The following is a 63634-nucleotide window of genomic DNA, read 5'->3' as shown; positions in this document are numbered from 1 at the left end:
CAGAAACGATCCCGAATTAATTAACAAAAATTTAACAATCCCCCAAATTAAGTTACCTAAATTACAACCAAATTAATCTAAAAAAATTAAAAATCAAAGTTACCAAAATTATGCTAAACTTTTTTTATTTTATTTTAATGGAAGTATGATATTCATTGCAATCAAATCAGAACATGTACAAACTGATGATAGTGTGCATAATGGACCTCGATAAAACCTTGCTGGGGCTTTCAACCCGATCTAAGAGAAAAGAGTGTACCGCACGGCGAAAAGAACCTATCCTTAAATGACAATACATAAACAAATTATGAAATGTCTTCAATCAAAATGTCCCTAAGCAAGTCAGGGGGATCTTTAAACCACAAAAATTGTTGATTTCTACCAACACCCACTTGAGCAAGGTGGTGTGTTGCCGAGTTACTTTCCCGCTGCCCATGGTTCAACTGCAACTGAGGAAAAGATTGGAGTAAATAGCAAAGATCGTTAATGATAGGACCTAATAGTGAGCAATCTTCATCCTGTCCATTCATGGCAGCCAACACTAGACTAGAATCGCCTTCGAAAACTATGCTCTTACCAAGAGGATGGAAAGCTTGGGCCAACAAAGCAACTTGACGGCCAGCACTCTCTCTATGATCCCGTTGAACATCCCATATTTAGAGGGTTTGGAGAACTTGGGTGCCAAGCATGACAGAGAAGAATATAATTACATCCTATTCGGGCAGAAATTTCGCTGGGAAGGGTCCCTGGCTCGAGCACATAGCTCCCCGAGAAGTTGACACTTTGGTTGACTGTTGGGTTCTTGCTCGCTTGTTGGGATGCAAGAAGAAAACATAGTTAGTTCTGAAAGGTGCCTTTGTCAGGCCTTAGATATAGGCCGGGAGGCTCGCAATCAAAACTAACTACATGCTGAGGCATGCCACTGCCATCTCTGTATGGCAAATGTAGAATGAGTGTATTTAAGTCGATTACTTGCGCCCCAAGTTATTCTGACTTCTCATCATCAAAGGATTGTCGTGGATGGGTTAAATCCACATTAAGTTCTTTTCTATGACTTGAGATCAAGGACTTTTGTTTATCTTGTATGCTTTTTACATAGTAGGGGTTCATATTTGATTAAGACATTAGTTTCATTTACTTTTATGATAGTAAAAGTACTAAGTAAACCAGATTTGAGAGTTAATAGAACTTTGGATCATCAGGAGATTGAAAATGACTTGCATATATACTGAGGGATACATTATAACACCAGATTGATTAATGGAAAGGCAAAAACAAAGAGAGTCGGGCAAGATTTCACCTTGTCGGGCAAGGTTAAAGCATCTTGCAATCTTTTTTCTTTGCAGTTACATAAGGGTAAACGAGTTTACACAAGAGAATCGATACTACAACATTTGGGGAAGGTAGCAGAGCTTTTACATAAACAAAAGATGTCTTTCTATGGGAAATCTAGGGTTGAAAAATGGTGCATAATATGGACAAAGAGCAACTTTCTGAGTATTTGCTTGATTGAGAGACAAGTTGTATGTTTGTTTGTTTGATTGGTTGATTGTCCTTGTCTCTGGGTCTGCTTCCACCTTTTATAAACGAATTAAACCCAACTGTGCTGTTTCTGTTCTTGCCTGAAAGTAATTGAAGGGTAATGAAGCATTAGCATTTTTACATGTTGTGCCATCCAAAAGTACTTTTGGGCCGGAAGTAGGTGGATTTCCATCGGTTGTCACTTCTCTTGTAAACACCTAGCCTTTGCATTTAATAGGGGCCGTCATTTTATCTTGAGATGGATGACTTGGGCTTGACTCTAGGCTTCGGGCAGACCTTCTTTATTGAGCTTAATTGGGCTTCCTTCCCTTCGAAGCCCAAAGTCTAAATATTAACCCAAACACATCCAAATTCAAATAAATAAATAAAACGCTTGAAATTCAACACCAGGCCAAACTAGTGAAATTCATGACTTGGGCGTCAAGTCTCTCGTTATATAAAAGGAGTGCCTCCGAGCTAATTCAAATGCAGCCGCAGAAATCGAGGGAGAGAGAGGAGAGAGTGAGTGCCTCTGAGCTAATTAGCAGCCACAGGGGTCTAGAGAGCGAGAGAATGGCTTCAAAGTCGGAACAAAAAGAACAAGGCTACTTATCTTTATGCCTTATTAGGTATTATCTTTATGCCTTATTAGGTATTTTTGCAGGTGTTGTTTTCATCTCCTGCTTTCATGGGATTCCGGTGAATTTTGAGGAACAACATAACAGCGCCAGTCTTGCACAACGTTTTGGTGAGTTCTAAATCATCTTCGCAATAGTTGTCTGTCTCATGTATCGGCTAATTTTTAGTTTTGCAGTGCATTTTTTCTTGACGTTGAAATAAAATATCTTCTCTTCCGTTTTTTTATTTTTTATTTTTAATAAAATAAAACAAAACATTAGAATTTTTTAAAATGAAAAAGTTGCGTTTTAGCGAAAACGTTTGTTTAGTGTTGTGATATTATTCTGCAATCCGACACTGCAGTTCAAATACAAGACACTGCAGCGAGAAGAATACAAGATGGCTTGGTCGCCCTGCCAGTTAAATTCCTCCATTTCTTCCTTTCAAGGTCTCTACAGTTCTGTTGTTTGTCGCGGCTGCAGCCACCGCCGTTTTCTACTTCAATGCTATTCTGGGTAGCATTTATTCGATCGGTTTCTTCCATGTCCAGCAACGGACCTCCCCTTGTGATAAGATAATAATTTCAATCAAAACTTGGCAGAAGAATGCGTTATTGTGTTCCCCTGTTTTGGCTTGTAAACAACCGTGACTACGAAGGAAACGCCATTCCATACAGTGCATATTCATCAAAACACACCCATTTTCACCAGAACATACGACAATGTAAAACTTGCATTCAAACTTTTTGATTCTGCAGTCTATTCTCCATCGACGAGTTAATAATCTGAGTTAAAACTGGACAATGTATCCTGTATTGACATTGAGGACCAGTGTATCGAACAAAGTAGTTCTCTTTTGCTAACTGTAAAAATAAACAGAATTAAAGGTCAATGCAACTTATCGCCATCCAGCCACTCGAGTGTAGGAACAAACTTGACCACAAATGACTTGAAGTTTTCGCCAGAAATTGCATTTCCTACAGTGACTAACTGCGTCAAGCTCATGTGTTTAAATATGAGAAAAGCTTCCCAATAACCTTTCACACCAGCACCCCCAGTCCCAATTTTTTCACTGTACCAACTAGCTTCTTCTGTATGAGAAAGAGGAGTAGAACATTGATACCTTGTCGTGTCGATAGAGTGTGAACCTATCTCATTGTATGAGATATCCAACACTTGCAGTGACTTCAACTGTTTCAAAGGACCCAGAGCAGTAAAACTGCCGAGCTTGTTGTTACTCAGATTTAAGCGAGATAGAAGCTGCATGGCCTCCAATCCTGTCCAAAGGCCCAAGTACAAGACATTTTCCTCTTAAACTAGAAACAATCAACCACAAAGTTTATTGAGTACTAAGATGCATAATGTACAATCAAAGCCTCATTAAATTAGAGACTTAGGGCTTCGGTGCCTATGGGTGAGGTGAAAACCAAAGGATAACCCCTTTATATATCAATAGGACTGTTCAAATTCCTCATATTGAGTCAACCACATATGCAACTATACAACTTTTAAATAAATCTGAGGAAAATAATTGAATAAAAATACGTGGACACCACATAGGCGTAAAAGATGCACAACGTGAGCAAAAGAAGCATACCTTCAATTGAATGAAGTTCATTATGGCTGAGGTCCAGCATTCGGACCCACAGTAATTTCTCAACAGACCCCATCCGAGATAATGATAAGTTGTTTAATCGTAGGCATATATGATTACCAATGCTTGAAGAAGCCAAGTTTTTATGGCTAAAGCAATGCCTGAGCAGAGACTTCCTATTGGAAGTTACCTGCAATAGTTATAAGCATGTAACAAACTGCAGAACTTCAAAATGGGAAGCCTAAAGTAAATGAAAGTTCTAATAAGTTCTCATTTGATGAACACCAGAACACAAAAGTAGTTGCCTACCAAAATTCAAATGAGGCTTATATAAACAAATATCTACATTATATTGGACCGGTCTCAGCAAGGGACCACTTATATAAGTCATAAATTAAATAATCGAGCATAAGTGTAATCCATTCTATCAGCCAGGATCCCATAGTACCCAATTTGGTCGTACTCAGTCAAAAGCAATGACAAAACGTGTGCAGCATTACCATATATATAAACTTTTTTTGCTGAAGAGATTAGATTATTTAATTACAATCTATGAGTCGGTGTAATCCATAAAAAGGTAAGGACCTTCAGCCACTGATACAGTCACAGAAGAAGAAAACAAATCCAGATGCACATGCAATAGCATACTGATAGAATAAAGGATCATGAATTGCTACAAGAGGTGGAGAAGAGATAATTACCTTCTGCAGGAATACTAAGCTGTGCTCATCTTTGTAATACTGAGAATGTGATGGGTCCAACTTTATTAAGTCGGTATATAGTTGAAGAACTTCGTCATAGTGGAACATTTTGTTCGTATATGGAGACAAGATAACATCATGAGCAGTTAATAGCCTTGCTAGTGTAAGCTTTCCAATTTTACTGCAAAAGGAATATCAAAAGAGGATTATTAAAAGAAATTTGAAATTTCAAGCCTTAAAGGTTCCCATAAAGTATAAGAAGCCTACCAATTTATCTCTGACACCAATTCTCGGAAGAGAGCTATTTCCTTAGCAATAGTCTCTGCACGCCAATTTGAAGCCGTTGGCTCATGTACATCATTAATACTTTGTTGATCAACAGGAACTACTTCATGTAGCTCCTGAGATTGTGTTTGGAACCCATGAAAATTTTCATCTGTCCATAAAATTATGTCCTCGCCCTGCTTTTCAGCTGGTTCAGTTTCAATAGGGCGTACACACACTTTGAATGCAAACTGTGTAGGATGATTATAATCAAAGCCACTTGCAGAAATGATACCCTGAGTCTGCCCAACACTAACTTTCAGCTGATACGCTTCTGAAGAATGGGACTTTGCATTTGGAAATTTAATATGTGTAGCCCAAACTTGAGAGAGCTGGGAGTTATTTTGTAAGACTGGTTTCCAAATAAGATCTTTTGTGCAAAATGAAGATTCAATGGTTATACTGGATGAATTTACACCTTCAACTGCTTGATTGAAATAAATAAGCAGTGGCACTGTTCCGGAATCAGAATGGAAACTATCAAATGGAGACGAAGAACAGTCACTTGAGAGCCTATTTCTCGACAAAATTATGGAAGATCCATGGGCCGGCCAAGAAGAAACAAGAAGAGGGGCATCTGTTTTCACCGTTTGATCAAGAAGCCAAGTATAATAAAACCAACCACTTTGATCATCTGGATCTGTAAAAATAGCATCGTGTACATGCTCATACTCATTGTTCAGAACCTTCACTTTTGGGAAAAACCCTTCAGCCTTTTTCTTCATCAAATTAGACAGGAGTACACTGCAATTTTCCCAATATATTCAATTAGTTAAAAGACATGTTTCGTGAGATAAAACATAAAATAAAAAATTTAGCTTTTCGCAATGTTGCAAATTTTTTGTAACATAACCAATGCGTAGATATAGTGCAACTCGAGAAGAGTGGAAAGAATCCTTAAGAAGATATAATTATTTGATGCAATTACACAATTATCTTTTCAATTTGACTTAGCCTGGAGACAAAATATAACAGGCAGCATATTCAGTTCAACATTTGAAGAGACTACATTCATTTGGCTTGTAAATAAGCAGAGGAAAGAAAGTCATTTTTATATACATATGTAGAAGAAAAAAAGCAATTAGTGACAAAGATATGTAAAATTTTCTTTATACATTCTCTCCACGTTCTTGGAAATAACCAAGGAGAGAGAAACAAAACATTTATCTAAAGATTGTTGAGAAATGTAACCAAATGACTATATTTCTCTTCAACTAAGGGGATCTTTACTTTAGTTTCCTGCAGTTACTAACTGCGAGTCTTCTCTGCAATCCATAATCAAATACCTAAAAAATCGATCAACTAGGAAGGACTAGGTGATCTGAATCGCTTTCCTTACTTCCCCTATTTATATGTTCTCCCATTCCTTCCTGCTCCAATTTCTGTTGAGTAAACATACGCTAAGTGAATCTGAAAAGGAGTTAGCTGTAACACAGAGATAGTTTCCATATTTAGATTCTTGTCTTTCAGTAATTGGTAACCAATTACACCGTTTATTCTTTCTACAACGGGGCTTAAGACTTGCTCATGTAACATCTGTATGATTGCTTGTGGCAATACAGCATGCATGACATGTTTAAAATGCACTAACCAAATAAAACAAGTAGCATTCACAATACCCAAAATTGCACATGGAAAATAAACCACATGTTTCACAACGTTTTCAATCCAATCTAAACTTTTAGTTGACAAAAGAGTATCAGAGTGCTCAAAACTAAAACCAAACCCCATTGTACCGTACCTACGATTATGCCAGGCCGAGTAATTGCTGAAATTGTTTTCTACCATTTCCCTAGTATACTCCAACTCTTCCTCGTCCGATCGGTTCAACAATGCAGCTACAAATCTGCAAATGTAGCAACATAAAAAAAATATCATCCAACGCAGATATGAAATAGCAGACCCCTCATTCCTCAAACAGGAGTTGTAACTAACTTGTACCTGCGGTAGTTCCAAGCATGAAAATTCCGGGGATCCAGCTGCTGGAACTGTTTGAGAAGCTTCATTTCGCGGTCCAAAACCGAATGCCCCTTGCTTAGCACCCATTTTCGATGATGCCAAGCTCCGTAGGACTTAAAATTTTGCCTCAGAGCAATTTCTACCTACACACACAGCAAACCCCAATCAATTCAACAATTCAATGAATTCGAACTTCATCTCAACAAAACAAAACGCGATTTCAACATTCCACAATCGAATAAGTAAATGCGTGCATACGAGTCTGAGTTCTTGGTCGATGATGGACTTGAGCGCGTCGGGTTCGGACTCGGAGCACCGATCGAGGTTTTGCTGGACGACGAGTTTTCGGTAGTTCCAAGCGGTGTAGAACTCGGGGTTTTGCTCGATGAGTCTGCCGCTCAACTGTAGGGCTTCGTCGGTGTAAACCTTGTTGTGGTGGTTGGAGAAGAATTGCGACTGGAGAGCTCGGAGCGCTTCGGCTCTTGCGGCGGAAGCCGATTCGTCTTCCGGCTTCGCGGGCTTGCGAGGTCGCCCGTGCATTTTGCTTCTGCTTTCCGGCGGAGGCGAAGGATCGGATTTCTTTCGCGATTTGAAATTTGCGGGGCAATAAGATCAGATCGTCTGGGAATTGGGACTTCTCATGTACTAGTGTTTACTTACACGACGACTAAAATGTCGTGCTGCAAAACCAGACAAGGGGTTTTTCTAGAGTGCAATTTTACTCACCATGGTGTATCGTTATCATGCATTTAATAATTTGTTACATTAGTTTGGTTAAGATACACAATGATATTTTAATTTGGTATTGAATTTATCATTCATAGAGTTTGGACTAAGATTTTTCATTCATACATACAAAAAAATACCACTAGACTGTAATATTGAGTGAGTAATTCATTTCTTTTTAAAATTAAAAAATAACATCCAATGCGAAAATGCTCTTTTTTTCTACCGCGTCGTGGGCTGATTTTTCGAAAGGATTGGATTCGAAACAATTTTTCAATTATTATCCAACTTTTTGTTACCCGTTGGCGTGTCAATGAATAACACGCTTCCAATTTTTTTTCCAAGCCTCACATCATCCGATTTCAAATTTTCAGCACTTACAATTGCATTTGGTCCGTTTGTGACATATCTCATTTGTTGACATATGATCATTTATTTATTTATTTTTGAATAAATGATATTATCTACGCTAAGAGTATGAGAAAGTGGGTTAAGCCTCCCACTCTTAAGTGTTCAACATATGTCTTCAATAAAACAAGTTAAGGTCACGTAACCCAAAATCTTTCTAAACTAGTATTTTGATTTCCTAAGACATAACCCGTACTTTATTTAGTAAAATATAAAACAAAATCATTATGTTAAAAGAAATAATTTGGTAATTGTCATCTAAATTACGATCTAGTAGTATTCCTTTTCATTTTGTAAGTGTGAGTTCTTATGTTCAATTTTCACCAAAAATGAATTTGAACAATATTATTGCTATTGTTCTAAAAATCCCTGCCTAACACTGCTTAGGCCATAGGTGGTTGGCCACCGCCCTACTTAATGCCTAGACGTTAGAAAATTAAGAAAGAGCGCTTAGTCCTGCTGAGGCGTTGCCTAAATCGCTTAGACACCCGCCTAACTCGTTTAGACTCGCCTAGGTCACGACTCACTTAAACAGAGAATAGATAACTTTCATTGTGTATTTCATGTTTTTCAATAAATTGTAAGAGACTTGTTGCATATTTAATATTCTTGTTACTTATGTTTTCATTACGTTATAATACTTCATAATATATATATATATACACACATATATATTTTAAGTATAAACATACACTTATTTGCATGAAATATAATAAATTTACTTAAATCTACTTAATCTGTCTAGGCACCCATCTAGACCCCACCTAGCTTCCTAACATCTTTTAGAATCTTGATTATTGTTAGCTTATTATGAAGCTCATTACTCATTTTAGTGTAGATAATATCGTTTGTTAAAAAATAATATATTTGATAATTAGGTTACTTTTCATTAAAATGGAATGACTGTCGCTGGTTTTTCATCAGCCAGTCTCTCCCTCCGCATCCCAACCCAAGGCAGACAAACTCTGGTGTTCCCAACAGAAGACAAAGACCGCCTCCGATTCAGGTACTCTCTCTCCCTCTCCCTCCCTCTTCTCCCGCCCTCTGCTCTGCTAGCGTTTAATTTCAGACTCATATTATAACAGTCCCATAGCTTTTTCTAAATTGCAACTCTTCCTGGTTTTATTTCCAGAATAATTATTCTTGTTTCCCTTTTTTTTTTCTTTTTTTTTTTTTTATCCAACTTTTGTGAGTCCCCTTTCAGAATCCAGTTCATACAAATCCTTACTTTTACTCAGCGTTTGAAGAATTTGATACATGTACAATTGCCATGTTAAATTTAAAATCATAATTTTTTTTAGGCTTTTGGGGTTTTCAATTTTATGTGAAATTAGGGCTTAGTCGAAAGGCTCTTGCTTTAAAGTTTTTTTGACAAAATTTTTCAAACTTAGCCTCAATTCATTATTAATTTGACAAAAAATTAGTGTTTAGGTTGATGAATGTTACTTTATTCAAATGGGTTTTGCGCAATCTGTGTATTCAGGTTAAATGGACGAATCCGAGAAGAGAAAGGAACGGCTTAGAGCAATGCGCATCGAAGCTGAAGAGACCGAAGCTTCACTTAATGCTGCAACTTCAGCCGTCCCTGGTTACCTTTCCAATCCGTTGGCCGAAGATACTACAGCTATACCAGTCCCGGAGGAGCCTTGTGCTCCTTTTAGGTTTGACTTTTACTCAGATCCTATGGCAGCCTTCTCTTCCGACAATAAAAGGATTAAAGTCGGCGACCAGATTGCACAAGATAATTTTAGACATTCAAATACTGGTGGGTTTCCGGGGGCAAGGCTTCCGTCACCTCTTTCAGGTAATGTGTAATTATCTTAACAAAGTTTTCTTTGACGTTGTCGTATGATCACACGTAGATTTCGCATTTGACTTTATTTTCGAATTTCATACACTCTAGTCATGTCGCGATGTATTGCATAACTCGTATTCTAAGGCACAAACTTAGTTCTTGGGTAGCTTTTGCAAGCATATGGTATGGAGTTGGAAACTATTGGTAACACTATGCTTCCTTGTCACTAGACCAGTACTTTCTCACTGACGTGCGATGGAAAAATTTGGTCGTTTTTGGTTTAATTTCATTTTATTGTTAGAGTCATATTCTTATCAGATAAATGTAATCTTGTAATAGTTGATGCATGCTCGGATGCTCTATGCCAAAGTGTTGGAACACTTGAAGTTCGTCTTTGTTTTCTGTCTTTTATTTTATTTTTTAATGTTGTTCTTTCGTCTTAATTTTGGTTCTCTTAATCATGATTTAGGAGGACCAAGGAACCCTCAAATGACTGCTTCTCCTGCTCATCAGTTTCAAAGAAGTTATTCACCTGACCAGAGAATGTACCAAGCACAAGGTTCCTATCAAAATTTTAGTCCTCAAAGAAGCCCCGTAGGAATGGAAAGACCTTTCCCTATGCATCACGGGAATCGACCTGAAGTTTGGAATGGAGCTGAATTTAGACCACCAGCAATCCCTGGATATGGACCACAAGGAAGCCCTAGATTTAGGCCACAAGGAAGCCCGGGATTTAGACCACCAGGAAGCCCTAGATTTCAACCACCTGGAAGCCCTGGATTTAGACCACCGACAAGCCCTGTATTTAGGCCACCAGGAAGCCCTGGTTCCAATATTGGGCAAGGCAGGGGGCACTGGTTCAGCCATACTCCAAGACCTCAATCAGTACATGGAGGCAGCCCTAGTCCTGGTTCAAGTTCAGGAAGAGGTGGGTGGCGTGGTTCTCATGGTCGTGCAATGGACAGACAATTAGGGCCAGAGCGGTTTTACAATGCTTCCATGGTTGAAGACCCATGGAAATTTCTAGAACCTGTAATCTGGAAGGGGGTAGATACTCCCTTGAGATGTTTGAACACCCATGGCTCTTCAAAACCGTCAATTGGTATATCTAGTAGCACAAATAATGCAAGCATTTCAGAAGCTGTAAACAAGTCCATGCCGCAGCCAAGCTTGGCAGAGTTCTTGGCCGCCTCATTAAATGAAGCTGTCGATGATGCACCAAGTACATAACCTTTGCTCCTGAGTTCTAGTGAGAGTCTCTCACGATACAATGCACCCGTCATAAAGATGGCAAAGCAGAGCACGGAAGCAAGTATTCAGAAGGTTCAAACACCTGCATTTGGCTGCCAAGCTTGACAGAGCACTCAGGCTGCCTCATTCAGTAAAGCTGTCAACAGTGCACCAAGTATACAACAGTTGTTCCTGATTCCAGGAAGAACTAAGCAATACTAATGCACTTGCGGGCAAGACGGAAAACAAAACTGGTGCTAGATAGGCACCAACTGGATCGATGTATTTCTAAAAGTGCCTGAAGTTTGATGATTTGGCTTGTAATAATTTTCGAAAACTAACGTGGCTTTATTATCAACTGGATGCTGGTTTCTGGATTTGTTTAACATGTAATCTCGGGATTAGTCTGTATGTTTTCCAAGCTAAGGTTGCAATTACAGAAGTTCCATTTGCAGGAAAAGTTCAATTTTTGCTTGTTTTGCTCACCCAAGAAAGATCTTGTGCTGAAATTTTCTGTTCAAGTTTGCAATTCATTTCATGAACGATACTGAAAATCCGTAGTCGCTCTCATATAAATTCTTCTTGCATGCCTTTGTAATGCTCATGAAGGATATTCCTAACTTAGAAATAGTTTATTTTGAAACTGGTTTTCAACAACGGAAAGTCCGTCTTCTGCAGCTGTGCGGTTGTAGTATTTCGTAACTGTAATCTACAATTTCATGGTTGTATTGTGAGAACAAACTGCTATAAAGTCAAACTTTAAGAAATTCCTTATTTACTCATTTAGAGATTCAAAACTTTTACTTGGCTGCTTTATTGTACAAATATTAGTAATTGTCAAACCACTATACCCTTTTGCATTTCAATTTGAAATAAAGAAAGAAAAAATAAAATTTGATGATATAATATGCAACTTAACCTCTAATCCTAAGAACTTAACCTCTAATCCTAAGTTCAAAAAACAATAAGAATTTTGGGATTAGAAATTCCGTGGAAAAATGGGTTTCTTGGTGAATTAGTGACAATTATCTTCTTGGTAAATTAGTGCAGGCTAGTTGTGAGTTGTTACACACGAATTGGATTTATAAACTTTGTCATGTTTATTGTTTTAAGTATTTTATGACGAATGAACTAACTAATTTGTGTTTATTGTGTTTTCTTGGTTCATTTGATTTTGATCAAGCGCTTGCCTCTTTTCGACAAGGTGAACCACTAGAATTTAAAACCCATAGATATTAGATCTCTAACAATTAGATACACTTTCTAAACAATTAAATATCTAAACTTTCAGTGGCTAAGATCGATCTTATCTCCCATGGATTATTAAGAGCAACTTCTTTTTTTCCCAAGTCTCTTATCATGCTTTGAAACAGATATTTTACATTTTCGGCTGGCAAGCTCTCTAATGGATGAGATATAGAATTTTTGTTTTGGCATAAAAATGTAAGTAAAAATAGGATTTTTTTTATTAGCACTCCACATATTGTTGAATATACCCACATAAATATTTGTTATTAAATGACTCATGTATCTTAACATGAAATGATTATTTAACCCCAAAAAATTTTAAAAAATTGAATACACACCATACAAAAATTATTTACTAATATGAAAATTTTCATCTGTTTGTACGTTCTTACATAGATGTCTAAATCATAACCCTAAAATCTTAAAAACCCCTAATTCACAGAAACTCCCAAATTGATAGAAACCTAAACCCTAAAAAAAAAAAAATGTAATAACTGAACCCATTATAATTGTTCCCATTACAATTTTGAAAAAATATGAATAAATCAGTTATAATATAAACAATTTTTTCTCCAAGTGGTAAGCTTGACAGCTTTCTTTTAAATTTTTTTACAGTAAAAAGAATTGAACCCACTATAATTTTCAAAAAGATAAAAGTTCACCATGTGTCATTCCTTTTTGGGTCAAAATTTTGTAAGATTGACTCTAAATGAGTAACAGAGAGGGTTGCAAATTGTGGATTTGTGCTCTCCCAGTAACATAAACCAACAATCGAATGCCATGTAGTCAACCTCATTAGCATTTACATGTTTTGCAAGAGTCTTGAAATTTGGAGGTGTGGAGAGAACGAACAATGACGGAATGTTAAATGTATGTGAAGAATGTGGGGTTTGTATGTAGAAAGTGTGGGGTGTGAGGGTAATACAGGAAAAATTAGTGAGGTGTATTGAGATAATTTTGATTGAAAAATTGAATGTGGGGTGCATTTAGTATGTGGGGTGCATTTAGTATTTGGGGTGTATTCAACAATATGTGAGGTGTTAATAAAACAACCCTAAAAATATAAATTTGTTTTTTCCACATTTTTTTTGAGATCCCACCAATTAAAGAGAGAAAAATAAATGAATTTTCAAATTTATATGAATAAAACTTGAAGTCATTTCTCCACTTGCAAATAACATATTTTCATCGTAGAATTTTCTCAATCAGAACTATTTAATTTCTTAACCTTCATTTGAAGATTATCCTTGCAAAAAATCATTTAAATAAGAAATCATTTGGTCATCCAAATGTAGCAAATAAATGGACAATTCATTATTAATATGTTACCTTACACCCACACTACTGTTGATTTATTTGATACATTTGGAGGAGTAAATGCTCTCCAATTTGAATGATTTTTTGTAAGGATGATCTTCAAATAAAAGCAGTTCCGAATATGAAATTTCTATTACAAAGATACGTTATTTGCAAGTAGAAGAATGAGCTCATCTAAAAAGGAAAAATGCAAGTATTATTAATTTTCTATTTTTAATTCCCACATAAATGAAACTTAAAAAGAAGAAAATTTTCAGGCAAAAATACAATTTAAATTAATGCACTGAATTCAACTCTCAATTTTCCCCACAAAAATACAACGATCTTATCTTAAAAAGAAGAAAAAACGCAGGCCATTTCAACTGCATCTGCATGCATATTCTACGTTACTGTTGCTGGGTTCAAACCTTACACGAGGCAATGGAAGAGGCTACATGTTTAAACCTAATCCCGACAATTTACACCACGCAATGCATGCTCTTCGTTGGTGTTGCTGGGTTCACTTACTCCCCCTTTAAATACAGAACCGATTTGCTACTGTTCTACTATCCATCTGTTTGAGTTTTCTCTTCCGTTGCATAATTTGTTGATTCTTTAATCTTCATGATGGGTTCCTCCTCTCCAGAATCTTTATTTTTCTCTCTGTAAGTGAGCTCCATAACTTTAGTTTTCGATATTAGCAGAACTGTACATTCGGTTACCTAGTGACCGAGAAATGCATGGTCGCTCTAATGCACCCTTAGATTTGATATTTGATACAAAGTTGAAGATAAATAGCTTTGGTTTTAATGTTTGAATCTCAACCTTTGATATCAAAATCATGCCTCGACTATGAGAGCGGAACTCATGATTTTAGTTTGAACTCATATTTTTCGAAGTTCATCGCTTTCTTTAATATCTTGTAATGTTGCATGTAGCTCACACTAGAAATTTGGCTAAAAGACACCTTTTCATTGGTGTCTATTGTCAAGAGTGGACACTAACATTGGTGGCAAACCTCAATTGCCACCAAGCAGCCACTAAATTAGAGAACATGTCCTATGTAGAGGACTCTATTGTTACAAACACCACCAATTAGATAACGGTAATAGTTACATCTTTGAAATATTATATAATTTTTATACATTGGTGTCTATGTTGTAATATGTTTTTGAATTAATCTGAGCATCCAAATATATATATATATATATATATATGTATGTATGTATGTATGTATGTATATATGTACTACACAGAATTGCATGTTTGTTGTAATCTTCCATAACTAATCACATATTCAAAAAAAGTATTACAAACGGCACACTTTCACTGAAAAAAAAGAAAAAAAAAAGGGTACGCTAAACTACAACAAAATTAGGTCTAAAACCAATTAGCTATACTACAAAATATGAAACTGACCGTCAAAGTATGAAATAGGACCACGAATGTGACATCCCACATCGTCCAGGGGAGTGATCCTTATATGTATATTCCCATCCTTACCTAGCACGAGGCCTTTTGGGAGCTCACTGGCTTCGGGTTCCATTGGAACTCCGAAGTTAAGCGAGTAGCGCGCGAGAGCACTCCCAGGATGGGTGACCTATTGGGAAGTTCTCATGTGAGTTCCTAAAAACAAAACCGTGAGGGCGTGGTCGGGGCCTAAAGTGGACAATATCGTGCTACGGTGGTGGAGCGGGCTCGGGAAGTGGTCCCCCCTGGGCCGGGATGTGACAATTTGGTATCAGAGCCTAACCCTGGTTGCGTGTGTGCCGACGAGGACGTCGGGCCCCTAAGGGGGGTGGATTGTGACATCCCACATCACCCAGGGGAGTGATTGCCTGGAATACGCCAAAAGGTGACAAGCCTGCCAATTCCACGCCAACTTCATCCATCAACCGCCTGAGCCATTATACCTTACGGTTGCTTCATGACCATTTGACGCATGGGGATTGGACGTTGTAGAACCATTCACATTAAAGTTATCTGCATAAAAAGCTTACATCCTAGCTGCAACATATTACTTCTCCAAGTGGGCTGAAGCCGTACCCCTAAGAGAAGTCAAAAGCATATCATCCACCGATATGGTGTGCCTCGCTACATCATCACTGACAACGGAAAACAGTTCTCCTACCGGTTTATAGACAAGTTCTGCGAGAAATAAAAATTCAAGCAGCACAAGTCTTCCATGTATCATGCTTTGACCAATGGTCTTGTGGAAGCATTCAACAAAATGTTGTGTAACCTCCTGAAGAAGGTAATTGGCCGAACAAAGAGAGACTGGCACGAAAGAATAAGCGAAGCACTTTGGGCATATAAGATTACACATAGAACTCCTACCTAAGCTACACCTTATTCTCTCATATATGGTGTGGAAGTTGTTCAGCCACTCGAAAGTCGAATCTCTTCACTAAGGATGGCTATATAAGAAGGCTTGACTGAAGAGGAAAATGCAAAGCTATGACTTCAAGAGTTATTGGAAGCACACGACGAACGAAGGCTTGAAGCTCAACAATACATAAAATGCTACCAAGCACAGCTATCCAAGGCATTCAACAAGAAGGTCCACCCAAGGTCTTTCCAAACTGAAGATCTTGTCTTGGCATTACGAAGGCCTATCATCATAACTAACAAAACAAAGCGCAAGTTCACATCAAAGTCGGATGGACCTTACATAATACAAGAGGTCTACACTAACGGCACCTACTTAATCATGGTGGAAGACGGCTTAAAGATCGGCCCCATCAATGGCAGATTCTTGAAGCGCTATTACCCCTAAAACCAAACAAGCAATGCTCCTCTCCTGCATGAGCCTAAACTGCACACGTCACAATTCTCCTAGCCTGCATGAGCCTAAACTGCACACAGCACAATACTCTTCGATGCATAAGCCTAAACTGCACACGGCATAATGCTCTTTGTTCGCACAAGCTTAAAAGGCGACACTCAACACTCCTTGTTTGCACGAGTTTAAAAGGCGACATACAATGCTCCTTGTTCGCATGAGTTTAAAGGGCAACATATAATGCTCCTCGGAATACAGCTTAAAGATCAGCCCTATCAATGGCAGATTTTAAAGCGCTACTACCCCTAAAACAGAACAATGCTCCTTGTTCACACAAGCTTAAAAGGCGACACTCTACACTCCTTGTTCGCACGAGTTTAAAAGGCGATACTCAACACTCCTTGTTCGCACGAGTTTAAAAGGCGACACTCAACGCTCCCGGCCTACAAGAGCATAAACTGTGTACGACAAAAATCAAAATCACCATCAAAATCACCATTAAAATCATCAAAACCATAAAAAAACAATCCATCACTCCTTTGAACTACGTCATGACTTGATCTTTCCTTAACTGAGGGCACGTAGGCAACTTGAAACTTCAAAACTTTAAGTACAGTCACATCATTAACAAAAACACAAACACTTTGAAGAATAAAGAGCAAATTCAAAATATGAATACTTTATTTCTTTAAAAAAAAGAATTAAGTTACAAAGTCGTATTACAAAATGAGCAAAAAAAAAAAAAAAAAAGACGACTTCTCCAGTAGTCGACAAGGTTCTATTCCAAGTCATAGCTCCATTACAGATGCGATCACTAAGAAGCTCGAACAAAGCCGACAAATTGCCACGAACATGGTGTGAAGGATTCAAGATAAATTTCCTCGACATACATGCCTTCTTCTTCGTATTTGGTCGACCAAAATCTGTCACCTTCCAAGATACTTTAGAAGACCACGACTTGATATGCATTGAGTTGTCTTTTGCAGGAAAAACAAGCGTCTTAGGGCCAGTCAACGGCGCACAAAGTTTCAACGCGTTCCACTATGTTGCGAATCACCTTCCTTCGCAAGAATAGTGATGGTATTGCTCTTAAAGCACTTGAAAAATACCATGGCTGCAACGAAAAAAAAAAAAAAAAAAAAAAGACAACATAAGCATAAGGTGGAACAAGAAGAAGAAGAAAAAAAAAAGATTGCCTCGCTAAAGCAAAAGACATGTGAGACAAACCGAGTGAACGTCGAAGGATGACGATGACAAAGTTTGAGCATCATAGTAAAAAAGGTAGCTACAAGACGTTCCTTTAAAGCACGCTGCAGTAGCAAAGAAAACCAAAATGCTACACAATCGCATTACGCAACCTCGCAGTGATTACGCAAGCAATTTCTTGCATTGCATGGCAACTTCATCACCAAGGGAAAACTGTGACCAAAAGGCACTACATAGCGAAATCCCGTTGTAGTCTTTTGCACAGCACCACGTCGTAAAAAGAGACACACTACAACATGCTCTAAGCAGCAAAATGCATGTCAACAGTAGCGGAAAAATGACAAGTTGAAGGCTTTCCCGATTTTTCCTAGTGGTGTGCGATATATGCCTGAAAAGATAAGAGATAAAGCTACGTTTCTCATATTTTTACAAAATTTTCCTCAAGAGAAATCGACCTTAAACTTGGCGTGCAAGTCAGATGACGTGTTTCCTAAACCAATGACAAGTCTTCAAGTTTCCTAAACCAAAAGGGAAAATACCCACTTTGCCGTGGAAGAAAAAGGGAAGGGAAAAAAACATGCAAATCCTACTCACCCAAGGACAAGCATTAAATCTTTCCAAAACCTTTCTGTGGAAGGAAATCACCCTCATTACCAAAATTGAAGGAGATTCCTACCTAAGGGAGGAAAAACATTTTTTTTTCCATACCCACAAGTAAAAAATTCAAGTCCCAAAATACACCAAATGTATTTTGTCAAAAAAATTATGGAGAATCAATACGCACAATAAGTATGTGCCGATTTATCCATTTTTTCAAAATTTTCATTCAAGATTAAGCCTAAAATTTTCATTTCATTCAAGATCAAGCCTCTACGGCCCAAGAAAAATTTCATTCAAGATTAAGCCTCTACGGCCTTTGAATTAAATTTTCATTTCTTTCAAGATCAAGCCTCTACGATCCTTGAAGAAAAATGTCATTTCTTTTAAAATCAAGCCTTTACAGCCTTTGAAGAAAATTTTCATTTCTTTCAAGATCAATCCTCTACGGCCCTTGAATTAAATTTTCATTTCATTCAAGATCAAACCTCTATGGCCCTTGAAGAAAAATTTCATTCAAGATTAAGCCTCTACGACCCTTGAATTAAATTTTCATTTCATTCAAGATCAAGCCTCAATAGCCCTTAGAGAAATCTTTCCTCCAAGAAATACACCTCAACGTTCCTTGACAAAATTTATCATTTTAATTCAAGAAATACGACTCAACGGCCATTGAAGAAATATCTCGTTCAAGAAATACGCCTTTACGGCCCTTGAAGAAGCAAACTAATTAAAGATCAAGTCTCGACGACCCTTGAGTTAGAACATTCACATTGCAGGACTTCAAAGCATGTGTCCTATGGGCCTTGAAGTGGGGGCATTTGTAGACATGTAAATTTCATTGCATACAAATGATGCATCACAAAACTCCACGTGGCATATAACTTATCACAAATAGGCAAGTCATCAATGACAAGTGGCACAAATCAAGCAAAGGAAAAATAAAACTTCCCCAAAACTCGACAAAAGGGGGAAGAAATCCTTTAAAACTCGGCAAAAGGGTAAAAAGTGACACACTACAACAATCTCCAAGCAGCAAAAGGCATGGCAACAACAACGTGGTAAAAAGTGACAAACTATACCCTTTTGCTTTTCAATTTGAAATAATGAAAGAAAAATAAATTTTGATGATATATATGCAACTTAACCTCTAATCCTAACTGCAAAAAACAATACGAATTTTGGGATTGGAAATTCCGTGGCAGAATGGGTTTCTTGGTGAATTAGTAGTACAGGTTACTCGTGAGCTGTTACACATGAATTATATTTATAAACTTTGTCATGTTTATCGTTTTAAGAATTTTATGGCTGATGAACTGATTAACTTGTGTTTATTGTGTTTTATTGGTTCATTTGATTTCGATCAAGCTCGTCTCTTTTTGGCAAGGTAGACTCCGTTGAGACCACTTAGCCTCGTGATTATTTTATTTTTATTTTTATTTTTTATTTTTGGGTGTTTAGCCTTGTTAGAATTTAAAACCCATGGATATTAGATCTCTAACAATTAGACACACTTTCTAAACAATTAAATATCTCCACTTTCAATGGCTAAGATCGATCTTATCTCCCATGGATTATTAAGAGCATATTTTTTTCCAAGTATATGTTATCATGTTTTGGAACGGGCATTCTACATTTTCAGTTGGCTGGCAAGCTCTGCAATCGATGAAATGTACAATTTTTATTGGGAACTATTATTAGCATTCTAAAAATTTCACTTTACACTTCTTATAAGTGTATTTTTCTTTCTAATTATAAAAAATTTGAAGTGTAAAATGAGATTTTAAGAATGCTAATAATAATTCCCTTTCTATTTTGGCATGAAAATGTAAGTGAAAACATTAATTTGTATATTTTTTTTTCACATCATTTTTGGAGGTCCCGTCAGTCAAAGATAGCAAAATAAATAAAAGTGGTACTAAGTCCACTCCATCCTCTTATCTTCTCACCCACTATTAAAAGGTAAATAATAACATCACTATTTTTGTGACATCCCACATCGTCCAGGGGTGATCCTTAAATGTATATTCTCATCCTTACCTAACACGAGGCCTTTTGGGAGCTCGCTGGCTTCGGGTTCCATAGGAACTTCGAAGTTAAGCGAGAAGGGGGCTAGAGCAATCCCATGATGGGTGACCCACTGGGAAGTTGCTCGTGAGTTCCCAAAAACAAAACCGTGAGGGAATGGTAAGCCCAAAACGGACAATATCGTGCTACGGTGGTGGAGCGGGCCCGGGAAGTGATCTGCCCCGGGCCGGGATATGACAATTGGTATCAGAGCATAATCCTGGCCGTGGTGTGCCGACGAGGACGTCGGGCCCTTAAGGGGGGTGGATTGTGACATCCCACATCGCCCAGGGGTGATCCTTAAATGTATATTCTCATCCTTACCTAGTACGAGGCCTTTTGGGAGCTCACTGGCTTTGGGTTCCGTAGGAACTCCGAAGTTAAGCGAGAAGGGGGCTAGAGCAATCCCATGATGGGTGACCCACTGGGAAGTTGCTCGTGAGTTCCCAAAAACAAAACCGTGAGGGAATGGTAAGCCCAAAGCGGACAATATCGTGCTACGGTGGTGGAGCGGACCCGGGAAGTGATCCGTCCCGGGCCGGGATGTGACATTCGGTATCAGAGCCTAACCCTGGCCGCGTGTGTGTCGACGAGGACGTCGGGCCCCTAAGGGGGGTGGATTGTGACATCCCACATTGCCCAGGGGAGTAATCCTTAAATGTATATTCACATCCCTACCTAGCACGAGGCCTTTTGGGAGCTCACTGGCTTCGGGTTCCGTAGGAACTCCGAAGTTAAGCGAGTAGGGGGCTAGAGCAATCCCATGATGGGTGACCCACTGGGAAGTTGCTCGTGAGTTCCCAAAAATAAAACCGTGAGGGAATGGTAAGCCCAAAGCGGACAATATCGTGCTACGGTGGTGGAGCGGGCCCGGGAAGTGATCCGTCCCGGGCCGAGATGTGACATTTGGTATCAGAGCCTAACCCTGGCCGCGTGTGTGCCGACGAGGACGTCGGGCCCCTAAGGGAGGTGGATTGTGACATCCCACATTGCCCAGGGGAGTGATCCTTAAATGTATATTCCCATCCCTACCTAGCACGAGGCCTTTTGGAAGCTCACTGGCTTCGGGTTCCGTAGGAACTCCGAAGTTAAGCGAGTAGGGGGCTAGAGCAATCCCATGATGGGTGACCCACTGGGAAGTTGCTCGTGAGTTCCCAAAAAGCCTCGTGCTAGGTAGGGATGAAAATATACATTTAAGGATCACTCCCCTGGGTAATGTGGGATGTCACAATTTTTCCACCCAATTATAACCTTTTAAATATCTTTAAGTTCTTTAAATTTTATTTTCTGTGAATATATTTACACAAGTTTGTATCTAAACACCACTTAGATTAGACCCCCAAAATTTCAGCCGCACCAACACGGCAACACCCACGCCAACCTTCGCAGCACGGTAATGGGCTCACAACCACGCACCTCCACGGCTCCATCCATATATTTCCCTTTGATGTACACAATCTCCATTTCACCGGAATTAGATTAAGGCTGCAACTCGTCATGAGAGAAACGGAATTTGAAGAGGGAGGAGCTGGCATCGACGCTGCCGTGAGGGAGGCGTGCGGATGTAGATTGGTAGGGTTTGTACAGTAGGGTGAGTTTTTAAATTTTTTTTTCTCTTTTTTTTCTGCTATTTCGACAAATGCTGATATGGCAAAATGTTAGTAATTATTGTTTAAGTCCTTAGACCGTTAAATTTTAAACTTAAAATTTAAATTTGAAGGCTTATGTGGTATTTTGACATCTTTTAAAGTTTTACTCTCCAACCAATATACCAAATTTTAAACATAAAATAAAAATTCATATGCATTCTCTTTGCATTGGGAATGAAAAGAAACAAAACCATAATGCTTTAAACCAATAAAAAATTAATAAAGAACATTTAATAATTAATTAAAAAAATCTGAAGGTGCTGTCAAATTTGATAGCAAGAGGAAGAGATGTCATTACATGTCATGCCACATCAGATTTGGCTTCTCGGTTGGAAAACATTAATGTTGTCTTTTGGTACTGTTATTGCTAATTTGGATATTTTGACATCTCCTTTGGAGATGCTCTTAAATGTCATTTTATAAGAGAAGATATTTGTCATTGACATTTATATTTTAAAGTGGGTGAAATGATAAGACAATGGGGTGGACTGAACACCACTCATAATTAAAAAGATTTTTATCACAGATAGTCCCTAAGATTGATCAAATCATTATTTTGGTCCCTTACTTTCGAAAGCAATCAATGTCGTTCCTAACATTCACTACTACAAATTAATTTGGTCATTCCGTTTAGATTGGTGAAACTCATCATTTGGCCCCTCACTTTTAAAAATCAATCATTATCGTCTCTGACATTCACTACCGCACGAAATTTAATCATATAACTAAATTGATGTGCGGTAGTGAAAGTCAGTAACCAAATTCATCGATTTTTGAAACTCAGGGACCAAAATGAAGAGTTGGATCAATATTAGAGATCATTTGTGATAAAACCCCTTATTTTCTGTAATCTACGTGTCACCATTTTATTGGATTTGTAGGTCTCATGTACAAACTAACAAAATAGTTGAAGAAATCTAAACAGAATGACCAAATTGATATACGGTTGTTAATGTCAGGGACAACATTGATTAAGTTTGAAAGTTAGGGACCAAAATGATGAGTTTGATCAATCTCAAAGGCTATTTGTGATAAAAATCCTAAATAAAAATCCAAATTTATATAAATAATACCTGCATTCATTTTCCTACTAGCAAATAATGTATCTTCATTATAGAAATTCTTAATCGAAACCATTCAATTACTTAATATTGATTTGAAGTTCTTCCTTGCAAAAAATCATTTGAATGAAAGATCGTTTAGTCATCCAAATGTATCAAATAAATGGGCAATTCATTATTAATTAATACATTTGAATGACTAAATGCTCTCCAATTTGAATGACTTTTTTGTAGAGATAATTTTCAAATGAAAACAATTCCGAATATAAAAATTTCTACGATGAAGATACGTTATTTGCAAGTAGCAGAATGAGCTTATCCCAAAAGAGAATGCAAGTATTATTTCATTCTAGTTCTGTTTTACCCACATAAATGAAACTTATAAAGAAGAAAAATTTCAAGCAAAATTACGAGAGATTTTTCAGTGTGACCAGTACATTGGGTGGTACACTACGTGTCATTATACAAGTAGTGGGATATATGTGCTAAAAAGTTAATAACTTAAAAAATAAAATTTCCCACCACTCTTATTAAAACACATGATGTACTACTTGTATTCCCGTCACAATTAAAAATTTCTCCAAAATTACAGCTTAAAATTAATGCAATTCAACTATCCATTTTCCCCCACAAAAATACAACTACCTTATCTTAAAAAGAAGAAAAGGCTCAGGCCATTTCAACTACATCTGCATGCATGTTCTACGTTGCTGTTGCCTGGTTCATCTTACTGAAGAAACTTTACACGAGGCAATGGAAGAGGCTACATGTTTACACCTAATCCCGACAACTTACACCACGCAATGCATGCTCTACGTTGCTGTTGCTGGGTTCACTCACTCCCCCTATAAGTACAGAACCGATCTGCTACTGTTTTACCATCCATCTCTCTGAGTTTTCTGTTCCATTGCAACATTTGTTGATTCTTTAGTCTTCATGATGGGGTTTCTCCTCTCCAGAATCTTTGTTTTTCTCACTGTAAGTGAGCTCTGGAACTTTAGTTTTCGATATTATTTTAGCAGATTTGTACATTTGGTTACCTGGTGACCGAGAAATGCATGGTTGCTCTTATGCATCCTTAGATTTGATATTTGATATAAAGCTGAAGATATATAGCTTTGGTTTTAACGTTTGAATCTCAGCCCTTGATTTCAATTGTGAAGAAAACGAAGGGGCTTTCTTGGCATTTTTGAATGCTTCACCAAAATGGCCTTCTCCCTTTATCTATATAGATACACAAAGGTTTGATCACACTCACCCTATAAAATCTTACAATAAGATCTCAAATGTTGCATGCAGCTCACACTGGTGGGAAGCCATGCTGCTGCCTTACCAATACCAGCACCTCAACGCTACTGGAACTCCGTCCTCCCAAACACACCAATGCCGAAATCTCTCAGCCAACTCGTCATGCCTGGTAAATAGTATATTATATATACACAACTCATACGCTCTCATAGACAGAGTTCGATCGGCCTCTTCCACCGTTAATTTACTGATGCTCTTAGACTCATAATCTTACTTATTTTCGATTTATCATTTATGTTGTTGCTAATTAAATCTGCAGACTTCATTAGTGTTGGCAAAGGGAGCGTTATTCTTCACAACCCAGTTCACAAGGAAGAGAATTGGGCGTATTCGAAAGATTCAGATGATGAGAACGCCCGTTTCCAGAATGATGCTGCAGAGAACGCTCCATTTTGTGTGAAATATGCCGATATTGCAGATGATCCCGCAGAAGCTGAAAGTCTAACACAAGTTGAAGTCGACCCAAACCGAACAATCTTCTTCTTGGAGAAGGACCTTCATCCTGGAAAGGCAATGAATTACCGATTAGCTGGAAGTGGAAATTCTAGCACCATACCTTTCCTGTCCCGAAAAACTGCAGAGAGGATCCCCTTCAGTTCAAGCCAACTGCCAGAAATTCTGGACAAATTATCAGTGAAACCGGGGTCTGATGAAGCCGATTTGATTAAGGGAACCATTCAAAATTGTGACAGTCCAGGCGCGAGTGACGAAGCAAAACAATGTGTAACCTCGTTAGAGTCGATGATCGACTTTGCCACCTCCACGCTGGGATCAAAAAATGTTCTAGCAATCGCAACGGAGGTGGAACAAGGAGCTGCCCCGATGCAGAAGTACACAATAACCGTAGATGGAGCGAAGAGGCTGGCAGCCAGCAACATCATGGTGTGTCATAAGATGAGCTATGCGTATGCCGTCTTCTACTGCCATTCAATTGAAAAAACGACGACTTATGTGGTGCCTCTGCAAGGAGCTGACGGATCGAAAGCCAAAGCAGTAGCAGCCTGTCATCAAGATACATCTCAATGGTACCCAAATCATTATGCCTTCAAAGAGCTCAACGTTGAGCGAGGAACCGTTCCCATCTGCCATTTTCTTAAAGCCGAGGATGTTGCTTGGGTTACAAACCAAAAACCAACTTGATCTGGTTGAATTTGTTCGACCTGATCGATCACTAGCCTATATGTAAGAATGTATATCCTCCGGTAATAAATGGAATTACATAAGACCTGATAAATCAGTTGTGTTTATGTCTGCGACTACTGACTGCCATAGCACATCTTACCCATTAGAAACGCAAATTTCGAGTTACAAATTAAGAAAACAGTACATCTTAAATATAAAAAAAAAATGTAATGCTAGAGAGACCACGTAAAAACACTTTTGTGACATTTGTCTTTATGTTGATCGGCTTGAAATGGTTGCTAAGAATATCGGAGTTAAACAGTGTCTTGGTTTGCACCTCATCGGAAAATATTACTTCTGCATAATCATATGACCACATGTGACTTTTCATTACATTTCAAAAGACATTGATTAAATTTCGTGCCAAAATAAAAAATAAAAAAAAAATTGGTTGAAAAGTTGCAACTTTCTTTTTATGGGAAAGTGTCGATTTAGTCCATGAACTATTACCTAAGTAAAAATTAGGCTCTGAATTATTATTTTTCGGTAAAATAAGTCCCTAAATTTCATCCCTACTATTATATTCAAAATTATTTTATCCAATTTTTTCGTCAACTTAAGTTATTTGACATACTTAATACCGTCCTTCTCTTGCTTCTAAGCCCTTAACATTTCATAGAAGTTACAAATCTAACGTCTAATTTATTGTTAGCCCATTATGAAACTTAACCCTCCACTTTCCCTTAGTGTAGATAATGTCGTTTGTTAAAAAAAAAAACAAAAATTTATCCTCTGAAGTTGACTTCACACACTATTTCTTTATGAAAAATTACTAATCTACCCTCCAATGTGTATCACATACAAGTAACATGATTTAAATTGACGGAAAATTGAATATCGTAATTTCAAATCTAATATTAGGGATGAAATTGATAGATTTTTATAATTCAATGATTGATTTTTCCGAATAAATAATTTAGGAACCTAATTTTCACTCAAGTGATAATTCATGGGCTAAATTGACAATTCACCCTTCTTAAGAAAACAAAATTTGAGGATTATTCGATATTAGCTCCTCAGAGTAAGACATTGTAGGATGCAACGTGTCCACCCTCACCCAAAGGCGAAGGGTAGGACATTTAATACCAAAGAGCTTAAGAGCTTAACCCTTTTCGATCAAGCAGATGACTATGTTTCCCGTTTCCCTGAACATCCTACATTTCTTCAACCAAAACATAAAACAGAAGGAAAAAAAAGACCTACATTTCTAAACCATGTCCTACCTACTACTAGACATTTTCGCATAAAGCTGATCCCCTTGTTCAAAATTTAATGGCACAACCTTGTGGAAGACCCATGCTGAGAAATTGGTTTTCCTTTTGCTGGCAGCAAATCTTATCCACGAAGCTGTGAATGAGCTGACCGGCCAAGCTTGATGGATCATCGATGAAGGTGTCCACGAATACTCTAACCACCCTTCGTTCTTGCACATTTGCTTTCAGACTGAACCAAGTCAGAAATTTTACTCTAAAATCTTCATCTACGTGGCCCTCGCACTCTAACCATTTGATTGCTCTCACAGAGTAGTCGTAATCACTTTCCTCTGCTCGCTTTGCACATCTGAAAACTGGTACTTTGCGCATTCCGTTAGATTTACAAGGTGTCAATGGAGAAACTGCATCTTTGATCAAAGAAACAGTTTCAGTTAAAGGAAGCAGCGAGTAGAGACGTTTGCTCTGGTTCTTGCCAATGCCATCTGATAACTGAAGATTTGCGGGATGGGCTCCAGAAGTTAATTTGATGTCACTAGAATTGGTTGATTCAGCTTGGGAATGATTTTGAACAACTACTACATTGTCTTCCCTTCGTTTTGTCTCTGACACAACAGAGCTATCATAGGATGCAGGCGTGACCCATTTAGCTTCCCAAACACCCAATATTCCTGAGTTGCTAAACAGAGAAACCTTGCAGAAATATTCAGATGAGGGATGGAGATCGGTGATGCTAAATTTCTTCTCAGGCCTCAAAACAATGAAAGAGGGTTGGTCTGGGTAATCCTTTGCATCAGACTTACGATGCCACAGCCTGCAACCCAAGAAGTTGTTAAAAAGTTGGTCCTCATATTCTAGCACAATGACAACAGAAGTCGGGGATGAGTCTTCAAACTGGATGCGGCAAGCTGATACAATAGAGTTATTAAGTAACATCAGTGAACAATAACTATATATGAATTGGTTATAACTTAACTAACAAGGGTGACGATACCAGCGAATAGTTTTCATTCCCTACTGCAGTCAGAGGGTCAGACGTAACTCATATAAAATGAAATGCATGGTGCTGTGTTCAATCTAGATGCTGCATATGTGAATGCAGACTTCAAATTATTGAAAACAACGAAACAATAACTTACTGGCTTGCTCTTCCTTTTCTGCATGGACAGGGCAAGGAACAGAAAACATTGTGTCAAACGTGTCCAATGCTGAACTGCACAATTTCTGAACTTCAGCACCACAAGAGAGCCTGTTTACGATTCCACGTGCCATCTTTGCACAGACCTGTTCCAGAGGCCCTACTTCATTGTTCAGTTTTTTCATGGCAGTTGCTACCGTGTTCTGCAGATTTTGGTATTTCTTCGTTCCTAAAAGAATTTTGTAAGATAGAGAAATTCGTAGACACAGTACATCCACTCTTCTAGCCTCCTTTGCAATCATCAATTGTTTTCTCCAGGTTCTGTAAACAAAACCAACCATCTAATTAGCAAACAGCTTTATTTGGCAATTGAAGAAAAGTGAAATATTTTTCATTCTAGATTAGGTCAAATAACCTGAATTGTCAACCTCATCCTTACCAACCATTTGCTACATTCGTATCAATGAAAATATTTCCTTGGAATAAATTGATAGTCTAACTGTTTTACTTCTAGTTTTCAGTTTGTTGTGGATTGATTTAAATTTTCTCAGAATAGTTTGTAACCAAAAATATTACCAACAAAAACATATACAGGTGACATATTAAAAAAAAATGTTGTTTCTATATACTTCGAAGGAATTATCATGACCTACATCTTTCATTTCTAGCTGTAGAAAGTGTGCCATTTCCTATGTACTTAAGAGATAGCTTGGTAGATTCTGTAGTGTTCGATCACTGCTACATCGGAGAAGCAAAATATGTAGCATTTGCTGTCCGCATACCTTTGTGTGTGCATGCGTGCACAGGCACACAAACGCAACACCTGTAGATGTCTTTAAAGTTGATAAATAGGCAATTGGTTTTTCTAGGTTGGGACTCTGTACTGACCAAGACATACACGACTAGCATCATAATATCATACAATGCAGTTAAGAGTAAGTAATTGAGATTAAATGGTCACAGGTACTTAAAAAATATTTATTACCTCATTATATCATTAACCTTTCCGCAAGCAACACAATAGAAGCTTCCATCCAATTCTGGACAGCACCCGCTCTTCATAAAGCCAGATTTTTCATGCATTAGAGCACATTCCAGATGACATGACATTCCACATGGACCATTCTCATCAGCAGAATCAGAGCCACAGGTCAACCATAGACTAGGATCCTTGTTATCATCGAAAAGTTGACAGATACAACAAGAACATCTTTTGCAAAAAGACTCCTCTAACCCAAAGGCAGCTTTGCATGCTACATTATGACAAACTTGGATTTTAGGATTTCCTTCTTTAGTCGTCACCGGAGAAACATGACCTGTGTCAGAGAGAGGTTGAAAGGAAGCTTCCCTTTTCCTTTTCTTTCCAGTTTGAATTTTGGCCGGAGCAACTTCAGGATTACTATTAGTATTGCTCTTGGAATTCAAATCAATTACCTTCAGAAGCTGCTGTATCATTAGATATTTTGAATATCCTCTGTACTTCCTTTCTTTACCCATCTCGGCACAGATAATTTCAAGAAGTTCCCTACGGGTAAAGGAACTTAGAATCTCTGGGGCATCTTTTGACCATTTGGCAATCTCTCGGACTAGTTCTCTCTTTTCTCCCAAGCTTAGGCTGCTACATTTTTCAGGGCCGAGTACAAAACCTGAGGAAATAAAAAATCAAATGTCAAACTGAATTTCAGGTGTCTTATGTTTTATAACACAAGTAGATGAAATTACAGATTATCTGCAGCCAAGAAAATGTTGAACATAATCACTGAAACCTAGTAGTTACTCATACAGAACAATATACGATTCACGTTCATGGTTTATCTTCGGTGTTCATATAAATCAACCACACTCAGACTGAAAATGAATATCCATGCACTGACAAAGTACCAAAGGGAATCCAGCCACAACTAAGCTTACTGCAAAATAACTCGTTAACATATTCTTTGGTCTTCTCCAAATTTGTTCAACCATAAGTTGTTTCTTTCTTTTGCCAGGTAAGTTTTAATTTGTAAGGGACACCAACAGGCTTGAACCTGAGATAGCCCTTTAATTTTGGTAAACTTTGCCAAAATAGTGTTCACATGTGGACTCTGGTTCCTTTTGGCACAACGAAAATTAATGGAGAGGTTCGAACTCTTTCCTTCAGTGTGACTAAAATACATCGTACCACACGAGCTACAACCCCACCAGACAAGTTGTTCGTTCTTATAAAACAAGTAGCTCTCAAATCACAACTGTTCTTCTGGAGATATATCGTCGTATAACTCAAATATATCAACAGAAATTAGTCATTTGACAATGACAAACGACAGACTACTATTTCAGCGTCAACTCCCATAGAAACATAAACTTCATTCTAAAACCCCATTAGGATTCCGAGTTCACAAAACTTATCGAAAAAAATAACTTATGACAAAACAGCTTTACCACAATATCAATGAGTTATAATTGTTCAAGGGCAAACAAAGTTTTACAACAGGCAATGCTGGTTGCCGTCATTAGTCATTCCAAACAGTGTCTCCCTAAAGACTTACTAGCAAGAGCAAACGGCCATGTCTGATTATTTAAAAAAATAGAAAAAACCCCAAAACCCAGAAAAATCATAACCTGAATCATCAGCATAACCTAATTATTCAAAAAAATTTGGCATTGGGCAACATACGTTGGGGATAACAGCAATATTTATGTGTTCTAAAATAGGGAGAGGCAAATATAAAAGAAAAGCGAACTCAGATGCAAATAATACTTTTGTGATGACATACATTGTGGAATAAATCATAAAGTAAATAAAACTAACAAATCAACTGCAAAAGAGTGAAACCCACCAAATTTATATGAAGAAAAATAGAAAAATAATGGGAAATATAAAGTGGGAAAAGTGACCTGAGAATACAGACTGCATGTTTGAAGCCCTCTCTTCTTCTGGGTTGCTCATTGTATTCAACAGAGGAGGCAAAAAAGCCAAAGACTCTATTTTTATTCAGGGAACTTGTATCTAGAGAGAGAAAGAGAGGGGAGGGAGAAAGAGAGTGGGTGAAGGAGAGAGGGAGAGAGAGAGTGAGAGAGGGGGACGAGGATCACAAGAAAAAACTCATGAGAGAGAGAGAGAGAGAGAGAGCGAGAAAGAGAGAGAGAGTCAGAGGAAAAGTGGCATCCGAGTATAGAAAAAGAAAAGAAATAATAAAAAATTGCCAAAAATAAGAGAGGGCAACAGGCAAATTGGGTTTTATTTATTTATTCTTGCTTTTCTGTCGTGGGAAAACCCACGCGCCTGCATGCGTCATGCAATTCTCTCTATGATGCTTTCGAAGTTTTCGGTTTCAGTTTTTTTATTTCTACTTTATAATCCGTGGGTAGGTGATGGGTCTTCTTTCTTTTGTGTCTGACTCTACTTGCTTTTACTATGTTGCTAAACCCTCATCTTCCACATAAGGGTTGTCTTTGTTGGCTGAGTTTGTGGAGAGTAGGAGATATATTTAGTGTGACGGTCTACGTGGAATATGGGTGTACAATTATAGTTCATATGTTATATGATGTTAGGCAGTCGTGTAAAGTTGTCTTCCGCAACACGATTCTTCGTTTAACAGGTTTTTTTTAATTTTTTTTGAAGCTATTTTCGCGCGACCATTCACTTAATTCATCGCGTTAGTGTAACAATTACTCTCTACTTATATGTTATTACTATTACTCTCTACTTATAACAATGATTATTATACTCGACTTCTAATTTTCTAATATTGTTTGTAAATTAACATGAAAACCTAAAGCATCAAGTGGAAATAAATGGGTTGTGTTGTGATAATTGCAAGTGTACAATATTGTCCAAGTAATATAATGATAAGTAAAGTGTCGTTCTAACAAGAATCAGGTTAACCTAAAATTACTATTGTGATTAACTTCAAACTAAAGTTAAATAAAAGAAGACTTACGTTAACAAATTAAATTATGCAAAGGAACGAAACACAAATAAAAATAACAATTGATCAAAGACAAAGAAAAAGTGAATGAATTATAAAAGATTAGTGTATGGAAACACTAGGACATTAGGTTCCTCATTCTCAATCCCATCTGACCATGTTCTTCATATTAACATCAAATTATTCTCATGTTGCTAGCAGTTATCCCTTGATTCGTCAATATTTCCTGTCAGAATATATTAACCGTGTTTCTAACTATCTAGCCATGCTATGTCTAGCCACATATAGATAATCGAAAGCCTTTACGCTCAATGAATAATTATACAAAACTACATAAATCGTAACCAGTATGTCTACTCAGCTTTGAATTCATGGTAATTGTTATGATAATCAATATACTAAACTCAACCTATCAGTCACAATTTAGTTCTTCATACAAATAATGGACAAGTTATTTGATAACAACAAAGCACAATAAAAATTACTCAACATGGAAAACAACTGAGATTAATATAAAAAACAAGAATTATATGTATATGATAAGAGTACACCGTAGCCCTGGCAAAAGAATTTAGTTCATGATTGAACTAATGACAAACATGAATGAATTCAATGCCATGGAAGAAAACCCAAAACTCCAAAACTCTGAAATGGTATCTACAGGAAGATCAAAGAAGAACGTTGATTGGATAAACATGTAAAGAAAGTACTCATTTCTCTATTAATCAAGTATAGAGGCTAAGATGGAAGATTTGTAGTACTATATAATCAAGGGTAAAGTAGAGAGAGTAGAAGGCGAGAAGGAGCCAGAAGCCCAGAAGTAAGGCATGAAAGGGTAGAGAGCCAAAGGATCCAAAAGCAAAGGACTTGAGGGTACACAGCCAAAAGTAGAGAGTGATTCGCATAGTGCGAAACGAGAGTCAACAAAAGGTTTTGTTATTGCTAAGCACAAACACCCTCAAATAATGGGTGTTAACAGGTCTGGCAGGTTGACCCAAAATGACCCATTATTTAACGAGTTCACCCATTAGCGATCCGACATATTAAGCTTCCACTCAAATACTAATTTAACGAGTGGGTCGGGTTAGGTTAATGAGTCATTTCTAAAATGCTAGGTCTACTCACGACCCTTGATCATTCGGGTAAAATTTTCTCTCACTTTCTTGCCTGCCAACTAGCTTTTATTTTTCAAGATGTGGGTGAACATTGTTTATTAATGAATTTTTCAAAATTCCAAACATAGGAAAGGGATCCTCTCCGGATCCTTTCCACCAAATCCTACCAATCAACAAATTCGGGACCATTAATTTTGATCAAACGGCTAAAGTTATTATAACTATTTAAAGGAGCCAATGTTTTTAGTCATTGGATAAAATTTCAATGGTCCGAATTTGTTGATTGGTAGGCTTTGGTAGAATGGATCCGGAGAGGATCCCTTTCCCCAAACATATACCCTTATTTCTCTCTTTCAAACACAGAGTCCGTTTCAGATCTGAAATTTTCCACAAAAGCTCTGGTATCTTAGATGTTTAACTATTTCGAGATGCACCCTTTATATATGTGACAACCTGTCCCTAATTCTACGATTTTATAAATTTTAAAGTGTGAATTGACGAACATGCCTCTAGAGGCAATAGCATTGACTTTCGTTGACCATCCTTTCATGACGCGTATGGGCTATTAATTTACCATATTCTCGAAGTACTTGACGGCACGAATGCATAGGCGCAAGCGGATCAAAATTGGAGTTACAACAGAGGATTTACGGAACTACAAAACTTGAAAGCGTTTTTGTAATTTGAATTTATGGGTAACTTACTACTTTAATATTTTTTGACAGGATATTTTATTATTTTATAAATTTTTCTGGCCGTAGGGCCCACACCCACATAAACTCTCCTCTACTTTCTTGCCCCGTGGCATCTTCTCCTCCACCCTTGGACACTCTCTCACTCTCCTGACTCTCTCTCTAATCTCTCCCTGCAAATACAAAGAAGTCGACTACCACCTTTCTCTGTCAACTCCGACGTCAAGTCTCATCCTTTCCCGTGAACCAGCGCCACCATCGTCACCTTTTCCTATGTCTTAAACCCAGACCAAATCATTAGAACCTCAACAACGACAGAGGTCACTATGTTGTGTTTCCTCCAATGAACCAATGACAGATTTTGGGTTATTTGTGAGAAATGTCGAAGTTTAGTGCAGATCAGTTCGGAAGGAAATCACCCCAGATTCTGGCAGAAATCCGGCAGCTTCGAGCTCTTTTCCGACCAATTCCAACAACGGCAGGACCCCATGTTGGTGCCATAGGCCCAAAACCCGGTCCAAAGTCCTTGGCCCAAACCTTTAGCCCAACCAACCCAAACCTTTGGGCTGATGTTTCAGCCCAGCCCAGCCCAGTTCCAAAATGGGCTCAGAATATTCTTAGAATATTATTTAGAATATTCCTTGGGTTGATTTTTCGGAATATTCTCGGGAACCCTCTTAGGCTAATTTCGATGCCCCAAGTCCGTTTTTGACATCCATTTAGTGAAATTCCAAAGTTTTAATGTAGTTGACCACCAAGGCGTCTTAGTTGACTTTTTTGGGTTGACCGTCAATCTTCTCGTTGACTTTTTACAAAATTTGCCTGGGACCCTCCTTAGCGTATTTTGACGCCTTGATTCCAAAATTTCACTCCGTTTTCCCAAATTTAATTGTTTTAGTGGAGTTTTACTAATGGGTCCTAATATTATGGCTTAGGTGCGATTATTATTAGGGACTTCAACTATTCTATTTCGAACAGGTTTGACTCGATAACGTGATCTATGAGTGGGTCTTTTCTTTTATATAGTATTATATATTAAGGCTCAAAGTGTGAAAGATAAATCTTAGCTTGCTGTGTAATTTGTTGGATTGGTTATAACTATCAATAGTTGGTTAGATAGTTAGAATCTGTTAGCAAAAGTGTGTGCAGCAAGCCTAGTATATATATACACTCTATAAACTTATCATTTTTCAATCAATGGAAAATACTTTTCCCATTATGGTATCAATCGCCTCTATCTAACGACATTCTCCCGATCCCTTTTCTTTCTCTCTTCCTCTGCTTTTCTTCTCAAAACCCTAACCATGGCAGCTCAACCTTCTTCATCCTCCGATTCTGGTTCTCAAGTTCATCCCCTCCCTATTGAGATTTTGTGCCCTAATTCATCTAGCACTTCTTCGATCACGTCCATCACGATTCAGAATATTAGATCGCTTGTTCCAATTAAGCTTACTACAATAAATTACCTCACTGGGAGCGCTCTCTTTGCTCCGATCTTTCATCGGTACAATCTCACTGGAATTATTGATAGATCCATGGCGGCTCTCCCCCGAAGTTTCTTCGTGATTCTGCAAGCAATGCCTGGTTTGAGAATGATCAAAACATTCTCATTTAGATCAATTCTACTAACTCTGAGTCACTGATTTCATACACGATAGGAGTCACATCTGCTTGCGATCTTTGGTCCAAGCTTGAATCGTGTCTTGCAGCCACTTCTCAATCTCACATTGATGAACTTTGTTCTCAACTTCGCAATATTACAAAAAGTGATTCTCCTGCTGCAATTTATCTTCAGTAAATTGAAGAAATTGATGATGCTCTTGTGAATGTCGGTGCTCCGGTTGAGGATTATGAGTTGATTTAGGTGACTCTTCACGATCTTCCTCCTAAATTTGATTCCTTCATTGATGCAATTCAATTTTGTCTATGACTCTTGATAAGGTTTATGGATTGTTGCTGAGCAAGCAAAGAAATTCAATTGGAAAATCGAAAGAAATCAATGCCTTCATCTTCTTTTTAGGCATTTCATTCAGCTTCTAGATCATCTTCTCCTAGCCTTCTACCTACACCATTGCAAAACCTTAATTCTCAGGCGTTTGTTACTCAGAACTTCAACAATGTCAACTCACACCAAGGGCGTGGAATGGATCATGCTTTTTCTAACCCTAGGCAGTTTCAATCTCGTGGAATGGATCGACATTTCTCCAATTATCAATTTAATAATCAGCGCCAGAATTACACTCGTCCAACCAATCCACGCCAAACCTACAATCGTGAAGGCCGCTATGGACAAAGGATTTACTATCAACTCTATCGAGAATATAATCATGAAGCAATTCAATGTCCTCAGCGCATGAATCCTAATTTTGGCATCAAATCCTCTCAGTTTGCCATGTGTGCAAGTGCCAAGTCTTCTCAATCTAGCTCTCCTACTTGGATTCTTAATTTAGGTGTTAGTTCTCACATGACAAATTCATATGCCAATCTCTAAAATCCAGAGGCATACAATGGTCCAGAACAAGTTTATATTGGTGGCGGCAAAGGTTTGCCTATACTTAATTTTGGCTCTTCTAAAATTCATACACATGCTCATACATTTAATCTCAATAATGTATTGCATCCTCCTGATTTGAAATAAGATTTACTCTTTGCAAATCAGTATACCATTGATAATTGGTGCTCTATTTACCTTGATCCCTTTCACTTTACTACGAAAGATCTTTCTTCAGAGTGGATACTTTTTAAAGGTCCTGTGAGGAATGGCTTTTACCCTCTTAACTGGAAATCAACATGTGTTTGTTGCCTTTATCAATGCATCTCAAGATGTTTAGCACCAACGCTTGGGACATCCCTCTGTCAAAGTGTTGAATAAGTTATCTTCAACATCTAACATTCCTATATCTACTAGTATAACCAAGTCTTTCTATTCTAATTGTGCTCTAGGCAAGAGTTCTAAATTCTCTTTTGGGTCTGTAACTAGTATTACTTGTAAACCTTTGGAACTATTGCATACAGATGTGTGGGGACCTTCACCAGTTCCTTCTGTTACAGGATATAGGTATTACATCATCTTTGTTAATAATCTCACTAAGTACACTTGGTTTTTTCCTCTCAAATGTCAATCTAAAGTGTTTCCTACATTTGTACATTTCAAGCTTCTCGTTGAAAATTTGTTGGGCAATAAAATTGTTACACTTCGATCTGACTCTGATGGAGAATATCTCAGTTCTGTGTTCATTTCTTATCTTTAGGATAATGGTATTCATTATCAATTGAGTTGCACTCACACCCTAGAACAAAATGGGTGTGCTGAGCGCAAATATAGGCATTTAGTTGAAACTGCCCGAAGCTTTTAGTTGCTTCCTTGGTTCCACATGTATACTGGGTTGAGGCTTTCTCCACAGCCATTTATCTCATTAATAGATTGCCTTCTGTGCATCATTCTTCACCTTGGGAGGTACTATTTAAAAAACCCCTAGATTATACTTCACTTAAAGTCTTTGGTTGCAGTTGTTTTCCCTGATTAAAACCATATACTTCATCTAAATTGGAGCCTAAAAGTAAAGCTTGTGTCTTCATTAGTTTTAGCCTTAATCATAAAGGCTATAGATGTCTTGACTTGCATACTAAGAAAGTCTACATCCCTAGACATGTCCAATTTGATTAGTTTACATTTCCCTTTCATTCCAAAGTTCCAGATTCATCATCTCCTCATAGTTCAACATCAGTATCCCCACCTACTATTCCTACTACCCTCATTTTTCCTCAATTACATGTTTCTTGCCTACATGCTCCATTTCCCTTCCATCTCTTTCTGTCATACCCTCACCCTTATCATCCCATAATTTTTCACCTCCACCATCATATACCATTATCCCTTCATCATCCACTTAGCCTATTATATCCAAACCTCTATCAAACACTCATCCCATGCAAACTAGATCCAAAGCAGGGATTTATAAACCCAAACCCCTTCTTTCCACAAAACATCTTTTACTTTCACATGTCTCCCCAGATTACTTGCCCTCTACCTATCTTCAAGCTTCCAAACCACCATAGTGGCGATAAGCTATGCAAGAAGAATTCAATGCTATTATTCAAATCGGGACTTGGAAATTTGTTATTTCTCATCCATCTCAAAATGTTGTGGACTGCAAATGGGTATTTTGAGTAAAAATGAAGGTTGATGGTTTCATAGATCGTTATAAAGCTCGATTAGTGGCCAAGGGGTTTCACCAACAAGAAGGTTTAAATTACACAGATGCTTTCAGCCCAGTTGGAAAGCCTGTTACCATTCGGCTTCTGTTGACCATAGCAGTTCAGTTTGATTGGTTTTTAAGCCAACTTGATGATAGTAATGCTTTTCTCCATGGTACTTTTTCTAAAGATGTTTTCATGAAGCAAGCTTCAAGCTTTGAAGATCCAACTAAACCAACTCATGTGTGTCATTTACAAAAGTCTCTATATGGATTGAAACAAGCTTCAAGAGCTTGGTATGACAAGTTGCAAAGTGTTTTAAATTCTATGGGTTTCATTGGTTCTAAAAATGATCACTCATTGTTTATTAAAAAGGATCCTACATTGGTGTTTGTGTTGGTGTATGTTGATGATATATTAATGACAGGGCCCTCTTCTTAAGCTTGTCAAGCTACTATTACTCATCTCAGTTCCTTGTTTCATATCAAAGATCTTGGTTTCTTTCATTATTTTCTTGGACTTGAAGTCAAGAGGTCTTCCAAAAGGATTTTTCTGTCTTAAACAAAGTATATACTTGATTTTTTGCAGAAAGCTAAGATGGATGGTGATAAGCCCTCTACCACACCTTGAGTACCTCTAATTTAGATTATTTTTCTCTATTACTCTCTAATCCTACTGAGTATAGAGCTTTAGTTGGTGGTTTGTAATACTTGACTAAGACTTAGCCTGATCTTTCATTTGCAGTGAACCTTATGTGTCAATTTATGCATAGTTCGAGACAATCATATCTTCAAGCAGTCAAAATGATCATGCGATGTCTCAAGGGTTCTCTTGATTTAGGTTTTTGGTTTCCTAAATGTGTTAAATCTCTTAGTATTCATGCTTATTCTGATGCTGACTGGGCAGGGTGTTCTGTTGACAGAAGAAGTACTAGTGGTTTCTGTATATACTGGGGTGATTCTCTCATCAGTTAGAGTGCTAAAAAGCAACCAACAATGGCTAGATTTTCTACAGAAGCTGAGTACTGATCATTGGCCAACACAACTGCAGAAATCACCTAGATTTGTAAGCTGTTAGTTGATATTAGTTTAATTCTCCCAGCACCTCTCCCAACTATGGTGTGATAACATCTCTACAATTTTCTTAGCTAAAAATCCAGTTTTTCATGCAAGAATAAAGCATTTTGAAATTGATTATCATTATATCCGAAAACAAGTTCTTCCCAAAGCTATTTCTGTGCACTTTATCTGCTCTCAGGATCAAATTGCAGGTGTATGTACAAAATCCTTGCCAAAACCAAGATTTCTTTTTCTCAGAAGCAAACTTTCTCTTCGGGTACCTCAGTTCAGTTTGAGGGGGCACATTAAGGATCAAAGTGTGAAAGATAAATCTTAGCTTGCTGTGTAATTTGTTAGATTGTTTATAACTGTCAATAATTGATTAGATAGTTAGAATCTGTCAGCATAAGTGTGTAAAGCAAGCCTAGTATATATATACACACTATGTAAACTTATCATTTTTCAATCAATGGAAAATACTTTTCCCATTAATATATATACTTGTTAGTTTTCATTTATACATTTCATAAAGAGTTTTCTACACTACACTTAGATTAGCGTGAGGTTTATAAGATTTAGCGCATTGATAGAAATTACGACGTTATGCTACATCCTACGGGATGCACAGGTATGCGTATTGTTATTAATGCCTTAATTATATTTATGACCGTGAATAATGTCATGTTGGCTAGAATTATCGAATCACTATGGCATGACTATATTTATGTTATATGCTCATAGTTTGCTGCACTGGTGTTAGTATACGCTCGGGCCAGGGCTAGTCTTTCATGTGTATGTGCACATCGTATCATACGCTCACTTTGGATCCATTATAGATGTCAGTCTTGTCCTAGATTGTTATAGGCAATTAGGACTTGTATGTGTTGCGCATAGCGTCAATCTTCACGTGATTGTAATACTAGAGCGTATATCATTGTTACACGTAATATGTATATTTTGGAAACTATACTTGTTTTACGGCGAGGGGGTATACTGTTTTTAGAAAGGTTTTATTAAAACTTTATTTTCAGGCCTACTTACCCTTGTTTTTTTTTTCGCCCTTCCAAGTTCTAGTGGCTGAACTTTTGTGTCGACGAGAATTCTTGGCAAATCTTGGTATTAATGATTACCTTCGATGGTATAACTCTCAAACCACTCTACTATACTTTATTTATGCTCTAACATCACGTGTGAAATGGGTTCATTTCCACTCATAAGCGCACTCTTATTTTAGGCACTTTTAGGTTTAAATTTATTCACATTTTCCACATCACTACACTTTATGGCTTCGTCACCCTCCAGGTGTCAGCCAGCACAGCTTGATTTGGAGTCCAAGTGGACATTCCGGGTCGGGGTGTGTCAGTTTGGTATCAGAGCATAAGTTTGGGTATTGTGTTCATCACACTGTGATGTAAGAATTCTCAGTTCTTAAGCCTAATTTCTGAATCTTGCCACCTCATCAAGTACGAAAAATGTGTTATCTTTTTCTAAGTTTTGAGTGACTTAGATGACTTATCAACATTCTAGAACATTGTTTTGACAACCACCTCTAGATTTAAACAAAGAACCTTCCTACCAAGGAAAAATCCCAATTCGGAAATAAGTTTGTGGCCCTGAGGCAAGGCTAATGTATCGGTAGTTGTGTGTCACTGGAGAATTACCAATCAATTGCACTATTACTATCCAATCATCATTACCAAACCTTTCGAGATAGGAAAATACAATTAGTTTTAATTCTTGGCAGTACTTGTTAGTATACCACCTATCAGAATTCCTACAAAGTGTACTGTGTACAGATTCTAGAAATATCTTGAGTGACAACCTGGTGCTAAAGTGGCAGCACCTGACCGAAGGACAGCCACTTTTGGTTCCCAATATCACTAATATTTTTCAGACGCACTAATGATCATTACGAATCTTCAGGAAGAAGATCGACTCTCGTTTAAGTCCATTCTAAAGTAAATTCCTTTTCAAACCTTAGGACATTCCAACTAATACTAGTTTCCATAATTTCTTTTGGTGTTGTATTCGTCAATCCGAGGAGTATAGGCATAAGAGTATGAGTTGTTACCCATATGATTAGTAGAAATCCCCAAAGCAGTAAGTATTTTCCCTAGAATTAACAAACCAACTCATATGACCAGTTCCTTACCAATCATCCAAAACTAACCACCCGAGTGGGCTCTAATATGTAATCAGCCTACAATGGCGCTACTAATTGACGATACTGTCCGATATCCAGAAGCTGTCAACCAGTATTCAGGCAATATGATTTTTGATACTGGACATATGTAATAGTACCTGGGACCTTTATGCCAAAATGTCGGTTCATAGTTTCAGGGTAACGAGCAATATAAAAATATCATAAATGATTTAATTAGCGCGCGATTGATTGATTGATTAACAATGACTATCTAAGCCGAAGAAACTACCGTAGACACTTAGGAGCAAGCCTTGTATGAGGACCATAAACTCATAGTTGTTTTAACCATATTTTCCACTTAGGTAACCAAAACCTCTTCGACCAACCATATTTCTGATCATTTTCATTGACAAATAATAAAATCAAAGCACAAGTTGTTTACCCGTCATATGAGCGAAATGAGTATCGAGAAAATTTTGAAAACCCCTTTTGTACGTGGCCTAGAGAAATGAAGTAGTATGGTATGTTTCAAGGACGTATACCTTTGGTGCCATTTCTCAAAATTATACCTAGGATACCACCAAATGGTGAAGTGAAGTACACCATCGGTTCACTTTCTTGTACTACACCAATTTTCCTTATATCTTTTGAACAACTCCAACATTATTGAGAGAACTTGGTTACAAAGCTTACCGATTGGGAATTTATCCAACAAAACACCTCATCTAGGGAACCTCGAACTTGTCTGCAAAGGCGAAAGACTGACCCTTAGGATCGTACCAAGATTTTAGCAACACAATCGGATGACAATTAAAAACCGTTAACCAAAGACCGACCCTTAGGATCGTACCAAGATTTTAGCAACACAATCGGATGACGATTAAAAACCGTTAACCCCTATTTCAAGTTAATGGTCTCTCTGACCAAACTTTTGAAACTCCAATTTTCTTCCGAAGCTTGTCGATTTTGTAGTAGTCTTACAGACGACTTTCTCACCTATCCCAGCAACAAGATTAAATTCTCTATCATTGGCAGTCAGCTTTATATCAAATTCTCCAAATGTTCGCTTTGTTTAGATGGGTACTTTTCTTGGGAGACGTGATTTCAGTGGACGATATCCTTTTCTTTTTCCCAAAAGGTTGTAGCGAAAGAAAGTTGAAATTCTCACAAAGCATTGTGAAATGTGGGATATTCTTGATCTTGTCGATTTTATCGACAATTTATCAACGATTTTTCGGCTATAGTGTTCTTCTTCACATATCAACTGAGGAAAGTTAGTTTAGTTCTGATATTGATTATGAATAAAGTTCCTGACAACTGAATTGTTGTCTCATCTCACCTTGGTTTTACTCATTTCGATGACATTGATCATCTTGGAAATCCATAATGACGTGTTGTTTGGATATTTTGACTGTGCAGAGGCAACATGACAAAGTATTGTTTATACTTCCCAATGGTTAGAACCGTTTGAATTAACCAACTTACTCATGATTCAAACTTAACAGTTATCATCTTCATTTGAAAACCAAACGACACTTCTCGATGGAGACGCGTGTCCAGGACCTAATCAACCTTAGACCTCTCAAATAAATCTTCATTTGAATTAAGCTAAAATTTTGACTACAGCAGTGAAAGAACCAAATCAACATCGATAATTACACTATTGTGTATCACCTTGGTTATGCAAACATAATTACTGTTTACCATAGCAAAAGACATTACCTACCCTTGAAATACTCTCAACCTGCCCTATTCTATTTCAATTGGAATTCATGAGTATTGGTTTGACGTTACATACAAATTATCAAGAAATCGTTCGAGTGGTTATAATCACTTCCTACATCCAAATGGAGATGGAGAAATGTCACCATAAGCTCCTAGTATGAGGTATCTTGTATATGTGGAGATTATGATGATGTTTCGGTGATTATAGACCAACTTGACAAGTCAACTCACTTTCCGTTGGTCCAGGGGGACTACATTTTAGATTTCTAGTAAAATTACTCATTCTTGAATTTATCGGATTTTCTGGTGTTTCAATCAACATCTACTCAAAATCGTGATTCCATATTCACCTCTTGCGCTACATGGCATCTTAATCGGCTTTAGGCACATGTTTACCCTACTACACTTTGTATTATTTTTTGAAGCAGACATATCGTATAGGAGAATCGCTCAAACCTTGAAATTTAGTTGTGACCATCGATCCTTCAATCACCAAATAAATACGCTGCTAAATGACTCTGTACTAGTGGTGATTGAATATTCCAGAGGCTACTATTGTACTCTAGATTTTATGTATTCAATCCAGTTATCTTGTACTCTAGATTTGATAGACTTGTTTTGACCCTTAAATTCTTAAGAATTCTTATTGCCTTCTCAGCATAATTTCGCTAAAATTGAGAAAAAATCACTATGAATTAGTTCGCTAAGCCATTGCAAATTACATTATTTGACTACATGGTGTGCATGTCACTATTGTACCTCACTATGACATGTGTTTCATTTCCAAACCTTGTGAAGTCTTCTGGAAGGATATGAGTACAAAGTTGTTGTTCAATACCACACTTGACCTTCGGACTAACGTCTAGTCGGGACGAATTATCCAGACTTTCGTGGAGATGTGATTATCCGTCCTATAGTTTTAGCATGATTGTAATAGACAATTATCTCCATTAGTGTTGCGTGTAACTACAATTATTATTTCGATTTTTGGTTATGGCACTATTTGAGACGTTGTATGAAGATTTCATGCATAGCACGTGAATGACAAAAGAGTACTGTGAACATGTATTTGAATGATCGAGATTACAATATAGAAAATTTTATAATATTGACGATGTTGCCCGATAAGGTAGTATGTGAGTGCGGTCAAGGTGCTAATAAGACGATTTATATGTATTTCCCAATGAGGGGCAAGATGGTAATATTGCAACCTCTGGAATTTGTTACTTGCTTATTGAGACAACAATGAGCGATCGATATCGCGGGCTGCAGACTGTAATATCGATAGCAAGTAGACAAGTAGGTCCTTTTACGTTAGCATTTGTATTTACTTATTTAATTAGTTATTTATTGTTGGGCTTAACCCAAAGATACTACACGCTTATTTTCGGAGTACGTGAAGCAACAAGTGCGTAGGTGAAAAATATTCTATGTTCAGTTTTATTTTCAATACAATTATTTTAACCTTACGTTATTACATATATGTATGTTGACTTGATGTTATTATACATATATAAATATTTTCGACTTTATGCCTTTATAACAAAGTATTATATTTTAGTATTGTATTGAAGGAGAAGGAAAGTATGAGTTTGGGGGCATGAAAGAGGAATCACTGCACTCCGATCGCGACGAAATGAATTCTCTTTTGTGCAACCGCTCTAACTTGATATCTTCTTTGCATTTTTTTTTTCTGCTATCTTTTCACTACTTTTGTTTAACAAGTGATTTCAAATTTCAGGGACGAAATTTTTTTAAAGGTGGGTAGATTGTGACAACCCGTCCCTAATTCTACGATTTTACAAATTTTAAAGTGTGAATTGATGAAAATGCCCCTAGAGGTGATGGCGCTGACTTTCGTTGACCATCATTTTTTGACACGTATGTGCTATTAATTTACTATATGCTCGAAGTACTCGACGGCACGAACGCGAAGGCGCAAGCGAAATCAAAATCAGAGTTACGACGAAGGTTTTACGAAATTACAAAACTAGAAGGCGTTTTTGTAATTTGAATTTGTGGGTAACTTACTACTTTAATATTTTCTGATAGGATATTTTTATTATTTTATAAATTTTTATGGCCTTAGGGCCCACACTCACACAAACTCTCATCTCCTTTCTTGCCCCGTGGCATCTTCTCCTCCACCCTTAGACAGTCTCTCACTCTCCCGGCTCCCTCTCTTTCTTTAATCTCTCCCTGCAAATACAGAGAAGCCGACGAACACCTTGCTCTGCCAACTCCGGTGTCGAGTCCCATCTTTTCCCGTGAACCAGTGCCATCATCATCACTTTCTCTCATGTCTTGAACCCAGCCCAAATCGTTAGAACCCCGACAGTGACGAAGGTCACTATGCTGTGTTTCCTCCGATGAACCAACAACGAATTTCGACGATTCCGCCTAAGATAAGCTTTGAAATCGACGACAATCTTCGTAGATCACTGTTTTGTTCATGTTTCTTGGGTTATTTGTGAGAAATGTCGAAGTTTAGTGCAGATCAGTTCAGGAGGAACTTTCCCCAGATTTCGGCGAAAATCCAGCAGCTTCGAGCTTAATTCCAGCCACGGCAAGACCCCATGTTGGTATGTTTCTCTTCTTTCCTTTTGAGCTTCACATTGGTATATTAAATAGCTAGTTTTGGTTGAGTTTCAAAGCTAATGGAGCCAGAATCCAGCGACCTGCGGCGGAAAAAGAAGGGAAAGAAAAAAAAAGGGCCTTAGGACCAAAACCCGGTCCAAAGTCCTTGGCCCAAACCTTTGGGCTGATGTTTCAGCCTTACCCAGTTCCAAAATGGGCTCAGAATAATCTCTGGAATATTCCTAGGGTTGATTTTTCAGAATTTTCTCGGGAACCCTCCTAGGCTAATTTCAACACCCCGAGAACGTTTTTTTACATCCATTTAGTGACATTTCAAAGTTTTAACATAGTTGACCACCAGAGCATCTCGATTAACTTTTTAAGGTTGACTGTCGACCTTCTCTTTGACTTTGTACAAAATTTGTTGGGGGCCATCCTTAGCGTATTTTGACTCCCTGATTCCAAACTCGCACTCCGTTTTTCCAAATTTAATTGTTTTAGTGGAGTTTTACTAATGGGTCCTAATATTATACTTAGGTGCAATTAATATCAGTGACTTCGGCTATTCTAGTTCGAATGGGTTCGACTCGACGACATGATTTGTGAGTGGGTCTTTTCTTTTATATAGTATATATATACTTGTTAGTTTCCATTTATAGATTTCATAAAGAGTTTTTTACAATACGCTTAGATTAGTGTGAGGTTTATAAGATTTAGCGCATTGATAGAAATTACGACGTTATGCTACATCGTACGGGAGGCACATGTATACGTAATTATATTTATGACCGTGAATAATGTTATGTTGGCTAGAATTATCGAATCACTATGGCATGACTATATTTATGTTATTTGCTCATCGTTTGTTGTACTGGTGTTAGTACTTACCCGGGCCAGGGCCAGTCTTTCACGTGTATGTGCACATCGCATCGTACGCTCACTTTGGATCCATTGTAGGTGCCAATGATGTCCTAGATTGCTATAGGCAATTAGGACTCGTATGTGTTGCGCATAGCGCCAGTCTTCACTTAATTGTAGTATTAGAGCGTATATCATTGTTACACCTAGTCCTGTTCATATCAGAATACCTCTAAATGAACTCATGTGTCAGCATATGTCGATGAACACTTGATATGATATGTTTACTTATGCAAGATTATACAATTATTGATGTCATGCACTATTTACGAATTATTTTGCCATACTGAATTCTTGAGATTTTGCAGGTTATGGTAAGTATTTTCTTACTATACGTAGCATGTATATTTTGGAAACTATACTTGTTTTATGGCAAGGGGTTATAATGTTTTCATAAAGGTTTTATTAAAACTTTATTTTCAGGCCCACTCACCCTTGTTTTTTTTCGCCCCTCCAGGTTTTAGTGGCTAAACTTTTGTGTCGACTAGAATTCTTGGCAAATCTTGGTATTGGTGATTACCTTCGATGGTATAACTCTCAAACCACTCCACTATACTTTACTTATGCTCTAACATCATTTGTGAAATGGGTTCATTCGCCCTCACAAGCACACTCTTATATTTAGGAACTTTTAGGTTTAAATTTATTCACATTTTCCACATCATTATACTTTATGGCTATGTTACCCTCCAAATGTCGGCTAGCATATCTCGATTCGAAGTCCAAGTGGACATTCCGGGTCGAAGTGTGTTAATATGTACTAGTCATATTAAATTTGTCTATTTTTGAACAAACGATATTAATATGGTTCAAATTTGTCTTTGGCGAGAATAGAACATAAGATCTCTCACTTCGAGATGAAAAAAAATACTACTAGACCGTAATACTAAGTGGCAATTAAATTTGCATGTTGTTTGTTATAAAAAGATTTATATTGCCTTTTTGAAGGAAAAAGGAAATAAAATTGGGCGTGGAATTTGGAAGGAAAGGCTTTTGAAGTGGGAGATTATGGGTTAAAGAAGAAGAGATTATATACACACATCCCAAATTACATTTTGCCTTCTCAAGTTTGGGTGTAATTGTAACCTCACACAACATCGTCAAAACATTTTAATTTCATATATTTATTTTAATTTCATTTCAATTTCATACATCCGTTAAAATTTCTGTTAATTTTCCTCTTATCTGTCCATGTGGATGTCCTAGAGCCCACAAAATTTGTGTCATGCGAATAAACTTAAATATTTAAAAAATCCCATTTAAAAATAAAATTATTTTAAACGAAACGAAAAATAAAGGGTTAATTACATTTTACCCCCTTATATTTGGGGTCAATTTCAATTTCTTACAACATCTTTGAAACATTTCAATTTCATACATTTACTTATCATTTTATTTCAATTTCATACATCCATTAGAAAATCTGTTAAGTAAACTATTATGTGATGACGTAGCAAATATAAAATCCACATTTATGCTAACGTGGCTGTCACATTAATGTCACGTGGTAAGAAAAATAATTTTTTATGCATTTAAAATATATTAATATTTACCCTTTAAAAAAAAAAAATCAGAAAACTTCACTCTCCTTCCCAAAGTGAACTCATCCCGACCATCGCCAACGAGGATCAGTAGCCGCCGTCCGTACCGTCGTCGTCTTTGATTACAGTGTTTTTTTTCCTGATCCAAGCTGTCCAAGAAGTAGCCGAGGATCCTCTCGATGCAGTCGACGTCGTACAGCGTCTCGTGCAGATAGGAGTAGCTCGGGATGTTCTTCTCCAAGGCTTGGTCGAGCTGCTAGGTAGTCTTCTCCAAGGCGGCCTTGAGACTTCAAAGGCGTTGAGTATGTTGACGGTTCACAAAAGTTTGAAGAGAATCGAGTGCCGTCGAAGGTTTGGAGCTCTTCTCCAATGGAAAGAATCGAGTGCCGCTGTCGATCCCAATCCACAATTTGGTGATGGGGTTTAATGGGTTCGTCTCTTGCTCTGCGATTAGGTTGACAGCATAGCCATGGCGGAGATACAGAGAGACATGGAGGATAATGGGTTTTGGATTCTGGGTTGAATCCGAGTTGTGGGGATTGGGGATTGCAAATGACGTCTCGCCGGATCTAGGTTGTGAGGGAAGGGATTATCGAGATTGAATTGGTAACGTGGAAGAACTGGGTTCTCGGCTAATCCTCGTCGGTTTCCACAACGTTGAAGGCGGTGCCGTCCGATCCCCATCGCCGATGGTCGTCGGGATGAGTTCATCTTCGGGAAGGAGAATGAAGTTTTCAGATTTTATTTTTCGTTTTTCGTTTTTTAAGTTTTAAAATAATTTTATTTTTAACCACACTTTTCTTAAATGGAATTTTTAAAATTTTTTTACGCAAAAAATAACAAAATTTTATTTTGTAAAATGATGTTATTGTTTTTAATTTTTTTATTATGATAAAAGATCAAAAATATATTTTTATTTTTTTTATTGATAAAGAGGATTTCATTAATATATTTTTAGATTATATTTAAAATATTCTTTATTTAAAAAATAATAAAAATAAAGGAATAAAAATTACCCACGTATATGGTAGAATTTTGTTAATTAAATTTTTTTATTTTAAAATTTAATTAAGGAGGGGTAATTTTAAAGTTAGGAACGTTTCAACTTTTTTGCCTTCTAACTTTTATCGAGTAAATTGTAGTTATGGTTCCTTAACTTTAACTTAATTAGAGTAATGATCCCTCAACTAAAAATTCATTACCATAACTTAATTAGAGTAATGGTCCCTCAACTAAAAATTCATTACCATTGTTCCCTCAACTTATCAAAACATGCAGCTATGGTCTCTCAACTAAAAATCCATTACCATTGGCCCATCAACTTTAATTCAATTAAAGAAATGGTCTCTTAACTTTAACCTAATTGTAGCAATGGTCCTTCCAACATAACTTGTTTTGACAAAAATTTTGATGTAGTTCACGAAAATGACCATAATTACACACTTTGATGAGTTGAGGGACCCTTATTATATAAATAGTTATCCCAACATAACTTATTTTGACAAAATTGATAAAAATGACTATAGCTACTGTCACATCCCGGCCCGAGGCGGATCACTTCCCAGGCCCGCTCCACCACCGTAGCACGATATTGTCCGCTTTGGGCCCCCAGCACACCCTCACGGTTTTGTTTCTGGGAACTCACACGAGAACTTCCCAGTGGGTCACCCATCATGGGATTGCTCTCGCACGCTACTTGCTTAACTTCGGAGTTCCAATGGAGCCCGAAGCCAATGAGCTCCCAAAAGGCCTCGTGCTGGGTAAGGATGAGAATATACATTTAAGGATCACTCCCCTGGGCGACGTGGGATGTCACAATCCACCCCCTTAGGGCCCCGACATCCTCGTCGGCACACCACGGCCAGGGTTAGGCTCTGATACCAATTGTCACATCCCGGCCCGGGGCGGATCACTTCTCGGGCCCACTCCACCACCGTAGCACGATATTGTCCGCTTTGGGCCCCCAACACACCCTCACGGTTTTGTTTCTGGGAACTCACACGAGAACTTCCCAGTGGGTCACCCATCATGGGATTGCTCTCGCGCGCTACTCGCTTAACTTCGGAGTTCCAATGGAATCCGAAGCCAGTGAGCTCCCAAAAGGCCTCGTGCTAGGTAGAGATGGGAATATACATTTAAGGATCACTCCCCTGGGCGATATGGGATGTCACAGCTACAAATTTTGATACGTTGAGGAACCAATGGTAATGGATTTTTAGTTGAGGGACCATTACTCCAATTTGATCAAAATTGAGGGACCATTGCTACAATTTACTCAATTTTTATCCTATTGTCAACGAAAAAATGGTGAAAATATATTTTTGTCTTCCATCACAAAAAAAAAAGTTAAGGATAATAATGTAATTTCACAAAACAAAATTTTATAGTTTTTTGTTTAGGGAAGTGTTATTAGTACTCTAAAAATCTCATTCTATACTTCTCACAAATGTATTTTTCTTTCCAAATATAGAAAGTTTGAAGTGTAAAATGAGATTTTTGGAGTGCCAGTAATAATTCCCTTTGTTTAAGCCTCACCTATATGTGATTTTATCATCTCCAATTTTAAAAAAATAAAAATAAAAAAATAGAAAATGAACCTCTCTCACTTTCTCCCCCACTCTCATGTTCTCTCTCACTTTCTTCATCTCTCCTTCAATTTTAAAAACAAAAATAAAAAATTGGGTAAATTGTGGATTTGTATGGATTTTATTTGTAGATTTTGATGGATTTGCATAGTCTTTTATTTTCATTTATCTTTATTAAATTGTATTTTTTTCAAATAACAAAAGAAAAACCATTTTCTCCCTCTGTGTCCTAAAACATGATTGTGCAGCTGCTTCCTTTTGAAGCCGGCCTGTCAACCCAATTCACACTTTTTAATTGTCTTATCCATTGTCTGTCTCCCTGAAGAATGATTGTTTTTTTATTCAAATTCAATTCGGGGCATCGACTAGTGATTCAATTGGATTTTCAGGTGCAAATCAAATTCTTCTTCTTTGGTTTTGATTTTTTTACCAATGGGTCGATATGTTCTTACATTATAGATGGTGGATTTTGAATTTTGGTCTTACTTTGTCGATTGGTATGGTAATCAAGCTTCTGGGTTTGATTTGAAATGGTATATTTTCGTAGCTTAAGTCAATCTGCAACTCTATTGACAAACCTACTACTTCCATGGCAAATTCAATGAGTATAACTGACCTTTTACCAAATTGAGGCATACAAATATAAAGAACAATAATGGAAAGGGTCAAAGGTGTGCGAGTATTGATTCACCAGTATATGGACAAGAGAAGTGGTTCTCCTGCTACTTATAGCTGAGAAGTGAGGGCCGAAGAGAGAGAATGGAACATAAGCTTGAAAGAAATCCTAGGGGTTGAGGTGGGATTGTATTTGGTGTTGGGTATATATACTTCAAGCTCTCAAATCCAACGAAATTCATTTTTTCATGAAATCCTACCAAATCTTTATTTTTTGAATACCCATAGATTTAGAATCATTCTAAAAATGTCTTTTAAAATCTCACTTGACTACCTTTGGATTTGAATGTATTTTTAAAATCCTCTTAAATCCTAATTTGACTACACCATGATTTCAAAGTCTTTTAAAATCCTTTTCTAAAATCCTAATTGACTACACTCTAATTTTAAAGTCCATTAAAATCATGTCAAATCTTAATTTGACTACACCCCTCTAAGAGAACCCAGATCCAATGAATGCCGAGTTTCATCAACCAAGCCTCTGGTTTTGATGTTACCTCAAAGTCGTGAAGCAGGCGCGGCCGAGCTCCACTGTGGGGAGGCTGTGGAAATGGGACATGGCTGTCTTGGAGTGTCGAACCCAAAAGGTCGGATGGGCTGTGAAGAACATGAGGCACATTTGCATCGTCGCGCAGCCGAGCCTGGTTAAGACGGTGCGACGTCGACCGGAAAGAAGGGATGGGTCCATGAGGCAATTTGGGCTTAATTGTGTTTTAGGATTTTTTTTTTGAAGTTTTAACGAAAAACCTGCGGTACTGTTTATTTTAACGAAAAACAATATTTTTACATTAAAAAGTCAATCTTGCTACTATTCACTTTACCCTCTATTTTGTCCTTATCGTTAAAACTCAAAGTTTTCAAGTCATTTTCATTAGTTTTTTTTTTCTTTTTTAAAAAAGTTTTAAAATAAAATTATTCTAACCATTCTTTTTCTTTAAAGCGAGATTTTTAATTTTTGTTTTGTTTTTATACACGTGTCATGTATGTTGTGGCACCCTGACGTCCATATAGGCAGATAACAGAAAAACTAATAGAAATTGTTTGAGAAATGTTGTATGAGGTTGTAATTGACGATAAACTTGATATGATAAAATGTAATTTATCTTAAAAAATTTCACATATTTTGTGTGTGTGGCCATTCACTAGTGTGTGTGTGTATATATAAGAAAAGTCGAGCTCGCCAATTTCCTTAACCCTAGCCAAACTCGAGTAATCTCTCAATCGTTCTCTGCAAACGAAGCACATGAACTCCCGACCCCAAGCTCCCAGAATTCGGCGATTGGAACCGCCGACCCGGAGCCAGTGATCGCCCATCTGTGGGCACTGGCCGAGCTCTCAGAATCCGTCGATTGGTATAATCGAGGCCAACCGAAGCAACGAGGTGAGATCTGGACTCCTCTTGGTATGCTGCTTGTTTTTAGGTTTCGAATTTGTACCTTAATTGTGCTAGTTCCGTTTGCAATCTGCATATGTACATTGCATTCATGCTTTGAGTTTGATTAAACAAATGTTTGTTTTTTTTGGTCACTGCTTAATAATTTCTCATACCTGATTAATCTTAAAATTCCAATTTTTATTTGTATTGAAAATATGTATGTATCGTTATTTTGTTTGATTTGAAAATAAAGAAATAAGGTAATATAATTGAGTAGTAATTTGTACGCTTGGCCGATTGGTTACCGGTGTAGAATTCTCAAACATAATTTCGTTTCGTAGGGGAATAACTGTAGTAATTTCTTCAGGTAGCTATAGAGGGGGCATGAATATGGCTTTTGTTATCCTAACAAATCAACCTTGAGTCTAATCAAATTTAGTTGAACATGAAGCGTGCAGTAGTAAGCATTTGATTGATAAGTGATTATGAAATGTTCCTAGAGTGGAATCAAATGTAATTGATCAGTAGCAAGTATTTGATTTGAATGAGATCGGTCGAGAATACAAAGTAATTAAGGGGGCCTCTAAGTTTTTTTTTGGATAAATGTGCTAAAGGTCCAGATGCCTTGTTTAGCTTACATACATACATTGTCTATATATTCATTATTTATTGATTTATCCGTCCATTTCCTTTGCAAACCAACAGAGAAGCGTAAAGAACCACTCCATCTTCAAAAACTAGGAATCCTCAAACTTGTGAGGAGGATACAACCCCAGCTTCTTCAAAGGGGAGAATTCCAATCTGTCCAGAGGATGCAACTCCAGCTTCTTCAGATGAGAGAATTCCAATCTGTCCAGAGGATGCAACTCCAGCTTCTTCAGATGAGAGAATTCCAATCTGTCCAGAGGATACAACTTCAACCTGGCCAATTTGCATTCATGGTCGCCACTGTTTGTCATTCTGCCCCTACTTGTGTCGTGTCTCAGATGACATAACTAAGGTTGGCGAGGGCTATGTAATATGTTGTCAGCTTTGTGGTATGTACAATAACAAGTGTGGACATAATATGGCGTATGCTACCCTTATTTTTTGTTTTGTTTGTCGCAGCAGGAAACACTTTAGTCAAGACAGCATTTGAAGCAACGCAAGATGCATTTGAAATCTTGGTGATTGTTTCTTTTATTGATCCATACTCTAGCGGACCATTTAGAGGTTAGTATATTTGGTGTTGTTGTATTTGTTATTGTTGATAAGCCTTTACAGTTATCTTACGCTCTTTTTATTTTTCCATCTTATGTCAGTCCATAGCATGAGCAATGACGAAGAAAAATTAACGTAGTAAAAACAACATTTTTGGAGTCTTATGGGAGACATTATGATTGTATGGAACAATGTATTAAAAGCGTGAGGCGTGGGCGAGCCGTCCGAGGGATAGCCTGGCCTAGGCGTGAGGCGAAGCCTTATGAGACCTTAAATAATAGGGGATAGGTGAGAAAAACAGAGGAAACAGGGACGCTTGGGGTTTTAAAAATAAAAGAAAAATAGACTTGGCCAAAACGACGTTATTTTGGGCCAAGTCATTTAAAAAAAATTAAAGACTTGGCCAAAACGACGTCGTTTTGGACCAAGTCTTTAAAAAAAAACAAAATTCCTTCTTCTTCGCGATCGTCTTCCTTGTGAAGACGCCACACACCTGCAACCCTAAACCCAGATGGCAGAGCCTGAAAACAGAGCATTCTACTTTGATTTTGGGTCGCAGATAGATCTAGGAACGCTCGCCAACCGCCTTTAGGCGCGCCTCAGCCGCCTAGTCTCGCCTCGACCACGCCTCGGCAAGTTTTCGCCCACTCCCACTGGGCAGAGGCGTTATCACTCCCGCCCCGCCTCCAAAGTCGTCTAGGCGCGCCTCGGGGCGCGTCTTTTAAAACATTGGTATGGAAAGAGGAATTCACTTTATGGGAAGCGGTGCTAGGCATGCAATGAACTTTTGCAATTTCACATACAGGCGTAACATATTAAGACCGAAGGAATATCATCGGGCTTATTGTCTTTCGTTGTTAGGCGAGCTAGATATTGGGCTTAATCAAGCAACACAAGATGTATTTAAAAGCTTGTTGATTGCTTCTCTTTTTGATCCCTCCTCAAGCAGACCATTTAGAGGTTAGTATACTTCTTCTTGTTGTATATGTTATTGTTGATAAGTTTTTACAGTTATTTTACTCTTTTTATTTTTCCATCGTATGGCAGTCCATAGCATAAGCAATGACAAAGCAACATTAACGTAGGAAAGGCAAACTTTTTTGGAGTCTTCTAGGACACATTATGATTTATCAGAATAATTATGGTGGATTCAATTTTCCTTATATATCCAACATGTCTCAAAAAAAATGAATATCCTCACTACTCTCGATTAAGTTTTTATTTCGTTAATTACTTTCCTTCTTCGATTTTCCCGTCATGCTTTATATCTGTTTTCTCATAAGATAGGTGGTACGATAGGAATATAGAAAAACCAAGGCAAGTAAGTTATTCTCATGTTAGATTGTATGGAAGCATACCTAAATAAATTGTTTTTCAATGTTTATTCTTTCGCATTCATTTCAGCGTTAAACGTGATGAGATAGAGCACAATGTACACTTGTTGACTTGGTTGCAAGGAGGATTTACCCTTCAACTTGTGACATTCAACCTTCCTGATAATGTACCAAACACATTAGGAAGTAATTTCTCCTTTCAACCACGTCAACGAGTGTCCATTTTTGTCCATCTCATCAGGATTAATGTTGAACGAATGTGAAAAATAAGCGTTAGAAAACAAGTTATTTAGGTATGCTTCCATGCAATCTAACAAGAGAATAACTTCCCTGTCTCAGTTTTTATATCTTCATATCTTACCATCTATCTTATGAGAAGACAAATATAAAGCATGATGGGAAAACCGAAGAAGGAAAGTAATAAACAAAATAAAAACTTACCTCCGAGCAGTGAGGATATCCATATCTTCCAGACATGCTGGATATGGTAGGAAAATTGAATCCACAAAAATTGTTTTGATAGAGTCATAATGTGTCCTAGAAGACTTCAAAAATGTTTGTCTTTCATGCGTGAATGTTGCTTTGTCATTGCTCATGCTATGGACTGCCATAAGATGGAAAAATAAAAAGAGAGTAAAATAACTGTAAAGGCTTATCAACAATACCAAATACAACAAGAAGTATACTAACCTTTAAATGGTCCGCCTGATGAGGGATCAAAAAGAGAAGCAATCAATAAGCTTTTAAATGCATCTTTTGTTGCTTGATTAAGCCCGATATCTATATCGCCTAACAACGAAAGGCAGTAAGCCCGATGATATTCCTCCGGTCTTAATATCTTTTGCCTGTATGTGAAATCACAAAAGTTCATTGCATGCCTTGCACCGCTTCCCATAAAGTGAATTCCTCTTTCCATTCTGCTCAAATTGTGAGACTGTGGGTAATTGCACATGTACCAGTCTAGCTCGTGTCCACATCCCAAACGATGTTCGGGGGACGTTGATCGTATTGAATAACCTTTATCCTCGAGCTTTCAGTGTAAACAATATTGTTTGTTTAAAAAAGAAAAAAAAACAAACAAAATCATCCAAACGTTTCCGAATCCACGCAATGGAGAGAAATCCATCAGTATCGAAGTCAAGGCCGAGAAGAACCCGGATTGTGTGTAGAAGGCATGGTGATAAACCCACAATATTTCAACATTAAACCCTCAAAATACTAAAAAACCTATCAGATTTCACAGAGCTAAAACAACACTCAAAACACATCAATTCCATCACAGCAAAGTTTCCAACTTTCAGGAACAAACTTCAAGAGCACAAAATTCTTTCAGAAATGAATAGCAAAGCAAAAGAGAAACTTGCTAGTGCGAGCTGAGCTGGTAAAATTTGGCAAGAGCGACGGACGACAACTAAGATCGCCGGAGGAGGAGGAGGAGGCAAAATGTAATTTCACTTGCAATGCATCCATGTATTTGCTCAAAACCTTGAACTTGAAAAGTAATCATCATAACAGAAGGGAAACATGATCGACCTATTTCAAGATATCTTTCTAATCAAAATTGGCCCAACCACAAGTTTCAATTAACACGCCCTTCAACCCGAAATGTCCACCTGGACTTCAAATCAAGTTGTGTTGGCTGACACTATGAAGGTGACGAAGCCATAAAATGTGGTGATGTGGAAAATCTGAATAAATTTAAGCCTAAAAGTGACCAAGTACAAAAGTACGCGTGTGAGCAGGATGGAACCCATTTCATACATGATGTCAGAGTATAAGTAAAGTACAGTAAAAGTAAGATAAGAATTATACCATTGGAAGTAATCTTCTAAATCAATTTTTTCCATAAATCCTCGTCGACACAAGAGTCCTGCCACTAAATCTTGAATGGGCAAACAAAAGTGAGTGTGCTTGAACATAAAGCTTTGTAACGTTTTCGAAAACGTGTAACACTTTGCCATAAAATAGGTATAGTTTCCAAATATGAGAACAACTATTGTAAACAGCAATAAGGTGACGTTTTGGATTTTCGGCTAGGAGATAAGGTGATGTTTAGGATTTTTGGCGGTGATTCTCATCGGAGTGGCGAGTTGGTGGTGGATCGGTGCACTATGCACAGAGAGCAAAGAGAGAAGTTTGAGGTGTATGAGAGAGAGAGAGAGATGAGATGAGACATGAGGGTAGTGGCTTGAGAACTCACCAGAGTAGCGTCGTTGGCGGTGGTGATGGTCTCAGTTTGCAGCGAAGAAGAGAGAGTTTGATGAAGAGAGCTAAAAAGGGTGAGAATAAGTGAGGTGGCAGCACGAGAGAAGGGGCCCAAAAGATGGGGAGACACGGGAGAGACTATAGGGAAGGTGGAGTGGGGTGTGGGCCCCACTTGGCACACTACCCAAAGCCGTAAAAGATTAAAAAATAGAAAAATATCTCTCGCAATGTGAAATTACTAAATCATTCTCGACGTTCCATGCTTCGTAAAATGGGCTATATCCACTGGGGATGCTCTAACTCTGAAGTTAGTTCTACTTATTCCCACGCATTCGTATTGTCGAGTACTCCGCTTGCAACCAAAAGTTTCACATTGTTGCTTGGAATTTTTCTGTTGGTTGAATAATTTATTTTTTTATAAAAAAAGCCCTAACTCCAGGGTTTGAATTAGAGTTGACAAAAATGGAATTGAGATTGGTTTAGTGGGATAGTCTAAAGGTAAATATATGTGGAAAAAGTAAAAACTCTAAAATACCCTTGAATTTACAATTTTTTAATAGAACAGGGTGAAGAATTGAAAATATCAGATCTTTAATGGAACTGCAGTTTAGTTCTTTTATTTTACAAAGGGCACATTTGAATTTTCAAATGTTACACTACATCCAAAACTTCTTCCTTTACAGTATTATAGGTACAAACAAATGCATGAACTATAAAACTCTGGACCAGGTCATATGTGAAAGCTCATTGATCAAACGTACTCCATAAGTGTTGTTCATTTGAATCACTCTTTATATTATCGATTAAATCTCAAATAAAACCTCATAAAAATTGGTCAAATGGGATTATTAGTCCTCATGGTAATAAGGTAGTTCGAAAATTGCCCCTGATAAATAAATAAATAAAAACTAGGATTTGAGCTCTTGTAGTGAAGTTTGTTATGATTTAGGCTCAAAATTGAAAATTTCGTCAATTATCCGTTAATTATTAGCATGTTAGCCACACATATTAGACTAAAATAGAACTCTCTATTAATCGTTAGCATGTGAGACTTACAAGTGAAGCTAACTTTATCTTTTTAGTCTCATATTCGAGCCTCATTTGCTAACAATTAACGGAGAGTTTGACAAAACTTTCAATTTTGAGCCTAAATTCTAACAGACCTCACCATAGGAGCTTTAATTTTTATACCACATGGGCTATCTTCTAACACTACCACTACGGAGACTATTAATCTAATTAAGCCAAAAAAAAATTCTAAAACATAATTGACCAAATGGGTCAAATTCAAAAATAGAGATGAAAATAATAATTTCAGCAAACCCTAGCCAGAAGAGCTTAGCTGCCAAAGGCCAGACAAAGTACCTATGGATATCTCTAGAAGATGGAGGCCCCAAGCTTGAAAGTAGTACCATCAGCAAACCCATATGCAAAATGGTTATTCACTCAACAATATCAGAGATCCATCTCAACAAGTACCATCTTGCATAGCCCCAACTCAAACATTAAGTTCACAAATGTATGTCGTACATTAATGTATTCTAAAGCTTTCGCTCGATATCATTAACATGATTTGGGGTGTAAAACCCATTTAGCAATCTCTAAACTTCATCTTTCGCTAGATATAATTCACTTTTTGATATAACCCCATGCTCTGCTTCTACTCAATGTACAGTGAATGATGTATTTCTTATTACTGTAATAACATTTTCAAAAACAACTTTCTTCTTACAGTATTTCCTTATATAATGATTGCGTAGCTTTCCCACTAAGTCACTCTCTAACAACCCTATAACAACCAACAATCCCAACTAATTTCTGTTTATCCTAATCAGCACTGCCAACTCACCAATATAACCGTGCTAATTTGTCATACACAGCATCCTATCAATACCCCCCACAAAATAAGGCTTGTAACACAAGACTTAAAAAACACAAAAGGATTACAAAGCAACAGAGAATCGACACATCATAATTGGGACACCAAAGGAAATCTAGATTTCAATTCAGAGTAGTTCTCCCAAGTTGCCTCTTCTGGAGCATGATTCTGCCACTGGACCAAGACTTCAGTTGCTACAGTAGTTCCTTTTTTTATTAACCTCTTCTCCAAAATTGCTATCGGAACGTCTTGTAGTATTCCTGCATCCGTGATGGTTGGTAACTAAACTGTAGGCTGAATGTTAGGTCCTAAATGCTTCTTGAGACAAGAAACATGAAAAACTGGGTGTAATTTCGAATTCTCTAGCAACTTGAGTCTATAAGCAACCAGTCATATCTTAGCCAACACTTCAAAGGGCCCATCGAATCTAGGCTAGAGCTTGTGAAGTCAAAGATAAATGCTGATACGGAACCAACCTCAAATACACTAAATCACATATTGGAAGAACCCTCTTAGTTATGTGCTTATTAGCCTGAACAGTCATCCGATTTTGAGCAACCAGTAAGTTTGCCTTTAACAGAGATAAGATCTTGTTTCGCTCTTGCAAGCATCTATCAACCATATCAAACTTTGTAGCAACCTGCCCCATATACTGGAATCTCAAGTGGTGGTTGTCCATAAACCACTTCATAAGGACAAAGCTTAGTTGTTGTGTGGAAAGTAGTGTTATAACTGTACTTTGCCCAAGGTAACCAAGTGGACCACTACTTGGGTTGTAGGCTACAAAAGCACCTCATGTATGTTTCCAAAAACCTGTTAACCACCTCGCTTTGACCATCTGTCTGAGGATGGTAACCCGAGCTAAAACACAGAGATGAACCTTTTAGGGCAAATAACTCCTTCCAAAATTTACTCATAAAGATTGGGTCTCGATCTGATACTATCGAAGTAGGTATGCCATGAAGTTTAAAGATGTGCTCAACAAACAGATTGGCCACCAAGGTCGCATTATAAGGATGGGAAAGAGCAAGGAAGTGAGCATAATTTGATAGTCTGTCTACAACCACCCAAATCACCGATTTACCTTTGCAAGGTGGTAACCCAATGATGAAATCCATAGAAATGTCCGTCCATATCCGAGAAAGGATAGGCAATGGTTGGAGTAATCCTGCAGAAGCCAATGTGTTACACCCCACCCCCAATTTGAAAGGTAGTTTTGGGTTTTTATTTAAAAATTGTTTTTAGGGCCTTAATTGGTATGCCCAGGGGGCCCACCTTGTTTTTGTGTCCCCTGGCCTCTCTCCTCTCTGTTCTTCCTCGAGCTCACTTTCTCTCATTCAGCTCCCACTCTCCCTTATCTCTCCCTCTCGACTCTCTCTGCAAGCTCCTCCCCCGAGCACCTCACACACACACGCAAGCACCCATTCCCTTCGGCGAGCACCATCAACCATCACCTGGACCTCCCCGTCGTGACCCCAGACCACCAAGGTTGTCATCCTCCTTCCTCTTTCACGGAACAGTGACACCGTCACTGTTCAAGGTGTGCTCCGGTGAACCCCGACATAGGTAAACTTCAAAACCACTCTAAAGCTTCCCTTTTTTATCATCATAATTCATTTCTGATTGTATCTATGTGTTTTGGTCGTCGAAACTACGAAGAAACACGTCAGGGAGACTTCCCCCAAATTTCGGCGAGGAACCCATCACTTTCGAGCCAATTTTCGGCCAAACCATGACGAGTTAAACATCATGCGAGGTACCATTCTCTTTGTCTCGCCGAGAACTATGAATTCCATTTTGGAATCACTCGATTTCGTTGAGTATTGACAAAGTTATGAACGTTTAAAGTTTGTCTAAAATTCTGGCCGAAATCCGGCCTTCTTCTTCCCTCGAATCCGGCAACCCACAATCCAGTAAACCCAGGCCCTTTGGGCCATTTAGAACTCGGGCTTTAGGTCCATTAAACCCAACCCCCATTTCTTTTTATTTATTTATTTTCCTAAAAACCCAAAAGGCCTTGGGCCATCTTGGTTAGGGCCTTAGGCTCATTCCCTCTAAAACCCAAAACCCAAACCCTTTTTAATTATTAAACCCCAAAGCCCTTTGAGGCCAAAACCCTAGGCCCAATCTGTGTCCCTTTAACCGTTTACCCCAGGCCTTTGGGTATGCCTACCAAGCCCAGCCCAACCTGGTGGAATATTCCTGGAATATTCTTATGTTGACTTTTCAAAAATTTAACCGAGACCCTTCTTAGGGTAATTCGACATCCTAAAGCCGTTTATGAAGTTCGTTTTCCCAAATTCAAACGTTTGAGCATAGTTTTATTAATTGTACCCTTTATGTGCTTAGGTGCAATTAATAGTGGCGATTCTGTTATTCCTTTCGGCACTGCTTTGCACCAACGGTGTACGGTGAGTGGACCTCTTCTAAAATGCATGTTTTAACAGTAGTAATGCATACATGAAAAGCATGATTTAATGATTGCATTTTATGAAACGTTTTATAAGATAACATGCTTATTGAGGCTAGTTTGAATTACTACTATTTTTCCTATAACCCGTGTTCTTTATAGAATATTTGATGGATGACGATATAATATTTAGAACATATTTCGAACACCTCTTTATAGTATCGATGATGGATAATTTTATATTATGAAGTTGCTTTTCAAATATATGTATGTTCAATGGTTTTGTACTTACCTAGTGATCACTATTCCGCTACGGGGGTAGGGATAGATTCCGTCACGGGTGAGGTTACGGTGTTGGCATAGGGCATGAAGGTGATTTTCCTCTGGCAATAGGCATAGGGACGGGGAGTTGGCACGAGGCCTAAAGTGAGATTGGACATTCACTAGCGATTATGATATATACGAGATATGTTTTGAGACATTGCACGGCATGCTAGGTTTCGGAAAACCTATTTTTATCATGTTATATGAATTTTCATAAAACTTGGGGGTTATTATGTTGATAACTGTTTTATTATATATGTATATATATCAACTTTGTCCACTCATGTATGTTTTGCGCCCCCTTCAAAACTTAGAATCGAGGCGTACGATCCCAGTGTCAAGACACTTTCGCATCGGCATCTTCGAGTCCTCTCGATGTAGGACCCATGCTTTTATTCATTCAATTTTTATATAAATTCTTTTAGTGTTCTAGATTAGATGTGTACTCTGAACACGTCCTTAAATGTATATTCATTATATTTAAATTTCTAAGTCTTATTTATTCCTTATTCTCAGCATTTGCATTCAAATGGTTTTTGTCACCCTCGGGTGTCGGCCAGCACATGCCTATCCTGGTGTCTATGGAATATTTGGGATTGGGGCGTGTTAGATTGTAACATCCCACATCAATCAACAAAGAGGGATGATGTGCCTTATATGTACATGCCCATCTCCATATAGCACGAGGCTTTTTAGGAACTCACTAGTTTCGGATTCCATCGGAACTCTGAAATTAAGCAAGTTCGGGAGAGAACGGTCTTAGGATGGGTGACCCATTGGGAAGTTCTCGTATGAGTTCCCAGAAACAAAACCGTGAAGGTGTGGCCGGGGCCCAAAGCGGACGATATCATGCTATGGTGGAGCCGAGACTAGGATGTGACAGAATGGTATCAGAGCCATTCTGCCATGTAGTGCGAGTGTGCTGACAAGGAAGCCAGGCCCTTAAGGGAGGTAGATTGTAACATTCCACATTGACCAATGAAGAAGGGGTTATGTGCCTTATATTTACATGTCCACCTCCATATAGCATAAGGCCTTTTGGGAACTCACTGGCTTCGGATTCCGTCGGAACTCCGAAGTTTAGCGAGTTCGGGCGAGAGCGGTCCTAAGATGGATGACCCACTGGGAAGTTCTCGTGTGAGTTCCTATAAACAAAACCGTGAAGGCCTGGCCGGGGCCCAAAGCGGACAATATCGTGCTACGATGGAGTCGAGACTGGGATGTGACATAATGTCTCATATTTTTGCTGCTAACAAGTTGTACAATTGGCTACCAACTCCTTGATGTCCTTTTTCATGCCAACCCAATAAAAGGACTGAGATAGTCTTTTATAGGTTTTAAGGAACCCAGCATGGCCACCAATAGCACTACAATGATGTTCTGCAAAGATCTTACGTCTCCAAGAACTAGTAGGACTTAATATTATTCTGCCTTTGTATGTCAAAAACCCATTGTCTACCTCGTATTTCAAGTTACTGAGCACAGTTGAATCAGTGATCTGTGATACTTCTTGGATTTTTGTCACAATCCAAGTATCTTTCTCAAGATCCCTCCTCAAGTCGTCCATCCAACTGAGATAAGGGTAGGAAATAGCAACCAATTCTATATTACAATTATGAGCTTTAATATCAATAGGTAATCTTGAAAGAGCATTAGCCACTTAATTATCACAACCTTGTTTTTACTGAATCTCATAATCGAAACCCAATAACTTTGAGACCCATTTTTGTTGAAATGGAGTGTGAGCTCGATTTTGCAGGAAAAATTTAAGGCTGTGATGATTAGTTTTGGTTATAAAGTGTCTCCTTATCAAGTAAGATTGCCATTTCTTCACTGCATGAATAATGGATATCATATATCTCTCATATACAGATAATGACTAATTTTGCTTTACTGGTAAAGGCAATAGGTCTCCCATTCTGGTGTAACACAGCGCCAATCCCAAATCCAGATGCATCATTCTCAATAATAAATGGCTGTGTAAAATCAGGAAGTGCCAACACATGTAGAGAAAGCATAGTTGTCTTCAACTGATTAAATGCAGTGGTTGCCTCTAAAGTCCAATGGAAATTATCTTTCTTAGTTAAAACTATTAGGGGACTGATGATCTTCCCAAAACCAGGAATAAACTTCCTGTAATACATTGTCAA

The 63634-nt window shown here is 37.8% G+C and overlaps 4 protein-coding genes and 1 long non-coding RNA gene across 7 annotated transcripts; 3 read left to right on the top strand and 2 right to left on the bottom strand.

The window, feature by feature from the left end:
* Positions 1-2924: 2924 nt before the first annotated feature.
* LOC103964930 (geranylgeranyl transferase type-2 subunit alpha 1) lies at positions 2925-7393 on the bottom strand. 2 transcript variants are annotated; one of them, XM_009377928.3, is made up of 7 exons: positions 6975-7393; positions 6699-6859; positions 6499-6603; positions 4701-5501; positions 4434-4614; positions 3736-3922; positions 2925-3415 (listed from the first exon to the last, which is right to left on the bottom strand). In XM_009377928.3, the coding sequence occupies exons 1-7, from the start codon at positions 7254-7256 to the stop codon at positions 3027-3029; spliced, it is 2106 nt and encodes a 701-aa protein (XP_009376203.2). In that variant the 5' UTR covers positions 7257-7393; the 3' UTR covers positions 2925-3026. The 2 variants fall into 2 exon arrangements, with proteins under 2 accessions (XP_009376203.2, XP_048437430.1); XM_048581473.1 differs by having other exon boundaries at positions 3314-3454.
* A 1335-nt stretch (positions 7394-8728) lies between these two features.
* LOC103964931 (protein SICKLE) lies at positions 8729-11341 on the top strand. The gene is made up of 3 exons (XM_009377930.3): positions 8729-8856; positions 9334-9654; positions 10115-11341. The coding sequence occupies exons 2-3, from the start codon at positions 9339-9341 to the stop codon at positions 10873-10875; spliced, it is 1077 nt and encodes a 358-aa protein (XP_009376205.2). The 5' UTR covers positions 8729-8856; positions 9334-9338; the 3' UTR covers positions 10876-11341.
* A 12733-nt stretch (positions 11342-24074) lies between these two features.
* On the top strand, positions 24075-26130 carry LOC103964969 (BURP domain protein RD22). The gene is made up of 2 exons (XM_009377983.3): positions 24075-24198; positions 24349-26130. Exons 1-2 carry the CDS (start codon positions 24075-24077, stop codon positions 25227-25229), a joined length of 1005 nt encoding a protein of 334 aa, XP_009376258.2. The 3' UTR covers positions 25230-26130.
* A 235-nt stretch (positions 26131-26365) lies between these two features.
* LOC103964934 (VIN3-like protein 2) lies at positions 26366-30735 on the bottom strand. The gene is made up of 4 exons (XM_009377931.2): positions 30498-30735; positions 28606-29266; positions 27622-27941; positions 26366-27390 (listed from the first exon to the last, which is right to left on the bottom strand). The coding sequence occupies exons 1-4, from the start codon at positions 30547-30549 to the stop codon at positions 26534-26536; spliced, it is 1890 nt and encodes a 629-aa protein (XP_009376206.2). The 5' UTR covers positions 30550-30735; the 3' UTR covers positions 26366-26533.
* A 21087-nt stretch (positions 30736-51822) lies between these two features.
* On the top strand, positions 51823-54080 carry LOC125476068. Of its 2 annotated transcripts, XR_007257425.1 has the most exons (3): positions 51894-52138; positions 52838-53344; positions 53434-54080. It is a non-coding gene; the product is annotated as an uncharacterized LOC125476068 (long non-coding RNA). The 2 variants fall into 2 exon arrangements; XR_007257424.1 differs by lacking the exon at positions 53434-54080 and having other exon boundaries at positions 51823-52138; positions 52838-53398.
* Positions 54081-63634: the final 9554 nt, after the last annotated feature.

This window comes from the organism of the source record quoted next, unplaced genomic scaffold (genome assembly GCF_019419815.1).
Source record: "Pyrus x bretschneideri cultivar Hongxiangsu unplaced genomic scaffold, Pyrus_bretschneideri_v1 Contig17, whole genome shotgun sequence".
Taxonomy (NCBI): Eukaryota; Viridiplantae; Streptophyta; class Magnoliopsida; order Rosales; family Rosaceae; genus Pyrus; species Pyrus x bretschneideri.
This window is presented reverse-complemented; position numbering and strand designations above follow the sequence as displayed.

Excerpts from the sequence above, each read along its gene's own strand:
- LOC103964930 (XM_009377928.3), bottom strand. The coding sequence starts at position 7,256 with ATGCACGGGCGACCTCGCAAGCCCGCGAAGCCGGAAGACGAATCGGCT. Across the intron at positions 3,923-4,433 it reads GCTTAGTATTCCTGCAGAAG|GTAACTTCCAATAGGAAGTC; the intron begins GTAATTATCTCT and ends TAACTATTGCAG. Across the intron at positions 3,416-3,735 it reads TGAACTTCATTCAATTGAAG|GATTGGAGGCCATGCAGCTT; the intron begins GTATGCTTCTTT and ends GCCTTTGGACAG.
- LOC103964931 (XM_009377930.3), top strand. The coding sequence starts at position 9,339 with ATGGACGAATCCGAGAAGAGAAAGGAACGGCTTAGAGCAATGCGCATC. Across the intron at positions 9,655-10,114 it reads GCTTCCGTCACCTCTTTCAG|GAGGACCAAGGAACCCTCAA; the intron begins GTAATGTGTAAT and ends ATCATGATTTAG.
- LOC103964969 (XM_009377983.3), top strand. The coding sequence starts at position 24,075 with ATGCAGCTCACACTGGTGGGAAGCCATGCTGCTGCCTTACCAATACCA. Across the intron at positions 24,199-24,348 it reads CAGCCAACTCGTCATGCCTG|ACTTCATTAGTGTTGGCAAA; the intron begins GTAAATAGTATA and ends TTAAATCTGCAG.
- LOC103964934 (XM_009377931.2), bottom strand. The coding sequence starts at position 30,549 with ATGAGCAACCCAGAAGAAGAGAGGGCTTCAAACATGCAGTCTGTATTC. Across the intron at positions 29,267-30,497 it reads CATGCAGTCTGTATTCTCAG|GTTTTGTACTCGGCCCTGAA; the intron begins GTCACTTTTCCC and ends TTATTTCCTCAG. Across the intron at positions 27,942-28,605 it reads AAGGTTAATGATATAATGAG|AACCTGGAGAAAACAATTGA; the intron begins GTAATAAATATT and ends TTTTGTTTACAG.